Genomic DNA, 72089 nt, shown 5'->3' on the forward strand with positions numbered 1-72089 from the left:
AGCTCTCTCAATTTCCTATTTTCATCAAGGGAATATGAGAGTCTCCTTCTCTCTTTCTGTCTATCCTCAACCCCCACCCCTCTCTCTTTCTCCAATCCCATCTTTCTCTCCGTTGTTTCAAACCAAATCGCTCTCCAAACCATCCTTCTATTTTCTCCAATCTCTCTCCCTTCCAACCCCTCCCTTTCTCCATCTCCACTTCTCTCTTACTCCCCCCCATCTCTCTAACCCAATCTCTCTCCCTTCCAACCCCTCCCTCTCTCCTTCGCTCCAGCCTCTCTAGGTAGTGACAGGTAGTTTATTCCCTCCTGTTCTGACAGATGTCAGCTTTGACAACCCTGCCTCATCCTCCACAAGGATTACTCTCCTTCCAAGAGATATGGCTCTGTGTATCGCATCCTCTAACTCATTACAACACACACACACACACACACACACACACACACGTACACACTAGTGCTGTCAAATTCAAATCTCGACCTGGAAGCCAGTTCTACTGCTTTTTCATTCTTCCTAATCAGGGACTGATTTCAACCTGCGACACCAGGTGGCTACAATAATTATCAGGTAGAGCAGAAATCCAGTAGGGTCCGGACCTCGTAGGGTCAGAGTTCAATACCCCTGCTCTAGAGGTTGATGCCTTATTTGAGGAATATGTAACATTCTGTCTCTCATGTCCCAGAGGAGAGTAGGCATATACACTGACTGGACAAAACATTATGAACACCTGCTGAAAGCTAGAGGAGAGTAGGCATATACACTGACTGGACAAAACATTATGAACACCTGCTGAAAGATAGAGGAGAGTAGGCATATACACTGACTGGACAAAACATTATGAACACCTGCTGAAAGATAGAGGAGAGTAGGCATATACACTAATGATAAATCATCCAACTGTACCCTGTTGCTCCCTTAATGATAAATCATCCAACTGTACCCTGTTGCTCCCTTAATGATAAATCATCCAACTGTACCCTGTTGCTCCCTTAATGATAAGTCATCCAACTGTACCCTGTTGCTCCCTTAATGATAAATCATCCAAATGTACCCTGTTGCTCCCTTAATGATAAATCATCCAACTGTACCATGTTTCTCCCTTAATGATAAATCATCCAACTGTACCCTGTTGCTCCCTTAATGATAAATCATCCAAATGTACCATTTTGCTCCCTTAATGATAAATCATCCAAATGTACCATGTTTCTCCCTTAATGATAAATCATCCAACTGTACCCGGTTGCTCCCTTAATGATAAATAATCCAAATGTACACTGTTGCTCCCTTAATGATAAATCATCCAAATGTACCCTGTTGCTCCCTTAATGATAAATCATCCAAATGTACCCTGTTGCCAAATACAATCCCCCCCATGGTTTCAGACCTAACCCCCACTCTCCCTTACACTTCTATTACTAATCACCAGTCCAACCCTGACACACACACACACACACACACACAAAGTCCTCCTATGTGAGGATAATAAGGCTAACCTGTCCAAACACATCTCTTGGCAAATTAGCAGTCAGGCTTGCATTTACAGCCAGATGTCCCAACTTGTGTGTGAGTGTGAGTGTGAGTGTGAGTGTGAGTGTGAGTGTGAGTGTGAGGATAAGCCGTAATGAACATGAGGTCAGTGGTATAATGTTAAGACAGTATGGAGAGTGGGCCGTCTGCATCTTGTCTGACAGAACCATGTCAGGTCAAATGGCTGCTGAGGAACACCCTGATTAGACATGAACATTCTTGGCCTATCGTGTCAAGCCTCTAAGGGCTTGTATTAATTAGGATACCAAAACACACACACACACAGCAAATTTAAAAAACACACACACAACAACAAATACCAGATAAAAAGGATCCATATGGTTCCTGTCCAACTGGAGCCTTAAATAGCTTGGCTTGCATTTTGGGTAACAGGAAATGAATGCCGCTCGCAGTCTAAGGCGGAATGTTTTTCTATTAAAACTGAATTCTAAATGTTTTATCCATGTGAGGATTTCATATGGACACATAATCATTCATACATGTTTATGCAAACTAGTCTTATTAAATAATGTATGAGTCTACTACTCTACTATTGCAGTTCCAATTGGATATTTCTGTTTGGACAGTGGAACCACTTTCAGACTACAGTACAAAGTAGCTATACAGTCCTGTGTCAAACAATGTGCAAAAACCTCATTTGTGATGTGTATGCCACAGGTGGCTGGTGGCACCTTAATTGGGGAGGATGGGCTCATTGGGGAGGAATGGAATCTATGGAATGATATCAAACGCATGAATTCCATATGTTTGAAAGCACTCCATTCCAGCCATTATTATAAGCCATCCTCCCCTCACCAGCCTCCTGTGTGCTTTACTTAGATGTGTGCATAACTTACTATAAGCATTAGTGGAGGCTGATGAGGGCAGGATGGCTCATAGTAATGGCTGGAATGTAGTGTAATGGAATGGTAGCATGTGTTTGGTACCATTCCATAGATTCCGTTCCAGACATTACTATGAGCCCGTCCTCCAATTTAAAGTGCCACCAGCCACCACTGGTATGCATTGATGTCAATAGATTTGTATGGAAACCTTGAGTTACGTGCAAGAACCTAAAGTTAGGATTTTGGCCCAAGTGTCTACAAAGTGTCCTTGTAAGGGTCTTTCTGAGCGTACTGCTAAATCAATGTGACAGATTATGACAACTAAGAAAGGACAGAGTGAAAGACAGAGAGAGAAAGAAAAAGACAAACAGAGAGAAAGAAAGAAAGAAAGAAAAAAGGCAGACACAGAGACATACAGACAGAGAGACATACAGACACAGAGACATACAGACAGAGAGACATACAGACAGAGAGACAGAGAGACACAGAGACATACAGACAGAGAGACATACAGACACAGAGACATACAGACAGAGAGACATACAGACAGAGACATACAGACAGAGACATACAGACACAGAGACATACAGACAGAGAGACATACAGACAGAGAGACATATAGACAGAGAGACATATAGACAGAGAGACATACAGAGACATACAGACAGAAAGACATACAGACAGAAAGACATACAGACAGAGAGACATACAGACATAGAGACATATAGACAGAATGACATAGACACAGAGACATACAGACAGAGAGACATATAGACAGAGAGACATATAGACAGAGAGACATATAGACAGAGAGACATATAGACAGAGAGACATACAGACAGAGAGACATACAGACAGAGAGACATACAGACAGAGGGACATATAGACAGAGAGACATACAGACAGAGGGACATATAGACAGAGAGAGAGAAAGAAAGAAAAAAGTCAGACACAGAGACATACAGACAGAGAGTCAAAGTAGGAATAGACACAGAGACATATAGACAGAGAGACATACAGACAGAAAGACATACAGACAGAGAGACACGAACAGACAGAGAGACATACAGACAGAGAGACATACAGACAGAGAGACATACAGACAGAGGGACATACAGACAGAGAGACATACAGACAGAGAGACATACAGACAGAGGGACATATAGACAGAGAGACATACAGACAGAGAGAGACATACAGACAGAGAGACATACAGACAGAGAGAGACATACAGACAGAGAGACACATACAGACAGAGAGACACGAACAGACAGAGAGACATACAGACAGAGAGACACGAACAGACAGAGAGACATACAGACAGAGAGACACGAACAGACAGAGAGACATACAGACAGAGAGACACGAACAGACAGAGAGACATACAGACAGAGAGAGAGAGAGAGAGAGAGAGAGAAAGAAAAAAGGCAGACAGAGACATACAGACAGAGAGAGACATACAGACAGAGAGAGACATACAGACAGAGAGAGAGACATACAGACAGAGAGACATACAGACAGAGAGACACGAACAGACAGAGAGACACGAACAGACAGAGAGACATACAGACAGAGAGACACGAACAGACAGAGAGACATACAGACAGAGAGAGAGAGAGAGAGAGAGAGAGAGAGAGAAAGAAAAAAGGCAGACAGAGACATACAGACAGAGAGAGACATACAGACAGAGAGAGACAGACAGACAGACAGACAGACAGACAGACAGACAGACAGACAGACAGACAGACAGACAGAGAGACAGACAGACAGACAGACAGACAGACAGACAGACAGACAGACAGACAGACAGACAGACAGACAGAGAGAGAGAGAGAGAAAAAAGGCAGACACGGAGACATACAGACAGAGAGACAAAGTAGGAATAGACACAGAGACATACAGACAGAAAGACATACAGACAGAGAGACATACAGACAGAGAGACATACAGACAGAGAGAGAGAAAGAAAAAAGGCAGACACAGAGACATACAGACAGAGAGATATACAGACAGAGAGACAAAGTAGGAATAGACAGAGACATACAGACAGACATACAGACAGAGAGAGAGACAAACAGACAGAGAGAGACATACAGACAGAGAGAGACATACAGACAGACAGAGACATACAGACAAAGACAGAGAGACACAGAGAGATCTGTCAGTGTCCACCTGTCTGCCGGGTCAGATTAGGGCTAGCCAAGTCAGCCCATAGGCCTCAAACACACCACCCAAAATAACACACATGTACACACACACACACAAACCAAAATAACCCCCAGCGGAGGAGGAGAAAGCAAGATGCTAAGCCAAGCCATGGAAACGCCTGGTATCAATTTACACCATGTTATCCACTTCTTGGACCGATCACTGTTTTATTTCATTAATTAACTCCTTAGCCTCAGTCTCCGTCCCAAATGACACCCTAGTCCCTACATAGTGCACTCCATTAGACTAGCACTCATAGGGCTCTGGTCAAAAGTAGTGCACAAAGTAGGAATAGGGTACCATTTGGGATGAATCCTAAGATACATGCCAGGGGGAACTAGCTGCAAGGCTGGCAGGGTGAGACGGGACAACAACCACTCAGAACAACTTCACACCCCATTAAGGGCTTGATGGATAGGCCAAAACTACTAGAAGATACATCCTAAATGGCACCCTATTCCCTATTGGGCCCTGTTCAAAAGTAGTGCACTATGTAGGAAATAGGGTGGCATTTGGTTTCTGCTTGGCACCTTGTACAATATAATATGAAGAGCTGGTATTTTCCTAAGGAGGAGGCAGAGAGCAACTGGCCAAACCAGAAGGCTTGTACAATATAATATGAAGAGCTGGTATTTTCCTAAGGAGGAGGCAGAGAGCAACTGGCCAAGCCAGAAGGCTTGTACAGACACATGAGCGAGGGAAGGTGTGTGTGTTTGTGTTACTTTCCCCTCTGAAACTATGCTGGAGCCCTGATGCTTTCCTGGAGTAAATGGTGGCCTCTGGCAGCTCGCTCCCTCTTCCACGATGGCAGTGTGTATGTGTGTGTGTGTGCTCCCCAGTGTTAAACAACATATGCGTGCCAAGAACTCCTGAATCTCTGTCTCAGAGAGTGACTCACCCACACAGTAGAAATAGACCTAGCAGAATGTATGTAGAAATAGACCTAGCAGAATGTACATATAAAAACAAAACCAGCAGAATTGACATAGAAATAAGATCTAGCAGAATGTATGTAGACATAGACCTAGCAGAATGTATGTAGACATAGACCTAGCAGAATGTATGTAGACATAGACCTAGCAGAATGTATGTAGACATAGACCTAGCAGAATGTATGTAGACATAGACCTAGCAGAATGTATGTAGACATAGACCTAGCAGCATGTATGTAGACATAGACCTAGCAGAATGTATGTAGACATAGACCTAGTAGAATGTATGTAGACATAGACCTAGCAGAATGTATGTAGACATAGACCTAGCAGAATGTATGTAGACATAGACCTAGCAGAATGTATGTAGACATAGACCTAGCAGAATGTATGTAGACATAGACCTAGCAGAATGTATGTAGACATAGACCTAGCAGAATGTATGTAGACATAGACCTAGCAGAATGTATGTAGACATAGACCTAGCAGAATAACAATAGAAATATGTATACCAAAATGGACATAGAAAGAGACCTAGCAGAATGTACATATAAAAACAAAACCAGCAGAATAGACATAGAAAGAGACCTAGCAGAAGGGACATAGAAAGAGACCTAGCAGAAGGGACATAGAAAGAGACCTAGCAGAAGGGACACAGAAAGAGACCTAGCAGAAGGGACACAGAAAGAGACCTAGCAGAAGGGACACAGAAAGAGACCTAGCAGAAGGGACACAGAAAGAGACCTAGCAGAAGGGGCATAGAAAGAGACCTAGCGAAGGGACATAGAAAGAGACCTAGGAGAAGGGACACAGAAAGAGACCTAGCAGAAAGGACATAGAAAGAGACCTAGCAGAAGGGACATAGAAAGAGACCTAGCAGAAGGGACACAGAAAGAGACCTAGCAGAAGGGACACAGAAAGAGACCTAGCAGAAGGGGCATAGAAAGAGACCTAGCAGAAGGGACATAGAAAGAGACCTAGCAGAAGGGACACAGAAAGAGACCTAGCAGAAAGGACATAGAAAGAGACCTAGCAGAAAGGACATAGAAAGAGACCTAGCAGAAGGGACATAGAAAGAGACCTAGTAGAAGGGGCATAGAAAGAGACCTAGCAGAAGGGACATAGAAAGAGACCTAGCAGAAGGGACATAGAAAGAGAACTAGTAGAAGGGACATAGAAAGAGACCTAGCAGAAGGGACATAGAAATAGACCTAGCAGAAGGGACATAGAAATAGACCTAGCAGAAGGGACATAGAAAGAGACCTAGTAGAAGGGGCATAGAAAGAGACCTAGTAAAAGGGGCATAGAAAGAGACCTAGCAGATAGGGACATAGAAAGAGACCTAGCAGAAGGGACATAGAAAGAGACCTAGCAGAAGGGACATAGAAAGAGACCTAGCAGAAGGGACATAGAAAGAGACCTAGTAGAAGGGGCATAGAAAGAGACCTAGTAGAAGGGGCATAGAAAGAGACCTAGCAGAAGGGACATAGAAAGAGACCTAGCAGAAGGGACATAGAAATACAACTAGCGGAATTAACATAGAAATGGACTTGACAGATGGTACATATAAAAAAACGTGCAGACCTAGCAGAATGAACATTGAAATATACGCAGCATAGAAACAGAAATAGACCTAGCAGATTGAACACAGCTCAGAAAAAAAACACAGACGAGCTGCTAATAAGTTGGAAGGGATGTAACAAAACGGAATAGCATGCAAGTTGAAATGCACCAGCCTGAAATTCACTGGCTTTGTCATGGTCCACTTCATATCATTGCAAGCACATGCACGCACACACATTGCTGCATGCAAACAGCATTTAGAAAGGCAATGAGAGTCTGAGGGATGAGGAGATGATATGAGTCAATGCACTGAGCATTCTGATTGCTGTAGCCAATATGAACCACAACAACATGAATGGAATGTCCTTTCTAGTCATTCTATATCTATACTAAGAAAACCACAGAACAAGCTCAAATAGATGGAGTGATACTAGTAGCTGTTAGAGTAATAATTAGACTGTAGGCCCCTCTCTCTAAATCTCTCTGTATAGCTCTCCTCAATCTCTTTCTAGATCCCTCTCCACCTCTCTTCCCCTCTACTTTCTCTCTCTCTATACTTCCCTCTCCAAACATCTCGTCCACTCTTCCTCTGTATCCTTCTCTCTCCCTCCTCCCCTCATCGTAATATATAGTCTATGTGTGTATCCACCACCACACCTACAGTATGTGTACATCCACCACCATACAGACATATGATAAACTGTAGTGCCAAATTTTATACACTTCATGAGAAATGGGGTTGTCTGTGTTATTCTGGTCATTCTACAGATACCTTTGAGAGTGACCTTGGTAAGAGGGTATCACACACACACCTGCCCCTTGGGCGATGTATGCACAGTAATATTTGCAAGTCAAAAGAAGGCAAGGAAAGGTTACACTCACCTGCTGTATTCCTGACTTCTTCTCATGACTCTCTTCTCCTCACCTATCTTCTCTTCATCTGTCCTTTCTCCTCCTCTCCTCTCATCGTCTGTCCTCTCATCATCTGTCCTTTCTCCTCCTCTCCTCTCATCATCTGTCCTTTCTCCTCCTCATCTGTCCTTTCTTCTCCTTTCATCCCATCTCTTCTCTTGTCCTCCTTTTCTCTTCTCCATTCTTCTTTCTCTCTCCACTCCTCCCCTATTCTCTTTCCTTTCTCTCCTCCCCTCCCCTCTTCTCTCACTCTCCTTGCCTTTTTCTCTCCTCTCCTTGGTTATGGGTTATGTGTGGAAACCTAGAGTACATTCTGAATATACCAATTCGTTTGTCAACCTCTGGCTTTCAGTCAAACCCAGGTATCTGTTTCTCTGAGATGCTTTGACATTCCCAGGACTGATTACATGGTTCCAATGGGTGTTCCTTCAATCCCTGTTCTGTGGCTCTAATGTGGACCTCTGTTGCTTCCAAACATCCCTCCCTCCCTCTCTGTCTCTCTCTCGTTCTCTCATGCAGGGATCTTGTCAATTATGGCCTTGAAATCCGGTCATGGTCATTCCTTTCCTGAGATTTGATATCATCATCATTGTCATCTCTGCTAGCTATGCATCTTTTACAAGAACGACTGAAAGAAGGAGGGGGAAGTACAGGGTTAACTTTTCCCCTTTCTTAAATCTGACACACACACACACACACACACAGAAACATGCACACTGCTTATTCCCTGACCACTAAGCCCTCTAAAGACTTCAATTACAGCAGGAAATCCATTCACTTATTGAACAGCTCTGTCATATTCTAAGCAAGTCTTATATTCACCATCAATATGCCCTTACAGCCTCAGTCAAACCTCAACTGTCACGTTGAACATGTTGGGTACATAGGCTAGTATAAACTAAACTAACGCTGCTCTTACCTCACCAATACTGACTGAGTTCGATATAATCACCGATTAGCTATGGGTTCGTATATGGGCGCATCAATCTGAAAAACACCGAACTATTATCAGCAATACAACTTGAAAATATGGACATGTTGAAAATGACGGAATGTTGTTGGAAGAATATAAAAAACACATACCTGATGACTGTGTACTTGATGCCCCCCAGGGCAGCGAAACCGGGAGCGCACGTTACGAGAAGCGAGCGCAAGATACAGTGGCACATGCGAACGGAGCGCTTGAAAATACACAGCATAGGCTACCCTTGCTGCACGGTATCATATTATACAACATCATACATAAACCAGCCCTATAAATAGAATTTGTGGTTTTAACAATTCTACCACTTGCGCGAGTTGTGCTTGCTTGCCGGGTGAAACGTGTTGGTACATGATACGGTTGTTAACGCACAGATACCGTACCATTGTTACTGTCATGCACGGTCAAAGTCTATAAGGATGGCATTGTGTAAATTGCATTAATTACATATAGGGATACATGTATATTTTGTAGCCCGATTTATTTTGACACTGATCAATGGCACTGGGAGGAGATGAGCTGGAACGAACCGCAAAAAGGCGCACCTTGAAAACAAACACCTCTGGCTGGTCCTTACAGCTGGCACTGGCCGCTCCTTTCTGCAGCATGTACAGTCCACAGCGACCCAAAGCAGTCTGTTGTATTCCTATTAGCAGGCTAGACTACCGATACACCGGTGGCTTTGGCTTTGACACTAGAGTAAGAGCAGAGCGAAGAGAAAAAGAGAGGCGCGCAGCGAGCTGGAGTTGTTTTTAAATCCCCAAAAGGTTTAGTAGTTAGCTAACTCCACCGAGATCGAGAGACGCACCAACCTGTAGAATAAACCAACCGTTTTCTAGTCGACTCCTTCGGGAAGTGCGATCTTGGTGAGGACACACAGGAGATGTGACAGGGACAATTAGGCCATGTGTCAGGTCTGCTATAGCGGAGAGAAGAGGCACTCTGATATTTATACACGCATCTCCTCTCCGCTCCGCGCGAGCCTGGCGCTTCTGAACACGCTGTTTACACCAGCAGAGGCAGGAGGACACGCCCACCGCACACTCATTGGTCCGGTCCATTTCTAAGCCATTTCTATCATTCCATTGTCGGAGGCCTATTGTAGATATAATCTATAAAGACTACTTTAGCGCTATTCTAGGAGGACTGAAAAATGTATAAAATCATTTGAGAATTGGAGGCAAATGTGTAGGCCTACGTTGTAAGTGCATTTTGATGCAGGGCCAGTAACCTGAAATCTATTTAAAATATGCATTAATTAGACTATGGAAACTGAAAGTGGAAAATAAAAGTGGGATTTCCGCAGATAAGTATATTGTAGCCTACACTACTGGTGATGTGACTTGGTGCTCGGGAACATGAGCTGCCAGTAGAAATACTGTGTGAGTGTTTGGTGCACTGGAATTTCTTCTGTCTACCTTGCCACCTATATCCTTGCCACCTATATCCGCATGACCTACACTTTTATCCCTTCTCTTCTTTCCTCTACTCCCCTCCCAATCCCCTCTGCACACACTCACCCCTCTTTCTCACTACCCACTCACCCCTCTTTCTCACTACCCACTCACCCCTCTTTCCCACTACCCACTCACCCCTCTTTCCCACTACCCACCCACCCCTCTTTCTCACTACCCACCCACCCCTCTTTCTCACTTCCCACTCACCCCTCTTTCTCACTACCCGCCCACCCATCTCTCTCTCTCTGGTCTTTATCCTATCGCTGTCCCTCACCATCGCTTTCTCTATGCGTTCCTCTCCATTCTTATTTCTCTACGCGTTCCTCTCCATTCTTATTTCTCTACGGGTCCCTCCATTCTTATTTCTCTACGAGTCCCTCTCCATTCTTATTTCTCTATGCGTTCCTCTCCATTCTTATTTCTCTACGCCTCCCTCTCCATTCTTATTTCTCTACGCCTCCCTCTCCATTCTTATTTCTCTATGCGTTCCTCTCCATTCTTATTTCTCTACGCGTTCCTCTCCATTCTTATTTCTCTATGCGTTCCTCTCCATTCTTATTTCTCTACGCGTTCCTCTCCATTCTTATTTCTCTACGAGTCCCTCTCCATTCTTATTTCTCTACGCATTCCTCTCCATTCTTATTTCTCTACGCGTTCCTCTCCATTCTTATTTCTCTATGCGTTCCTCTCCATTCTTATTCCTCTAAGCGTTTCTCTCCATTCTTATTTCTCTATGCGTTCCTCTCCATTCTTATTTCTCTATGCGTTCCTCTCCATTCTTATTTCTCTATGTGTTCCTCTCCATTCTTATTTCTCTATGCGTTCCTCTCCATTCTTATTTCTCTCCATACCGACTGTCTTGTTCCTGTCTGTACATTAGCTTACAGGTCAAACATGGGAGTTTCGTAACTGTCCTGCTATGGTTGAGGAGGTTGATACCATGAAATGGAGCTTTGAAACTCAAAAGTCTCTTGTCGAATAGGCTAGATTGTTACACTCTTAGAAAAAAGGTTCTGTATAGAACCAACAAGGGTTCTGCTTGCTTCATATATGGCACCTTTTGCAACCAGCTCTCAGAGCATTTCGTATTATTCTGCATGTAAATCCGAGATGCTCCATTTAGTAAAATATGTAAGATTTCGTATGGTATGTACTAATTTGTAGTTGTCCATCTCCCATTTTGTATGATATGTTGCAAAATACAATTCGTATGATATGTTATGATTTTCAAAAAACATACAATATGTTACGAATTTGCAAAATATAAAATTTCTTACAAATGTGCGAAACTTAGATATGTTACGAATTCCCATTTGTTGTGGCTAACATTTTATAGGTGGCAAATGCTAACATCAGCTAGGCTAAGGGTTAGGGTTAAGGTTAGGGTTAAGATTAGGAGTTAGGTTAAGGTAAGGTTAGGTGAAGGGTTAGCTAAAAGGGTGAAGGTTAGGGGAAGGGTTAGCTAAAAGGGTGAAGGTTAGGGGAAGGGTTAGCTAAAGGGTTAATGTTAGGGGAAGGGTTAGCTAAAAGGGTTAAGGTTAGGGGAAGGGATAGCTAAAAGGGTTAAGGTTAGGAGAAGGGTTAGCTAAAGGGTTAAGGTTAGGGGAAGGGTTAGCTAAAGGGTTAAGGTTAGGGGAAGGGTTAGCTAAAAGGGTTAAGGTTAGGGGAAGGGTTAGCTAAAAGGGTTAAGGTTAGGGGAAGGGTTAGCTAAAAGGGTTAAGGTTAGGGGAAGAGTTAGCTAAAAGGGTTAAGGTTAGAGGAAGGGTTAGCTAAAGGGTTAATGTTAGGGGAAGGGTTAGCTAAAAGGGTTAAGGTTAGAGGAAGGGTTAGCTAAAAGGGTTAAGGTTAGGGGAAGGGTTAGCTAAAGGGTTAAGGTTAGGGGAAGGGTTAGCTAACATGCTAAGTAGTCAAGACAGAGAGTGGATTCTCTGCCCTCACTAGCCTGAAAACGAAATAGAGACACAGACTGTGGTGAAAATGATTTAAGTCTGAAACTCTCCAATACAACCCAACATTGCAGAGTTATGTGCATCCTTTCAAGCACATCCTTCTCATTAACCTGTGGTGAGTTATTCACAATTTTCAATGAACAAATAAGGTTTTATATGTAAGATGGTTAAATAAAGAGCAGCGGGTTTGTGACAAAAAGTCACTCATTCTGATGTTTAACAAATGTATGGTATAGTGTGTGTGTGGCAGGCTTACAATGATGGCAAAAAAAAAAAACATTTGAGAGTGCGCTGACCCTGCTGCTAGAGGGGGTACGCAGCTGGAGGTTGGACGTTTGAAGGGGTACGCAGCTGGAGGTTGGACGTTTGAAGGGGTACGGGACTATAAAACGTTTGGGAACCACTGCTACAGACAATACCAACGTTAACATACTTCTTTCTGGTTAGACACGGTTTAAGTCAAACCCACCTGTCAACCAAAAGCTTAGTGTGGATCAGGTCTGCATAGCCGACCAGTCCGCCTTCAGGAATCCCCGCTGAGTACTGCCATAGCCTTAGGCAACATAAAGACCAACTCATTGGAACAGTCCCATCCCTGTAGGCAGCTGCTATCAGGATGAATCGGGCTACTGGGAAATACTGTCAAATATGTCCCAGTATTCATCCGTAGGGGCCGCTGTTAAATGGGATGTGAGCAACGAAACTGAATACAGGCTGTGTATATTTCGAGACAGGACGGCTGAGGTGAAGTCTCCGTAGATGAGTCGGCTAAACACGGTTCAATGATTAGCCTGTTTCCCGTTTAAATGATCAAGGCTATAAACAGAGTTATGAATAGACTATGAACTATATAATTACTTTTAATCAGTTGATTATGAAACGTTGCCTGATCAATACCGATTGATAACTGAATAAAGTGAGACCCGCCAGAGCTAAAGAGCGCTGCGTCTGTCAGACGTTAACACTCTAACTTCAGAGCAGGAACAAGGGACAGTGCTGGGGGAATTATCACCGGCGTTTGGCAGCCGGGCCCGTCATGTTTACCTAATACCGAGACACTGCGGCACCGAGGCATGCTCCAAGTTAATTAAGTGTAAAATGCCAAAAAGTCGCGTTTGCATAAAATCTAGCTCCTCATTGCTATACAGCTCCCATCTCCGCTTGAATATACTGTATCACAGTATAGACAACAATGCGTGTTCAAAAATGCGTGACAGGCCTACTATCGCAATCAAAAAGTATACTATAGTAATGTAATTTCCACACAGTCAGAGGTCCTCATTAAATACGGCGCACATATTTGGCCTAGCCTCCTTGTTGTTGCTGGAGACGGATTATCCTCACTGAAATGTTGGCTTTCAGTCGCACCGGCTAATAGGAGAACGTTACAGATCTCCCTCTCCTCCTCGTTCTCTCCCTGTGTCGTTGTGAGAGGACATTTAAATTCACATGGCCGGGCTGAGCACCCGGCATTTACGGTGTTAGAACGTTATCTATACAGGTGTTCAAACAGACCAGCGTTTCTAGTTACTAGACTATGCCGCTCTCCCGCTGTTACTTGCATAACGTACAGCATGGGTGGCTTAAATGTTAAAAGAGCCAGAAATAAACAAATTGCCTAAAAAATAAAGCTGCAAACAAAATAATTTTAAACCACCTGGCAATTTATGTCCAATTATAACTCTTCATGCAAGATTGTGTCGAAAATGGCCAATCCAAAGGAAAGATACATAACAGAAAAAACACAATGTGTCATCTCTCAATTTACACAACTCTGACCACCTCCTGTCCATATGTGTTTGTGTGTGTGTGAGAGAGAGAGCGTTACTTTAGACTACTGATAGAGAGAAACTAGAAGGGAACACTGGTCCCTGTGTCCCCTCACCCTTCATTCCCTCCTTCTACCCCCCTCTTTCCCTCCTTCCTCTCCTTCCATCCCCTCCTCCCTCTCCTTCCATCCATCCATCCATTCCTCCCTCGCTTTCCCCCCTTCTACCCCCCTCTTTCCCTCCTCTCTCTCTCTCTCTCTCTCCTTCCATCCCTTCCTCCCTCGCCTTCCCTCCTCCCTCTCCTTCATCCCCTCCTCCCTCACCTTCCATCCTTCTACCCCCCTCTTTCCCTCCTCCCATCCCATCCCCTCCCCCCCACCTTCCCTCCTCCCTCGCCTTCCCTCATTCCAATCCCCTCCTTCCACCTGAAGTCTCGATAGATGAGCACGATAAACACTGCTGAATAATTAAGCTGTTTCCCGTTTAAATGATCAAGGCTATAAACAGAGTTATGAATAGACTATGAACTATATAATTACTTTTAATCAGTTGATTATGAAACGTTGCCTGAAACCCCTCCTTCCATCCACCTCCTCCCTATCCTTCCCCCCTACCAACCCTTCTCTGGCAGTGTGTTGTGTTGCTACAGAGAACAACTGAGTCAGTAATGCATTCCCCATGTTTGGAAAACATGTCAGACTCCCTTCTGTGAGGCCTGATCAACAGTTGTCAGGAACTCCCTCAGCGTGAGGCCTGATCAACAGTTGTTAGGAATTCCCTCAGTGTGAGTCCAGTTCCACAGTTGTCAGGAACTCCCTCAGTGTGAGGCCAGTTCCACAGTTGTCAGGAACTCCCTCAGTGTGAGGCCTGTTCCACAGTTGTCAGGAACTCCCTCAGTGTGAGGCCTGTTCCACAGTTGTCAGGAACTCCCTCAGTGTGAGGCCAGTTCCACAGTTTTCAGGAACTCCCTCAGTGTGAGGCCAGTTCCACAGTTGTCAGGAACTCCCTCAGTGTGAGGCCAGTCCCACAGTTGTCAGAAACTCCCTCAGTGTCAGGCCTGATCAACAGTTGTCAGGAACTCCTTCAGTGTGAGGCCTGATCAACTGTTGTCAGGAACTCCCTCAGTGTGAGGCCAGTTCCACAGTTGTCAGGAACTCCCTCAGTGTGAGGCCAGCTTGTCACGAGTCCGACCGAGGGTGGCTTTCCTTCCCGGTCGGGTGGCACTCGGCGGTCGTTGTCACCGGCCTATTAGCTGCCACTGATTGTCTTTCCTCCCCCTCCTTGTATGTTTATTGTTAGCACCTGTTTGTGATGATTAGTTGGGCTTTATTAGACAGCCGGCCCGTCTGTTTGTTGTGCGGGATTAATTATTGTGACCTTCGCTTCTGTAGTAGAGGAACGTGTTTGTTTCCTGGTCGTGTATTTCAGTTGTACATTTTTCGTCCCCCGTGTTTGGTGCCGTTATTGTTGTGAGCACCCTGTGGTGCGTTTGTGCATTAAAGAGCACAGCATTGTACTCTCTGTCTCCTGCGTCTGACTCCACACCCATGACACCCAGAGCGTTACACAGTTCCACAGTTGTCAGGAACTCCCTCAGTGTGAGGCCAGTTCCACAGTTGTCAGGAACTCCCTCAGTGTGAGGCCAGTTCCACAGTTGTCAGGAACTCCCTCAGTGTGAGGCCAATTCCACAGTTGTTAGGAACTCCCTCAGTGTGAGGCCAGTTCCACAGTTGTCAGGAACTCCCTCAGTGTGAGGCCAGTTCCACAGTTGTCAGGAACTCCCTCAGTGTGAGGCCAGTTCCACAGTTGTCAGGAACTCCCTCAGTGTCAGGCCTGATCAACAGTTGTCAGGAACTCCCTCAGTGTGAGGCCAGTTCCACGGTTGTCAGGAACTCCCTCAGTGTGAGGCCAGTTCCACAGTTGTCAGGAACTCCCTCAGTGTGAGGCCAATTCCACAGTTGTTAGGAACTCCCTCAGTGTGAGGCCAGTTCCACAGTTGTCAGGAACTCCCTCAGTGTGAAGCCAGTTCCACAGTTGTCAGGAACTCCCTCAGTGTGAGGCCAGTTCCACAGTTGTCAGGAACTCCCTCAGTGTCAGGCCTGATCAACAGTTGTCAGGAACTCCCTCAGTGTGAGGCCAGTTCCACAGTTGTCAGGAACTCCCTCAGTGTGAGGCCAGTTCCAGGAGAGGGCTTCCATATCTTCTAAAATGACCTCCATCTGCTGAGACACGGGGTGAGTGTGTGCCAGTAGCTGTCCATCTTCAGAATTGTAAGGAATTGGGATAATGAAGGCTGAGAACGTTATTAATGCTGCAACAAAGAGGAGGGGTGAGACAGGGAGGGGTGAGATAGAGAGAGAGAGGGAGGGGTGAGTCAGGGAGAGAGAGGGAGGGGTGAGACAGAGAGAGAGAGAGAGGGAGGGGTGAGACAGGGAGAGAGAGGGAGGGGTGAGACAGGGAGAGAGAGGGAGGGGTGAGATAGGGAGAGAGGGAGGGGTGAGACTGGGAGAGGGAGGGGTGAGACAAGGAGAGAGAGGGAGGGGTGAGACAGGGAGAGAGAGGGAGGGGTGAGACTGGGAGAGAGGAGAGAGAGCGGGTGAGATAGAGAGAAAGGCAAGATGGAGTGAAAGAGAGCAGAGAATGGGCTTAGCAGTGAGACATGAATGCTTTGAATATACCTTAAGTGTCATTGACACCAATGGAACAACTACTTCAAGGTGGAAGAACCACTCACTGAGTTTTCCAACTTGTTTCTCTGTAGGTACGCTAGAGCACATGCTCGTGTGTAGAGTAATACCTAAATACATTAGGAAAGACTGTCCACATCAACAATATGTTATTGGATTTCTATCCACAAGCTAAAGGAAGTTTATTGGGAAAAATCTGCTGACTACACATACAACAAAGTGGAAGAACATTGAAATGGCTTTACAGGCTCATCACTCCTGCAGGGAGCATAGGTCATCGATGACTCCTCTCCATCCCATGTAGGGTTGCATAATGTCTGCAATTTTCACAAATTCCTAGGTTTTCCAGAAATCCTGGTTGGAGGATTCTGGATTTCCTGCTGATCTTCCAACTGGTATTTCTGGAGCATCTGGCAATTTTGGGAAAGGTGCTGATTTGTCAAATTTGGCAACCCTAATCCCACTCTGGGGTGGCAGCGTAGCCTAGTGGTTAGCGCGTTGGACTAGTAACCGAAAGGTTGCAAGTTCAAATCCCCGAGCTGACAAGGTACAAATCTGTCGTTCTGTCCCTGAACAAGGCAGTTAACCCACTGTTCTTAGGTTGTCATTAAAAATAAGAATTTGTTCTTAACTGACTTGCCTAGTTAAATAAAGGTAATAAAGGTAATAAAACTCTTCTTCAGGTACTTTTCTCCAGACTAAAAGAAAACCTGGAGAATAACAGTGGAAAATGAGATGAAGCGCTGTGGTCTGTGATGGAACACCATCTCCAAAAAGGCTGAAGATCGTCCGCAGTAGTTCTGTCTTGTGGAAGTTCCACATTGTACCTAATCCTGTTAGTTCCTAAGTAAGTACCTCTTCAGGATTCTCTCTCGCCTCAAGCTCCCACCTACAGTGTTGCGTGGCCATGCTCTAATCGGTTTCCCTTGTGGGCTCCAGGATAGAGCATGCCTATGCCCAGTGGGGATGGAGGGGCCTTGTGGGCTCCAGGCTAGAGCATGCCTATGCCCGGTGGGGATGGAGGGGCCTTGTGGGCTCCAGGCTAGAGCATGCCTATGCCCGGTGGGGATGGAGGGGCCTTGTGGGCTCCAGGCTAGAGCATGCCTATGCCCGGTGGGGATGGAGGGGCCTTGTGGGCTCCAGGATAGAGCATGCCTATGCCCGGTGGGGATGGAGGGGCCTTGTGGGCTCCAGGCTAGAGCATGCCTATGCCCGGTGGGGATGGAGGGGCCTTGTGGGCTCCAGGATAGAGCATGCCTATGCCCGGTGGGGATGGAGGGGCCTTGTGGGCTCCAGGCTAGAGCATGCCTATGCCCGGTGGGGATGGAGAGGCCTTGTGGGCTCCAGGATAGAGCATGCCTATGCCCGGTGGGGATGGAGGGGCCTTGTGGGCTCCAGGATAGAGCATGCCTATGCCCGGTGGGGATGGAGGGGCCTTGTGGGCTCCAGGATAGAGCATGCCTATGCCCGGTGGGGATGGAGGGGCCTTGTGGACTCCAGGATAGAGCATGCCTATGCCCGGTGGGGATGGAGGGGCCTTGTGGGCTCCAGGATAGAGCATCCCTATGCCCGGTGGGGATGGAGGGGCCTTGTGGACTCCAGGATGCCTATGCCCGGTGGGGATGGAGGGGCCTTGTGGACTCCAGGATGCCTATGCCCGGTGGGGATGGAGGGTGTAGACGATCCATCCCCATCTTCTCCTCAAGATCTCATCAGGAACCTGGCTGGTGAACTCCCTTAGGTCCATGTTGCTTCAGAAGTTTCAGGGTAAATTGCCAGAAACTCAAAGAAAACATAAATCAATAGGATGTCTAAAAATATGTTACTAGAACAAAAGGAAAGCCAAGCATTACAGTTTAATCATTAGACTCACTCTTCTATGAAGGTTAGTAACCTGCTCAGGCTGAAAGCCTATTACATTTCCCCTGAAGATAGAACTTGACTTGAGGGTAGTGGACAACTCACTGCTCAGGCTTGACGTTACATTATTAGTTGAGGATGCCCATGGGATTTGGTGGGCTGTCTGTTTCAAGACGTGTGTGGGTATCTGGGAGGGTGTGTGAGTGCGTATGTGGAAAGTGTGTGTCTGTAAATCTTTCAGGAGGTGAGTGTGTATGTCTTTGTGTCTATGGGGAAGTGTGTGTAATCTGTGTTCATGCCAGCTGAGTGTGGGAATTACAGAATTCCCCATGAGGAAGATGGTCTGAGGAAACAGCCAGCCAGGGTCATTGTCTTGCGCCAGGGAAAAAGGTTCACAGTAACCTTAATCACCCTACCACACATCCAGACCTTTTCCACGTCCCACAAGTCATGTACAATACGGATGTGACCAGCCCCATGACCTCTAAGAGAAATTAACTTAAAGTTCAAATGTGGGGATGATCAACTGATCCTAAACCTGTGGTTAAAGGATCACTTAAATCTATCAAGAGCCAGAAATGGATTAGCTGGTTAATCAGTCATTTCCTACTAAATAATCCTTGTAGATTTCTGGCGTTATCTGAGGAATGCTGGAATTAGACAAAATATTTAATTAGCCTACATGTTGATTACTGAAGGACTTGCACAGTAAAATCTGCATGGGATGATTCCATTTAACTTGATGTTTGTGCTGCTACATTAGTTTGGGGTGGTATAGCGAGCGAGGGAGGGAGTGAGGGAGGGAGTGAGGGAGGGAGTGAGGGAGAGGAGGAGAGAGTAGTAAGGACATCTCAATAGATTACTGCAGCTACAGAGCTTGTTTTTAGATATGGGTCATTCCACAAAAACAGAGTGACATTGAGACTCAGATTTTTCACTTTAAAATGTATGCCAAACAAAACCCAATGATTGCAAACTTAGACATTCAACTTTTGACAAAAACACATTTAACAGTGTAGATGCAAAGTTTGGAAACAGAATGACAGTTTGTGCTGTTGGTGCAGTCATTCTGTTACCAACTAAATCATTGTTTTTTGTTTGTTATACATTTGTTTGTTATACAGTCTCAACATCCCTGTGTAACCGTGGAATTACCCATATGTGTATTAACATAAATACACTAAACTACAGATGCCCTTGTTCAAATGTAGTTGTTGCAGTGCTTGGGTCCACTAGATGGCTAGTGTTTTCTCAGTGTCAACGTGCTTGATCATGATCCCAATGGAAATGGAAAACATTCCTGAAGTTCTGCAGTTAATTCTCACATCATGGAACTTTGATATGAAAACTCACTTGTCCTTTTTTCAATTGTGCTTGTTGCCACCACATCACACAAATGAGACAGTTTTGAACAAGCTGCTCTGTACAGTATGTAGCCGCAACATAGTCAGACCAATCCAGCTCCCTCTTCAATTAGAGGAAAACACTGCTATTCGGCTCCAAGGACCAATCCTTCGTATGCACTTTATAGTAGCTACTATGTAAGGCTTCAGACCCCAGATGGCAACAGTCATATCAGGTAAATAACACATATCTTTGTTTGTACACGGGCCCAGAGCCCAGCTCCCGGGCCTCCAGGCAGGCACCCAGACATGTAAAACAGGTTGCTGGCTCACCTCCCCTTCCTCGCTTGGAGCCCCTAAGCCTGGCAGCTGGCCAGTGTACACTCTCGCACGACTCACGCTGCTACTATACTCTCACACAATTCACGCTGCTACTATACTCTCACACAACTCACGCTGCTACTATACTCTCACACAACTCACGCTGCTACTATACTCTCGCACAACTCACGCTGCTACTATACTCTCGCACAACTCACGCCGCTACTATACTCTCACACGACTCACACTGCTACTATACTCACAACTCACGCTGCTACTATACTCACAACTCACGCTGCTACTATACTCTCACACGACTCACGCTGCTACTATACTCTCACACAACTCACACTGCTACTACTCTCACACGACTCACGCTGCTACTATACTCTCACACAACTCACGCTGCTACTATACTCTCACACGACTCACGCTGCCACTATACTCTCGCTGCTACTATACTCTCACACGACTCACGCTGCTACTATACTCGCGCTGCTACTATACTCTCACACGACTCACGCTGCTACTATACTCTCACACAACTCACGCTGCTACTACTCTCACACGACTCACGCTGCTACTATACTCTCAGACGACTCACGCTGCTACTATACTCTCAGACGACTCACGCTGCTACTATACTCTCACACGACTCACGCTGCTACTATACTCTCACACGACTCACGCTGCTACTATACTCACACACGACTCACGCTGCTACTATACTCTCACACGACTCACGCTGCTACTATACTCTGACGACTCACGCTGCTACTATACTCACGCTGCTACTATACTCTCACACGACTCAAGCTGCTATTATACTCTCGCTGCTACTATACTCTCACAAGAGGCTTCAAGTTTCCCCTCGCCGTCCCTGGACTACAGAGATTTCTGAACACTGAAAGAGTATTGCCTAGAACCTACAGTACCCTGTATTTTATGTCATCTTAACCAGTTGACTTACAGGAGCAATTAGAGTTAAGTGCCTTGCTCATGGACACAGACCGATTTTACACCTAGTCAACTCTGGGATTCGAACCAGCGACCTTTCAGTTACTGGCCCAACACTTAACCGCTAGGCTACCTGCCACCTGATATACTGGAACTATAATAAAGCTAGTGACTAGCTATAAAGATTACTATCCCAGGCTACTATGGAGGCGATTATTCAACAAGAGTTTAGTAAACTGAGCTAGTCGCCTCTAAAAACACCTTCCTAATATAGAGTTGCGCCCATAAGTGTCTAATTGAGTTGAGATCTGGTGACAGACACACACAGCCTTCAATGCCCCTCTGCTCCTTTAAGACCCCTCTTTCAAAGGTACAGATCTCTTCTAGCCATGGTAGACAAAATAATAATCAACTGGGCATTATTATACATGACCCTAAGCATGATGGGATGTTAACTGCTTAATTAACTCAGGAACCACACCTGTGTAGAAGCAACTTCTTTCAAAATATCCCTCATTTACTCAAGTGTAAAATAAATGCTCCTTCATGGATGCTAGAACATTGACAGGAACATCAGCACAGTAGAAGACAGAGATAATGTTTAAAAACAATCGAACAGACAAGTATATGTAATTCCATGCATTCTTTATTCCATTAAGCATTAAAACATCCACTGTGTTGCCTGAAAGCAACACAGCCAACATGAATGACAATCTGTAGCACGGCACATTTAAGGCTTTTTCTTTGTCAGTTTAACACTAAGAAACCTCTGTACCCACTAGTTGTTTTAATGCATTAGATTTGCATACTGTGACTCCAGTGTTAAACTCAAGTAGGCTGGAATAGCCCTTAAATCAATGGTTTATATCATGTATAGAGGAGATATAGATACATTACATATGGTTCTGACAAACCAGCATTAGAGTGTAAATCTATCAACATTTACTGGAAAAGAACATTGTAAAAATGTCAGTATCAAAACAATAAATGGGACTAAAGCAGTTTTTCGTTCTTTAAAAAGACAAGCAGAAAAAACTAGATGTTAAGTTAAAGGGCTCGTTGTGTCAAAACATAGGCCCCTTAGTAAGTTATGACGAGAAAACACTAGAATCTTTTATTCGTCACACGAAAACCCAACCACGACCGCAAAATACAGCCATCACCTCACAGCAATACACTGTCAGTCAAAACATTAATCACAAGTTGCTACGCACATATCCTTCACTTATACCTCCTCCTTCCAAGAGGACACTCCTTGAGCAGTGTAGTGTTTCTGTGTTGATTATTATTATTATACAGCTGAGAATATAAGCAGAAGACTTCCAACCCAGTCATTCCTCTGGCTTCTTCGCTCTGCACTCAAATGTCCTTTATGAAAAGTTGTTTGCATGCAGTGTTTCTTCCAAAACGTCGTCTTGGTGACACTTGCTGAGTTCTTTGGAGTGAAACGAGATGGGGAGCAGGGAAGGGGTCTGTTGGGGGGAATCCCCCCTTTACCCCCAGACAAATGGGATACAGCCAGAATCTGCAAATGGTGGTGAGATGGCTCAAATCTCTCATCTACATGTGAAGACTCATTGAGATTGCATTAGGTGAAGTACCTTTTTGACCAGTATGACCCCAAAACATCTTTTCACAGTGATTGAGAAGATTCCTCCAACCGAACCCATAGCAGCAGTCAGTCCCCCTGCAGACCATGAGACTCCCCAACTCAAGTCGACAGGAATGTTAGGGTGAAATGTCCACAGACTTAAGGCTTTATTTGAAGTGTTGAAATGAAAGGAACAGGTACATACTGCCAAACAGCAACCCAAAGCATTTACATTAAACACAATCTTAATTCTGAACAGAAACAAAATGGCTTCACGGAAAACTTCTGAACAAAAACATCTACACTGGTGCTGAATCCCAAATCAACTCCTACGCCCAAGACATACCTCCAGATCTGAAATGAACGGATAGGTCTTAGCAATATGGTAAAAAAAAAATCTGAACAGCAAGGCAGAAAAACATGAACTGTTTAAATCGTCTCCTTTCAGATCTACACGGGTGTCTAGAGACAGTACTGGCTAGGGGTTGATCAGGTGTGTGTAGAGACAGTACTGGCTAGGGGTTGATCAGGTGTGACTAGAGACAGTACTGGCTAGGGGTTGATCAGGCGTGACTAGAGACAGTACTGGCTAGGGGTTGATCAGGTGTGTGTAGAGACAGTACTGGCTAGGGGCTAATCAGGTGTGTGTAGAGACAGTACTGGCTAGGGGCTGATCAGGTGTGTGTAGAGACAGTACTGGCTAGGGGCTGATCAGGCGTGACTAGAGACAGTACTGGCTAGGGGTTGATCAGGTGTGACTAGAGACAGTACTGGCTAGGGGTTGATCAGGTGTGACTAGAGACAGTACTGGCTAGGGGCTGATCAGGTGTGACTAGAGACAGTACTGGCTAGGGGCTGATCAGGTGTGTGTAGAGACAGTACTGGCTAGGGGCTGATCAGGTGTGTGTAGAGACAGTACTGGCTAGGGGCTGATCAGGTGTGTGTAGAGACAGTACTGGCTAGGGGCTGATCAGGTGTGTGTAGAGACAGTACTGGCTAGGGGCTGATCAGGTGTGTGTAGAGACAGTACTGGCTAGGGGCTGATCAGGTGTGTGTAGAGACAGTACTGGCTAGGGGCTGATCAGGTGTGTGTAGAGACAGTACTGGCTAGGGGCTGATCAGGTGTGTGTAGAGACAGTACTGGCTAGGGGCTGATCAGGTGTGTGTAGAGACAGTACTGGCTAGGGACTGATCAGGTGTGTGTAGAGACAGTACTGGCTAGGGGTTGATCAGGTGTGTGTAGAGACAGTACTGGCTAGGGGCTGATCAGGTGTGTGTAGAGACAGTACTGGCTAGGGGCTGATCAGGTGTGTGTAGAGACAGTACTGGCTAGGGGCTGATCAGGTGTGTGTAGAGACAGTACTGGCTAGGGACTGATCAGGTGTGTGTAGAGACAGTACTGGCTAGGGGTTGATCAGGTGTGTGTAGAGACAGTACTGGCTAGGGGCTGATTTGGTTCCATTACAGTACATTGTAGGTATGTTTTTATTTGATACATGGTCAGGTGTCATCATTAGGGTCAGGTGTCATCATTAGGGTCAGGTGGTGTCCCTCACTGGAAAACCCCAGTTGAGGAAAAACACCTGGCCCTACTTACCACATGACCTCCAGTTAACAAGAGCATTGTTACAGGAGGTGAGACACCCAGGGGTGAGCTGGGTAATGATGTTTTTCAACCACACGCATCTCTCACACGGTCACACACTGGCCTTGAAAACAAGATGGGAATGAGTTTCTGTGAAACATGGAATGTCAATAAGATAACAAAGAACATACATCAGAACATACAGTATGATTACCTGAACATATCTGCACAATAAAAGTGCATTCGTTTCAATTCACCCTGAATGGGAAAAATACAAAACAATATTTAACAAACACAAACAAGCAAGAACATCAATCATGTATCTGAGGTGCAAAACAGATTGTTCTTCATCAGGTAGAAAAGAATACAAAGTCAATCAATCATGAGCATAAAAGAGAGCGAAACAGATGAAATAGGGAGAACAAGATCGCAGAGGGAATTGATCACATCCCCACCAGCGAGGGAGAGCAAGAAGGAGAATCAAATCGAGATCCAGATAGAAGAGCAAGTGCAAATACTGAGCGGGCCCTAGCTCCTTGGCAAAGAGACCTGGGACCTGTCCACATATGAGCGCCGGGGATGCCTTGGCCTGGCTCAGCTCAGCCTGACCTGGTTAAGCATCTCAACACTTCCTCCCCTCCTTTCCAACATCTGCACCAATAAACAATACAAACCAACATGGTGGATTTCAGGTATCAAATTTCCACCAATCCACTTCTCTCTGCACAGATTAAGGAACGAAAAAAGGAAGCCATTTTAGACCTGATACGCAGCCCCCCTCTAGGTTTAGTGGAGGAGGCCAAGGGAGATCAGGATGTGGGCAGCTCGATGGAGATGAACTGCTTGAGTCGCTCCAAGTACTGGGCGTAGAGCTCGATGTCGTTGTGCCCGGCGCCCTCCACCCACAGGGGCTCCACGGCACGCGGGCAGCGCTCGTACATTGCCAGGCCGTGCGAGAAGTCGATCACCTCATCCTCCGTGCCGTGGATCACCAGCACCGGCGACGCCACCTTGGACACCTTGTCGATGCTGGGGAGAGAGAAGGGGTTACAGTTTATCAATGCTTAAACAAAGCCAGAGAGAGAAAGAGAGAGAGAAAGAGAGAAGAGAGAGAGAAAGAGAGAAGAGAGAGAGAAAGAGAGAAGAGAGAGAGAAGAGAAAGAGAGAGAGAAAGAGAGAAGAGAGAGAGAAGAGAAAGAGAGAGAGAAGAGAAAAGAGAGAGAAGAGAAAGAGAGAGAGAAGAGAAGAGAGAGAGAGAAGAGAAAGAGAGAGAAGAGAAAGAGAGAGAGAAGAGAAAGAGAGAGAGAAGAGAAAGAGAGAGAGAAGAGAGAGAGAAGAGAAAGAGAGAGAGAAGAGAAGAGAGAGAGAAGAGAAAGAGAGAGAGAAGAGAAAGAGAGAGAAGAGAAAGAGAGAGAGAAGAGAAAGAGAGAGAGAGAGAAAGAGAGAGAAGAGAAGAGAGAGAGAAGAGAAGAGAGAGAGAAGAGAAAGAGAGAGAGAAGAGAAAGAGAAAGAGAAGAGAAAGAGAAAGAGAGAGAGAAGAGAAAGAGAGAGAGAAGAGAAAGAGAGAGAGAAGAGAAAAGAGAAGAGAAAGAGAGAGAGAAGAGAAAGAGAAAGAGAGAGAGAAAGAGAAGAGAAAGAGAGAGAGAAAAGAGGAGAAGAGAGAGAGAAGAGAAAGAGAGAAAAGAGGAGAGAAAGAGAGAGAGAAGAGAAAGAGAGAGAAAGAGAAAGAGAAGAGAGAGAGAAGAGAAGAGAGAGAGAAGAGAGAGAGAGAGAAGAGAAAGAGAGAGAAGAGAAAGAGAGAGAGAAGGGAGAGAAAGAGAGAGAGAAAAGGGAGAGAAAGAGAGAGAAAGAGGAGAGAAAGAGAGAGAAAGAGGAGAGAAAGAGAGAGAAAGAGAGAGAGAAAGAGAGAGAAAGAGAGAGAAAAAGAGAGAAAAAAGAGAGAAAGGGAGAAAAAAAGAGAAAAGGAGAGAAAAGGGAGAAAAGGGAGAGAAAAGGGAGAAAAGAGAGAGAGGAGAGAGAAAGAGAGAGAGAAGAGAGAGAAAGAGAGAGAGAAAGAGAGAGAAAGGGAGAGAAAGAGAGAGAAAAGGGAGAGAAAAAGAGAGAAAAAGGAGAGAAAAGGGAGAGAAAGAGGAGAGAAGAGAGAGAGAAGAGAAAGAGAGAGAGAAGAGAAAGAGAGAGAGAAGAGAGAGAGAGAGAAGAGAGAGAGAGAAAGAGAGAGAGAGAGAAGAGAAAGAGAGAGAGAAGAGAAAGAGAGAGAGAAAGAGAGAGAGAGAAAGAGAGAGAGAAAGAGGAGAGAAAGAGAGAGAAAGAGGAGAGAAAGAGAGAGAGAAAAGGGAGAGAAAGAGAGAGAGAAGAGAAAGAGAGAGAGAAGAGAAAAGAGAGAGAGAAGAGAAAGAGAGAGAGAAAAGGGAGAGAAAGAGAGAGAGAAAAGGGAGAGAAAGAGAGAGAAAGGAGAGAGAAGAGAAAGAGAGAGAGAAGAGAAAGAGAGAGAAGAGAAAGAGAGAGAGAAGAGAAAGAGAGAGAGAAGAGAAAGAGAGAGAGAAGAGAAAGAGAGAGAGAAGAGAAAGAGAGAGAGAAGAGAAGAGAGAGAGAAAGAGAGAGAGAAGAGAAAGAGAAAGAGAAAGAGAGAGAGAAGAGAAAGAGAGAGAGAAGAGAGAGAGAAGAAAGAGAGAGAGAAGAAGAGAAAGAGAAGAGAAGAGAGAGAGAGAAAGAGAGAGAAAGAGAGAGAGAAAAGAGAGAAGAGAAAGAGAGAAAGAAGAGAGAAAGAGAGGAGAGAAAGAGAGAGAGAAGAAAAGAGAGAGAGAAGAGAAAGAGAGAGAGAAGAGAAAGAGAGAGAGAAGAGAAAGAGAGAGAAGAGAAAGAGAGAGAGAAGAGAAAAGAGAGAGAGAAGAGAAAAGAGAGAGAGAAGGGAGAGAAAGAGAGAGAGAAAAGGGAGAGAAAGAGAGAGAGAAAGAGGAGAGAAAGAGAGAGAAAGAGGAGAGAAAGAGAGAGAAAGAGAGAGAGAAAGAGAGAGAAAAGGGAGAGAAAAGAGAGAAAAGGGAGAGAAAAAGAGAAAAGGGAGAGAAAAGGGGAGAAAAGGGAGAAGAAAAGGGAGAAAAGAGAGAGAGAAGAGAAAGAGAGAGAGAGAGAAGAAGAGAGAGGCGAAGAGAAGAGAGAGAGAAGAGAAAGAGAGAGAGAAAGGGAGAGAGAAAGAGAGAAAGAGGAGAGAAAGAAGAGAAAGAGGAGAGAAAGAAAGGAGAGAGAGAAGAGAGAGAAGAGAGAGAAAGAGAGAGAGAAGAGAGAGAGAAAGAGAGAGAGAAGAGAGAGAAAGAGAGAGAGAAGAGAGAGAAAGAGAGAGAGAAGAGAGAGAAAAGGGAGAGAAAGAGAGAGAAAAGGGAGAGAAAAAGAGAGAAAAGGGAGAGAAAAGGGAGAGAAAGAGAGAGAGAAGAGAAAGAGAAAGAGAAGAGAGAGAGAAGAGAAAGAGAGAGAGAAGAGAAAGAGAGAGAGAAAGGGAGAGAAAGAGAGAGAGAAGAGAAAGAGAGAGAGAAGAGAAAGAGAGAGAGAAGAGAAAGAGAGAGAGAAGAGAAAGAGAGAGAGAAGAGAAAGAGAGAGAGAAAAGGGAGAGAAAGAGAGAGAGAAAAGGGAGAGAAAGAGAGAGAAAGAGGAGAGAAAGAGAGAGAGAAAAGGGAGAGAAAGAGAGAGAAGAGAAAGAGAGAGAGAAGAGAAAGAGAGAGAGAAGAGAAAGAGAGAGAGAAGAGAAAGAGAGAGAGAAGAGAGAAGAAGAGAGAGAGAAAAGGGAGAGAAAGAGAGAGAGAAGAGAAAGAGAGAGAGAAGAGAAAGAGAGAGAGAAGAGAAAGAGAGAGAGAGAGAAGAGAAGAGAGAGAGAAAGAGAGAGAGAAGAGAAAGAGAGAAGAGAAAAGGGAGAGAAAGAGAGAGAGAAAAGGGAGAGAAAGAGAGAGAAAGGAGAGAAAGAGAGAGAAAGAGGAGAGAAAGAGAGAGAGAAAAGGGAGAGAAAGAGAGAGAGAAAGAGAGAGAGAAAAGGGAGAGAAAGAGAGAGAGAAAGAGAGAGAGAAAGAGAGAGAAAGAGAGAGAGAAAAGGGAGAGAAAGAGAGAGAGAAAAGGGAGAGAAAGAGAGAGAGAAAAGGGAGAGAAAGAGAGAGAAAAGGGAGAGAAAGGGAGAGAAAGAGAGAGAAAAGGGAGAGAACGAGAGAAAAAGGGGAGAGAGTGGGGAAGACAAACACATTAAGACAAATGGACCTCCTTGGGGGCATTAGTAGTGTATCCATCTGTCTTGTAGCGGTGCTGTAACAGCAGGGGTGGAGAGACCGACTCCACACAGCACACTGCCAAACCATTAACTACACATCATACAGAGGGGGTGTGCGCACCTTATGTGCACTACATATGATATATATAGAGATATACAATGTCAAATTGATCAGAAATACAGTGTAGACAAAGCACTTTCTTCTGAAACTCGTCAGTCTATTCGTGTTCTGAGAAATGAAGGCTATTCCATGCAAGAAATTTCCAAGAAACTGAACATCTCGTACAGCGCTGTGTACTACCCCCTTCACAAAACAGTTCAAACTGGCCCTAGCCAGAATAGAAAGAGGAGTAGGAGGCACAACTGAGCAGGAGGACAAGTCCATTAGTGTCTAGTTTGAGAAACAGACGCCTCAAGTCCTCAACTGGCAGCTTCATTAAATAGTACCTGCAAAACAAAGAAAAAGCCAAAAGTCTGTCCAGTGTTTGTTTGACCATCTTAATCTTTTCTTTTTATTGGCCAGTCTGAGATATGGCTTTTTCTTTGCAACTCTGACTAGAAGGCCAGCATCCCGGAGTTGCTTCTTCAACGTTGACGTTGAGACTGGTGTTTGCGGGTACTATTTATTGAAGCTGCCAGTGAATCACACTTCACCATCTGGCAGTCTGATGGACAAATCCGGGTTTGGTGGATGCCAGGAGAATGTCACAAGCCCGAATACATAGTGCAAACTGTAATGTTTGGTGGAGGATAAATATTGGTCTGGGGATGTTTTTCATGGTTCGGGCTAGGCCCCTTAGTTCCAGTGACGGGAAATCTTAACACTACAGCATACAATGACATTCTAGAAGATTCTGTGCTTCCAGCTTTGTGGCAAAAGTTTGGGAAGGCCCTTTCCTGTTTCAGCATGACTGCGAGCCAGGCCTAATCGCCCAACATCAGCGCCTGACCTCACTAATGCTCGAGTCTGAATGGAAGCATGTCCCTGCAGCAATGTTCCAATATCTAGTGAACAGCTTTCCTAGAAGAGTGGTATTAGAGCAGAAAAGGGGAGAACAACTCCATATTAATGCCCATGATTTTAGAATGAGATGTTTGCCGAGCAGCTGTCCACATACTTTTTGGTATTAATGTATGCATGTACACGTACACGTACACACACACACACAAAATGAGGTTGGAATGATAGCAACATTGCGGACAATGCCCTTTTAGTGTAAGAGCTGGAGTTCTGACCTGACTGGTGACATCACCAGGCGGTAAATTTGTTTAAATACCAATGGGAAAGAGGTTTGGAACTCTCCTCAATTACAGGTACTTTTCCCCTCCTTTAAAACACACTGACTGTGCTAGCAGAATTCTTCCTTCAGAAATTGTAGCTTTAAAGCAGGATCCTCACATTCCAGGTGGAATAAGACTATAATCTCAAAGGGTTCAGAGACTAACAACAAAAGCACAGTCATGCATATATTGGCATTTACCTGTCCCTTTAAGGGGGTAGAGGACCTAAACCATGCCAGGATATTGCAGCCCACACCATATAGTGGCTTGTGAACGTTTTCACCCCCCTTTGGCATTTTTCCTATTTTGTTGCTTTACAACCTGGAATTAAAATAGATTTTCAGGAGTTTGTATCATTTAATTTACACAACATGCCTACCATTTTGAAGAAGCTAAATATTTTATATTGTGAAACAAGAAATAAGACACACAAAAAAATGAAAACTTGAGCGTGCATAACTATTCACCACTCCAAAGTCAATACTTTATAGAGCCACCTTTTGCAGTAATTACAGCTGCAAGTCTTTTGGGCTATGTCTCTATAAGCTTGGCACATCTAGCTTGGCACATCTTCGCCCATTCTTCAAGGAAAAACTGCTCCAGCTCCTTCAAGTTGGATGGGTTCCGCAATCTTTAAGTCATATCACAGATTCTCAATTGGATTGAGGTCTGGGCTTTGACTAGGCCTTTCCAAAACATTTAAATGCTTCCATTTAAACCACTTGAGTGTTGCTTTAGTAGTATGCTTAGGGTAATTGTCCTGCTGGAAGGTGAACCTCTGTCCCAGTCTCAAATCTCTGGAAGACTGAAATGGGTTTCCTTCAAGGATTTCCCTGTATTTAGCGCCATCCATCATTCCTTCAATTCTGACCAATTTCCCAGCCCCTCATCCCCACAGCATGATGCTGCCACCACCATGCTTCACTGTGGGGACTACATTTTAGTCTCATCTGACCAGAGTGCCGCCTTCCATATGTTTGGGGAGTCTCCCACACGCCTTTTGGCGAACACCAAAAGTGATTGCTTATTTTCTTCTGGCCTCGCTTCCGTAAAGTCCAGCTCTGTGGAGTGTACGGCTTAAAGTGGTCCTATGGACAGATACTCCAGTCTCTGCTGTGGAGCTTTGCAGCTCCTTCAGGGTTATCTTTGGTCTCTTTGTTGCCTCTCTGATTAATGCCCTCTTTGCCTGGTCTGTGAGTTTGTTGTGGCAGGTTTGTTGTGGGGCCATATTATTTAAAAAAATTTATAATGGATTTAATGGTGCTTCGTGGGATGTTCAAAGTTTCTGATATTTTTTTATAACCTAACCCTGAACTTTGTCCCTGACCTGTTTGGAGAGCTCCTTGGTCTTCATGGTGCCACTTGCTTGGTGCCACTTGCTTGGTGGTGCCCATTGCTTAGTGGTGTTGCAGACTCAGGGGCCTTTCAGAACAGGTATATATATATATATATATACACAGATCATGTGACACTTAAAGTCCACCTGTGTGCAACTATTTAATTAATTATGCCACTTATGAAGGTAATTGGTTGCACCAGGGGGCTTCAGAGAAAAGTAGGTGAATACATATGCACGCACCACTTTTCTAGTTATCATCTTTTTTGAAACATCTTATTTTTTCATTTCACTACACCAATTTGGACGATTTTGTGTATGTCCATTACGTGAAATCCAAATAGAAATCAATTTCAATTAGTGTAGAAAAGGCCCATAGAGTTGGAAGAATCTTTTAATTCAAGGCCACTTGCTCAGCTGGGCCAGGAGTGCTTTAATTAGGTCAGGTGGAAATATCTCACAGATCTCAACTCCATAAAAGGAGGAAATCGCCATCGCCCATCTTGCTGCTCTCTCTTCCTTAACTCCGTCTAATCCGACTCTGAACTATCCGTTGCGATCAGGAGAGTGGGCCTGATCCCTAATTATGTTAATAAATGAATGATTGTTACGACTTGATCTTTGTGATTATGAGTTTGATTGGATACATGTTATTCTGTTTCCTTTGTGATGCAGCATAGACTACTCAGTAAATATACCACTTTATGGTTAAAGGAATTCCTGCCTCAGTCTCATCCATTCCTCTGTCACCTGACACGTGATCACCTGTTCACCTTCACTGTCAGTCATCCTACTTGTCCAGCTACCCACACAGATTCCATACAGGTTGTAATGCAACAAAATAGGAAAAATGCCAAGGGGGATGAATACTTTTGCAAGGCACTCTAACAGAGACCCTCTAAGGGGATGAGAGGTCCTAAACCATGCCAGGATAATGCACTGCACATCATAACAGAGACCCTATAAGGGGATGAGAGGTCCTAAACCATGCCAGGATAATGCACTGCACATCATAACAGAGACCCTATAAGGGGATGAGAGGTCCTAAACCATGCCAGGATAATGCACTCCACACCATAACAGAGACCCTGTAAGGGGATGATGAGAGGTCCTAAACCATGCCAGGATAATGCACTCCACACCATAACAGAGACCCTGTAAGGGGATGATGAGGTCCTAAACCATGCCAGGATAATGCACTCCACACCATAACAGAGACCCTGTAAGGGGATGATGAGAGGTCCTAAACCATGCCAGGATAATGCACTCCACACCATAACAGAGAACCCTCATTTACTCAAGTATTTCCATTATTTTGGCAGTTACCTGTAGGCCTCTATAGCAGTCCTCTACAGCAGTACCAGCTTAGGAGAGCCACTTGCAGATTCAACTTCTGCTCGCTCTCCACCCCCCCCTCCTCCTCCTCCTCCTCCTCTTCTGCCCGCTGTCCCACAGATCTCATGTCCCACAGATCTCAGTTTGATGGCATTGTTCCACAGGTGTCAGGGCTGAGGGTTGATAACAGTTTGATGCTATCTGTTCCTCCCACCTGCACCAAATGTACAGTATTTCTCATCCTAATAGCTTGTTCTCCCTCTGATAACCAAGACTTATTTTCTAGTTTTCCTTTACAATAAAGCAGCACAGGAAGTAGCTGCTTATGGAATATGACTAGGGGACACAATACAAACCCTATGGATAATACAGGCATCTGATAGAGGCCGGCCAGAGACCGAGACCTGGGAGTCCTATTTTTCACTAGGTCTGTGAGCCCAGCCGCCAACCTTTCATAGCTAGCTAGCATGGCGAGTTACTACCTACCTACCGCTGCACCTTAACATTCCCTCAGCACCCTGCAGGAGAGCGATAACACTACCTACCCAAAATCCAAATCAGTGCTTTGGCACATGGCTGTATATCAACTGTCATTCAGTCAAAGACAACAGGCCAGGAAAGCTAACGCATCCAACATCCCATCCCTCTGTCCCTAGACTCCATCTACTTCCGCCGACCCACTATCTCACAATCTCACCCCATAATAACCCACCTGGGGAAGGCGTCGAAGCAGTAGGTCTTGCGCGTGTCAGGGAAGGCCACTCGCAGGCCGGACATAAGAGGTGAGTGCAGGATGACGGCGGCACACTCGTAGCGCGCCGCCAGATCCACCGTGGGTACCGTGCCGATGCTCTGACCGTACAGGATGATGTTCTCTGGGGTCACTCCATACCTGGATAGGAAGGAGGTTAGGACACAGAGAGAGTGAGAGAGCGAGAGAGAGAAGATGGGGGGGATAGACAGACCGATAGTTGTGGACAAGGAGATGAAGGAAAGTGGGCGAAAAAAAAGGAAAGAAACAAAATAAGGTTAATAGATCAGACCCAGATGACCACCGTCGTCATCCTCCTAGGAGATATCTGACCCAGATGACCACCGTCGTCATCCTCCTAGGAGATATCTGACCCAGATGACCACCGTCGTCATCCTCCTAGGAGATATCTGACCCAGATGACCACCGTCGTCATCCTCCTAGGAGATATCTGACCCAGATGACCACCGTCGTCATCCTCCTAGGAGATATCTGACCCAGATGACCACCGTCGTCATCCTCCTAGGAGATATCTGACCCAGATGACCACCGTCGTCATCCTCCTAGGAGATATCTGACCCAGATGACCACCGTCGTCATCCTCCTAGGAGATATCTGACCCAGATGACCACCGTCGTCATCCTCCTAGGAGATATCTGACCCAGATGACCACCGTCGTCATCCTCCTAGGAGATATCTGACCCAGATGACCACCGTCGTCATCCTCCTAGGAGATATCTGACCCAGATGACCACCGTCGTCATCCTCCTAGGAGATATCTGACCCAGATGACCACCGTCGTCATCCTCCTAGGAGATATCTGACCCAGATGACCACCGTCGTCATCCTCCTAGGAGATATCTGACCCAGATGACCACCGTCGTCATCCTCCTAGGAGATATCTGACCCAGATGACCACCGTCGTCATCCTCCTAGGAGATATCTGACCCAGATGACCACCGTCGTCATCCTCCTAGGAGATATCTGACCCAGATGACCACCGTCGTCATCCTCCTAGGAGATATCTGACCCAGATGACCACCGTCGTCATCCTCCTAGGAGATATCTGACCCAGATTACCACCGTCGTCATCCTCCTAGGAGATATCTGACCCAGATTACCACCGTCGTCATCCTCCTAGGAGATATCTGACCCAGATTACCACCGTCGTCATCCTCCTAGGAGATATCTGACCCAGACTACCACCGTCGTCATCCTCCTAGGAGATATCTGACCCAGACTACCACCGTCGTCATCCTCCTAGGAGATATCAGACCCAGATTACCACCGTCGTCATCCTCCTAGGAGATATCTGACCCAGACTACATCACTGTACAACAAGGAGACGATACCTCCTCCTATCTAACATCACTGTACAACAAGGAGACGATACCTCCTCCTATCTAACATCACTGTACAACAAGGAGACGATACCTCCTCCTATCAACATCACTGTACAACAAGGAGACGATACCTCCTCCTAACTAACATCACTGTACAACAAGGAGACGATACCTCCTCCTAACTAACATCACTGTACAACAAGGAGACGATACCTCCTCCTATCTAACATCACTGTGCAACAAGGAGGCGATACCTCCTATCTAACATCACTGTACAACAAGGAGGCGATACCTCCTCCTATCTAACATCACTGTACAACAAGGAGACGATACCTCCTCCTATCTAACATCACTGTACAACAAGGAGACGATACCTCCTAACTAACATCACTGTACAACAAGGAGACGATACCTCCTCCTATCTAACATCACTGTACAACAAGGAGACGATACCTCCTCCTAACTAACATCACTGTACAACAAGGAGACGATACCTCCTCCTAACTAACATCACTGTACAACAAGGAGACGATACCTCCTCCTAACTAACATCACTGTACAACAAGGAGACGATACCTCCTAACTAACATCACTGTACAACAAGGAGACGATACCTCCTCCTAACATCACTGTACAAGAAGGAGACAATATCTCCTATCTAACCCAACATGACATCACTGTACAACAAGGAGACGATACCTCCTATCTAACATCACTGTACAACAAGGAGACGATACCTCCTCCTAACATCACTGTACAACAAGGAGACAATATCTCCTATCTAACCCAACATGACATCACTGTACAACAAGGAGACAATATCTCCTATCTAACCCTACATGACATCACTGTACAACAAGGAGACAATATCTCCTATCTAACCCAACATGACATCACAGTACAACAAGGAGACAATATCTCCCATCTAACCCAACATGACATCACTGTACAACAACACGCCATAACAGAACGTTTACAATGTAATATAATAATACATGCCATTTAGCCCGACGCGACTTAGTCATGCTGGCATACATTTTATGTATGGATGGTCCCAGGAATTGAACCCACTATCTTGTAGTAGCAAGCACCAGGCTCTGCCAATTGAGCAACAGAGGATGTCATGAAATAAGCTTCTAGAGACTGTAATTCTTATTTACCAAACACTGATATACTTAACCCTTATCAAATCCGACTGACATTAAAACATCTACTCTTATCAGCACATCAGTTAGAGTTGAGTTTACACAGTGAAAGGAGAGCTGTGTAGTTAAATCCAGACTTGTGTACAGAGCTATACTTATATATACACTGTATGTAGCTAAGCTACATTGCTATATAGCTTAGTCTCTAGGCTCGTAGTGGGAGGCAGCAGGCCGAATAGGGGAGGATCATGTCACTTTAAAGCCTGGCTGCCAGTGCTGTGGCCCGGGGCAGCTGTCTGCCTGGCACACTGACACACACACACACACACACTTCAGGCATCAGTTCTGCCCTATAAAAACTCAAGCTAGAGCATTGAGATAAAAATAAGGGATGGATGGGTGGAGGACAGAGGTAGCGAGAGGACAGCCCTACATTTCATTCTCCCACTCCTCCTCCTCCACTCTTGGCAGGCTTTCCCATGGCGAGAGCAAACCTCAGGGAACCCGATCTTCGGGGCGCTGTGTGTCAGGTATGCGGTGAAGTCTGCGGACAAAATGGAAACACATTTGATACGTGACCTAAAGGCTGGGCCTCAAAGGTTTCGAAAGGCTAGTCCCCTTTGATGGCGAAAGTTGCAGAGGAGACAAAACAGCTGCGAACCCCGTGCGCGTGTGTGTGTGTGTGTGCGTACAAAGGCAGGCAAGGCAGAGAGGAAGGGAGTGCTGTACATCGTGTTCCCTGAGACTGCCTTCAACGTCACGTTCTGCTTTGTTGGGCCTTTTAAAATGAACTCTGAGAACTCCAAGAAAGTGTGGAATGCATGAGGGTGAATCAAAGGCTTACACAACTCACCACAAGCTAAGATGTAACACGCAACACGCCGTACAGTTAGGCATGGCTAAATATGTGGAAGGTGAGCAGGTGCATGTACATTTACCCATGAAATTACGCTGTAGACTTCGGCCCAGTTAAGGAGGCGGAGGGTTGAAGGAGGTGTGTGATTGGGTGTGTGTGTTTGAGGGTGTTCGCCAGGGTTTCCGTTAGCCAGTAAATGCTGGCTTTTGGACCCAAAAAATAAATGAAAAGCCCATAAAAGGTCAGCCAAAATGTTGCCGGCCCAATGCCTAATGCTTTTTATTTATTGATAGAAATGCCAGTCGACGTGCTCTAACTTCAAAGGCAAATAAACTGTATGGGTTAATGAATCCTCAGGCTGCTGGGAAATTCATGTGTGTTTCTATTTTCACTCACGCAAAAGATGTGAGGTTCCCATAAGGGACCAGCTAAGTACACCCAGACTGGGCAACATTTGCCCAGATTAGAGGTCGACAGATTAATCGGAATGGACGATTATTTAGGGCCGATTTCGAGTTTTCATAACAATCGGAAATCTGTATTTTTGGACACTTTTTTTTTTTACACCTTTATTTAACCTTTATTTAACTAGGCAAGTCAATTAAGAACACATTCTTATTTTCAATGACGGCCTTGGAACCGTGGGTTATTTGCCTCGTTCAGGGGCAGAACAGATTTTCACCTTGTCAGCCCGGGGGATCCAATCTTGCAACCTTACAGTTAACTAGTCCAACGCTATAACCACCTGCCTCTCGTTGCACTCCACGAGGAGACTGCCTATTACGCGAACGCAGTAAGCCAAGGTAAGTTGCTAGCTAGCATTAAACTTATCTTATAAAAAACTATCAATCATAATCACTAGTTAACTACACATGGTTGATGATATTACTAGTTTATCTAGCGTGTCCTGCGTTGCATATAATCTGACTGGGCATACAAGTATCTGACTGAGCGGTGGTAGGTAGCAGCAGGCTCGTAAGCATTCATTCAAACAGCACTTTTGTGCGTTTTGCCAGCAGCTTTTCGTTGTGCGCCAAGCATTGCGTTGTTTATGACTTCAAGCCTATCAACTCCCGAGATGAGGCTGGTGTAACCGAAGTGAAATGGCTAGCTAGTTAGCGGGGTGCACAATAATAGCTTTTAAAATGTCACTTGCTCTGACACTTGGAGTGGTTGTTCCCCTTGCTCTGCATGGGTAACGCTGCTTCGAGGGTGGGTGTTGTCGTTGTGTTCCTGGTTCGAAGCCCAGGGAGGAGCGAGGAGAGGGACAGAAGCTATACTGTTACACTGGCAATACTAAAGTGCCTATAAGAACATCCAATAGTCAAAGGTATATGAAATACAAATGGTATAGAGGGAAATAGTCCTATAACTACAACCTAAAACTTCTTACCTGGGAATATTGAAGACTCATGTTAAAAGGAACCACCAGCTTTCATGTTCTCATGTTCTGAGCAAGGAACTAAAACGTTAGCTTTATTACATGGCACATATTGCACTTTTACTTTCTTCTCCAACACTTTGTTTTTGCATTATTTAAACCAAATTGAACATGTATCATTTATTTGAGGCTAAATTGATTTTATTGATGTATTATATGAAGTTAAAATAAATATTAATTCAGTATTGTTGTAATTGTCATTATAACAAACAAAAAATTAATTACATTTTAAATAAAATAAAAAATGGCAGATTAATCGGTATCAGCTTTTTTTGGTCCTCCAATAATCGGTATCAGCTTTTTTGGTCCTCCAATAATCGGTATCAGCTTTTTTGGTCCTCCAATAATCGGTATCAGCTTTTTTGGTCCTCCAATAATCGGTATCAGCTTTTTTTGGTCCTCCAATAATCGGTATCAGCTTTTTTGGTCCTCCAATAATCGGTATCGGCGTTGAAAAATCATAATCGGTCAACCTCTAGCCCAGATTCTGTTGATTATGCCCGTTTCACTGAGCCCGAGAGGGGATTCTTTCTCCAAAACAGAGTAAAGATGGCTTCCAGAGCGCGCTCTCTCAAAGACACAGTAACGAGGCCGATGGCTTCCAGATCGCTCCTTCTCGAAGACACAGTAACGAGGCCGATGGCTTCCAGATCGCTCCTTCTCGAAGACACAGTAACGACGCCGATGGCTTCCAGATCGCTCCTTCTCGAAGACACAGTAACGAGGCCGATGGCTTCCAGATCGCTCCTTCTCGAAGACACAGTAACGACGCCGATGGCTTCCAGATCGCTCCTTCTCGAAGACACAGTAACGAGGCTGATGCACATTAAGCTGCTCCAAGGAGTTGGACAGTTTGGACTTCCAACAGCAGCGGCTCACTTTGAGCAGGAAAAGGTCCGCTGCAGACAAAGTAAATTAGAGGCAAATTGTGTTATTCAGGCCTGGTCCCAGCAGTTCTGATGCTGCCCTAGACCAGACCAACATATGCCGGCCGTGTCATGTATAGTATAAAGATTTGGAATGGATTGATATAGTAGAGTCATGTGGATCATGTGTAATTGGTGCATTTCAGATGAGCTTATTCAGTAGCACTTGGAAACTAAACATCGTTGCCATCTATTCACATCGGATAATTCCAATGTTGCAATCACTAGGCAGCCAACTGCCTACAGTAGGAAACTGAGCCGGTATCAATAAGATACCTATATTACAGGACACGAGTCACAGCCCCACGATAGTTCAAATTACCATGTGTGTGTGTTTGAGAGAGGCAGCTAGAGAGAGCAAGAAGGTGAGTGAGGAAAATGGTATAACCAATAAATAAACACAGAAACAGAGGAGTGAGTGAACAACATGCTCCTCGCTTTTCAGCCGGTCAGGCAAGAGAGCTTTAATAACAAGTTCCCGAGCCAAATCTAACTGTTCCATCCAGGAGGAAAAGCTGATGCTTTTGGCCTTAGAGGCAAGCTGCAGTAGCTACAAAAAATGTGACTTATAAATTAATAATATGGACCCACTGATTCTTAAAGAATATAAATGTAGAAATGCCTCAGGAGCTTAGTTCAACTGTCCTACCCCATCAGAACCCGAAATAAGCTTTACTCCAATGTTTGTAAACAAAGTCAATGTAAAAACAAACAGTATAATCTTAAAACATGGTTAAAACTATTATTTTAATATCATGGATGGTCAGTCCTTGCATCCATAGTGCCGTCTATGAATTTGAGAGTGGTTCCATTTCCCTATCCATCAGCTTTTTAGCAAACGCTTTGTCATTTCAACTGCTGATTGACGCTTTAAGTTTGATGCAGGCATTTATTAACCAGGGATGTTAAAAGGATGAGACATGTTCACTTCCCTTTTCATTTCCCCTGCTAAGGCATCACAGGCTGGACATCTTTGTTTGCAGACACAGCTGTTATTGTAGTCCCAGTAGTAGTAAAGGTCAGGCATTGAGATAAACAGGTCAAACAGGTCAAAAAGTCACAGAGACACCAAGTTGTGATTTCAGATGTGGAATTTAAAAAGACATCCACTGCCAAAGTATCACTGGAAAAAGGGCTGTTCGCTCGAGAGAGAAAAATGGACAGGAAATGGAATTGTGTTTAAACTGGACAAAAACAAGAACATTCTCTTATTCCAAGCTAATCAGGGAATTGATCATAACCCACCGCTTGGAGAAGCAGTGACATGTGGAGTGAGGGAAAATAAAGTGTTCAGTGAAAACACTTGTCCAAACACCAGAGGCACTGAATGGAAGGAAAACTACAGAGAGAGAACTACTAGAGAGGAAGAGAGATATTCAAAAGAGGAGTCAAGCCCAGTGCAGATGCCATGTTTCCATAAACAAATATCCATTGGTGAGATTCAATGGATAAATGGGGCTAGAACAACAGGGCAACCTTGAGGTCCAGGCCAGCACTGTATCGACCTCAAGAAAGTCCACTACATAACAAACCAACAAACTGTAGCCCAAACTGTAGCCCAGTTTGTTGGGTTAGAGAAAGAGTTAGGCTGAGAGAGAGCAGAGCAAGAATGAAAGCAGTTGTCCTGGGAAAACTTGTCAAGTCAATAAATTGCAAAGTGCTCGCTCAAAAGGTCCTTACACTTGTGGGCTGCTGAATCCTTATAACAGTAGACTAATCATCATAGCATGCCAAATATAGACTTCAAATCAACCTTCTTAACCTTGAAGTCAAAAAGCCAGCACCGAGTTGAGCTCGAGCATTCACTAGAACCAGATGAAGAGTGAGTTAACAGGTAGCAGAAATAATGAAAGCAAGCCCTAAGTGCCTTGGACATGAACTAAAAGAGTGTTTTGTGTCGCGAGAGAAGGGTGTTAGCGAGATAAGGCGCCTAATATACAGTAGTCTTCATTTTGCGAAACGGCTCATGGGAGCCAAAACAAACATTTCCAGATGTTCAGGCAGAAACTTCCCTCCGGTTGCCAGTCTTTACAGTTTACCCTGAAAACACCCCAGCTCTGAGGTGAATTAAATCCTCAGACTGGACTTGAAACATCACAAAACCAAACTTGTTGTGGAAATACAACTGCAAATACCAGCTCACCCATACTAGTGAATTTCTTTGGTGTTTTCTATCACAATACATCATATGTTTAATTGGAAGAATCGTTTGTTAGAAGAAGTTGGAGTTGAGCACTTTTGTTTGAAGAGAGGATCTTATTGGTTGTTATTCAGAGCATCCAGCCTAAGAATTTAGCAAATTCCAGGCGTGCATCTCAAGTAGTTTACTCTCGTTTTCTCGTCTCCTTGCCTTCATTTGTACTCATGCGAATTCCAAGTAGACATTACCAACAATACTTTCAACCTTCAAATTGTCAGATGAAGGAGAAGATGAGGAGAGGAAGCCACTTTAAACCATGATGCAGCCTACAGTGTGTGCAGATGTGTTCAGAGAACATTTCCAAGGATGTAAGCTCTGTGGAGAGGACAAAGGGGCAAGGGCCTCGGGTATTCTTCAGTACAGACAATTTAATTTGAACTTCTGATGACATTTAGCGAGACCTAGCCTTGGCATTCTACAAGCCCATTCGCCGCTCTCAATGCATTAATAATGAATGTGAGAATTTACTTTTTTAATTTCCTACCATTTTGTCCTTTCCTGTATATTGGCTGTTTTTGTTTTCTTTGTGTTGTCGTAATTGAGTTATTTGATTCTTTACAATAGTTATTCCCTGTATCTGGGTTTTAGCCACGTTTCAGCCTATTGCCCTGTGTTTCCATCTAGCTACTCATCTTATGCGCCAATTGTCATTCATTGTCCCCATGTCTTATTTAAGACTAATAAATATATTACCAGGTTATCACATGCCGGGTTAAAGATACTCATTAACAACTTGTTAAACAGCATGAGTAGTATTCTCTTAGGAAGACAGAGGAGGTTCACAACTGGTCAGGTCATATGTCCATGGATGCCTGAGGCACTGGGATGGACAGCCTGAGGAGAGGTGAGAGAAGAGGAGAGATGTCCATGGATGCCTGAGGCACTGAGGTGGACAGCCTGAGGAGAGGTGAGAGAAGAGGAGAGATGTCCATCAGTGGGAGGCACAGGAGTGTGAGGTCTTTACTCATGTCATGATTCAAACGATTCACTGGAAAACAGCCTGGCAGAGACCACCTAGACAGATCTGACAACTGGTCACAGGCTGTGGAGAATGCACAGAAATGAGGCACAAAGGCCCATCAACATCTAGGCTCAAACCATACGCAACTGGTCAACTCCACCCCGTGGGGCGGAAGGGTGCTGCATTGAAACTGATACTCACCCCCCGTGGGGCAGAAGGGTACTGCATTGAAACTGATATTCCACCCCCGTGGGGCAGAAGGGTGCTGCATTGAAACTGATACTCACCCCCCGTGGGGCAGAAGGGTGCTGTGTTGAAACTGATACTCCACCCCCGTGGGGCAGAGGGTACTGCGTTGAAACTGATACTCCACCCCCGTGGGGCAGAAGGGTGCTGTGTTGAAACTGATACTCCACCCCCGTGGGGCAGAGGGTACTGCGTTGAAACTGATACTCCACCCCCGTGGGGCGGAAGGGTGCTGCGTTGAAACTGATACTCCACCCCCGTGGGGCGGAAGGGTGCTGCGTTGAAACTGATACTCCACCCCCGTGGGGCAGACGGGTGCTGTGTTGAAACTGATACTCCACCCCCGTGGGGCGGAAGGGTGCTGTGTTGAAACTGATTCTCCACCCCCGTGGGGCGGAAGGGTGCTGCGTTGAAACTGATACTCCACCGCCATGGGACGGAAGGGTGCTGCATGGTATAGAGGATTTCAGAGTTTCATCTTTTCAAAGGATATCTTTAAGCTAGGCCCTAGAGTTTTCCCATGTCAAGTCACATGGTCTAATAGCCTACAACCTACTAATACTAATAGCCTACAGCATTACCATCAACTGTAACCCAGCCTCTCTTTAGCTTGGCCTGTACTCTACTGTCCAGACTAGAATCTGCTTCTCCCACAGAGCACCAGCCATAGCTATGAGGCTAGCCAGACCACGCCACAGTAAGAAGGGAACAGGGAAGAGACAGGATGAGCATCCTGAGGGAGCATCCTGGTGCTTCACCCACATTGTAACCATTTGGCCTGTTGACCCTATTTGCCTGAAAACAAAAAGGGGCATGGTGTTAAGCCTTAACGCTTGTAGAAAAGGAGCATTAAAAAGCACATCCCCTCTGGAGGATGGAACAACTGGTGTAGGGCTATGCTCTGTCTAGTCCTTAGTATCTGGAGCACTAAGAGACCATGATGCACCACTGAGGGCTTCTGAGAAGACACTGCCAACATGACAGTGAGTGTTTGATTTTGTCCCAAATCCCCATAACATGTCGACAGCTGTGGAGGATTAGAAACTTATATTCCAGACCCCTTTTCTAAATAGTTTTCAATTATTTAGCCGTAATGACTTAATCCCATCGTGGATATGGTTCAATGTTCACATGCTTTATGGGTGAGGAAAAGGGTCAAATTAATTCAGCGGGATTGATAAAGCTAAGCCTCCCACCAATGAATAATTTAGTGCAATGTTATTAGCTGCACGTAAACAGACGTGCAGCATGGGGCTAAGCCTAAATGATGGGGCTGTGTGAGAACTAATGAGCGAGATTAGCATACACTAGCTTGTTTATTGATGTGCATGTTAAGAAAGAAGGAGGGTTCCTCCACAAAACCAGTTGTGACTCTAGAGCTGGTGTAGAGAAGATGTGCATGGCCAGGTGAAGTTTTGACTAGAGCTGGTGTAGAGAAGATGTGCATGGCCAGGTGAAGTTGTGACTAGAGCTGGTGTAGAGAAGATGTGCATGGCCAGGTGAAGTTGTGACTAGAGCTGGTGTAGAGAAGATGTGCATGGCCAGGTGAGGTTGTGACTAAAGCTGGTGTAGAGAAGATGTGCATGGCCAGGTGAAGTTGTGACTAGAGCTGGTGTAGAGAAGATGTGCATGGCCAGGTGAGGTTGTGACTAAAGCTGGTGTAGAGAAGATGTGCATGGCCAGGTGAGGTTGTGACTAGAGCTGGTGTAGAGTAGATGTGCATGGCCAGGTGAAGTTGTCTCTAGAGCTGGTGTAGAGAAGATGTGACTCTAGAGCTGGTGTAGAGAAGATGTGCATGGCAACAATAACATGGCACGACGTCTTGGAAACGTTGAGCAGGCCAAGGGGACAAACCTATCTGGAATGAAATGCGGTGTGTTACTAGGCAGGGTATGGCATCCACAGGACTTTATATTACTGTACCCGAGGACAGATTAATGGGGTGGGTGACCTCATTTATAAAGCAGCTCCTCTGGTAATCCGGACAAACATATCACACCTGCCTGCAGAGCATTACCAAGGCCAGGGAGGTTGAGGTAGCCCATCGTGTGCTAGCTAGGTAGACCAGTCTAAATCAGAAGGCGTATATTAGTTTACAAGTCTGAAATGGCACCTCATTTCCTATAGTGCACTCCTTTTGGCAGAGCGCCAAGTGACCCAGGCCAACACAAAACTAGTGTACTTGCTCAGGGTTTCCCAAACTCTGTCCTGCCCCCCCCCCCCCCCCCCCGGGGGCACATTTTGGGTTTTGCCCTTCCACTATACAGCTGAATCAAATAATCAAAGCTTGATGAGTTGGTACTTTCTTATCAGTACTTTTAATGCACTGAGTAACCTGCATGTTCAGCTGGCAAAACCCTATGCATTCATGTTCAGAAGGCCTACATAAATTTGGATTCGAATTGATTATAACAGACCAACTCATTTCTGGAAGCTTGGGGATATTGTGCCTGGCCCTTCCCTAGCATTCAACCATCTCCTCTAAATGGGGCAGTAATCTTGTCTCAGGGCATGGGGGAAACCACACTTCATCTATGCCGGGGCACGCCTCTACTCCCGCCAGCGTTACCCCGGCAACAGTGAGGGATGGCAGAGAAAGACAAGTAGTAATAAAAGAATGAAACCAATAAAGGAGGGTTTTTCTGCTTTCTTTTCATTGTCCTCTGATAGCAATGACATTCGAGGAATCTGACATTAATATGAATGTAGCTTGGAGAGAATATTCCGGTGAGCGATGCAAGGTGAGCAGCATCAGGCTCGTCTCACAACACAATGGCGACCTGTCATTCAGGGCAGGTTGTGCAGAAAATACATTTGGGGGGGGGGGTCCTTGCCGGTTATTTTGGCAATACGAGTCACATACAGTGGGGCAAAAACGTATTTAAGTTAGCCACAAATTGTGCATGTTCTCCCACTTAAAAAGATGAGGCCTGTAATGTTCATCATAGGTACACTTCAACTATGACAGACAAAATTAGAAGAAAAAAAAATCCATAAAATCACATTGTAGGATTTTTAATGAATTTATTTGCAAATTATGGTGGAAATAAGTATTTGGTCACCTACAAACAAGCAAGATTTCTGGCTCTCACAGACCTGTAACTTCTTCTTTAAACCTCTTACAGCCACTGAGACGCCAGCGTCTCACCTAGCCAACAGGAAATGGAAATGCATAGTGCCAAATGCTAATAGTACTCAATAAAACTCAAACTTTCATTAAATCACACATGCAGGGTACTCAATTAAAGCTACACTCGTTGTGAATCTAGCCAACATGTCAGATTTTAAAAATGCTTTTCGGTGAAAGCATGAGAAGCTATTATCTGATAGCATGCACCCCCCGAAATACCAGAAGGAGGTGTAAACAAAAGAATTAGCATAGCCGGCGCTACACAAAACGCAGAAATAAAATATAAAACATGCATTACCTTTGACGAGCTTCTTTGTTGGCACTCCAATATGTCCCATAAACATCACAATTGGTTCTTTTTTTCGATTAATTCCGTCCATGTATACCCAAAATGTCCATTTATGAAGCCCTCATGATCCAGAAAAAAACTGCTTTCCAAAACGCAACGTCTTTTTTTAAATTAAAAAAGTTGCCTATAAACTTTGCCAAAAAACTTCAAACTACTTTTGTAAACCAACTTTAGGTATTTGTAAACGTTAATAATCGATCAAATTGATGACGGGGCGATCTGTATTCAATAGCAGCAAGTCAACATATCATGGACGATTTTCTCTCTTTCATAACTATCCACAGTGTACCCCCTGACAGGAAGTGCCTATTCTTCATTTCACCAAGGATTAACTTCAACCCTATTCCCAAGACTGGCGACATCGTGTGGAAGCTGTAGGAACTGTAAACTGGGCACTATCTATTTTCCCTTGACATAGACAATACAGAGACTGGCAGAGGGATATTTTTTTTTTTGGTGAACAGTTTTTCCTTGGGGTTTTGCCTGCTACACACGTTCTGTTATAGTCACAGACATGATTTAACCAGTTTTAGAAACTTCAGTGTTTTCTATCCACACATACTAATCATATGCATATACTATATTCCTGGCATGAGTAGCAGGACGTTGAAATTTTGCACGCTTTTTATCAAAAAGTTGAAAAAAATGCTACTAAGAGGTTTAAGAGGCTCCTCTGTCCTCCACTCATTACCTGTATTAATGGCACCTGTTTGAACTTATCAGTATAAAAGACACCTGTTCACAACCTCAAACAGTCACACTCCAAACTCCACTATGAATGAATAATAGTGTTGTTTGATGTGACAAGGAATGAAAAAGCCATGGAGGCGTTCATAGAATTAGGAATTACAATACTAATAGATTCTCAATGGAGACGTTATTGTGACAAGGTAGGAACCAAATTGTTGGTCAGTGTTTCCCAGGAGAGTGGGACCCTATAATCTTTGGTTACATTAAAATGTTATCTTACTTCATGTAGTTAACATATTCATGCTTTGCCTATTCCCCTCTGATTTATGCCTACACCAGTACAGGTATCAGGCTGTATTAGCTAGCTGCGTTTTCGCTGACTCCGTACATTTAATCTAACTAGAAATTAGCGGCTAACGATTTATTGTAGCCACAACTTGCTAAGCAAAGACAAACTGTTTTCAGACAGTAAGATATACAAACTAGGTGTCATTATAAAGTGCATTTGTGGATTTATATTAAGAAGCGTAGTGGAAAGCAGCATCAGTCATCAACATATTGTTGCATCTGTGCATTGATCATGCAGACTGAAGAGTGAACAGTCAGCAAATGATCTCATGGACGATCAACAACTGCACTCCTTGAGTGACAGGGGGCGGGGTTGGTGAGAGGGAGCGAGACGACTCAAGTAGTGGAGTAAACTATAAAAACTAAGTGGCGTATCACATTTAACAAACACTGAAATATCGTTATAGAAAGTAAAGTAAATACCCAAACCGGTCCGTGCATCAATAGCGGTATACCGTCCAGCCCTAGTATATTGGTCTCATTATGTAGGCTAACCTAGGCCTAGCCTATATAATAGTGCCAACTAACTGCATGGCATACTTCAAGGCAGGGATTCCGAACTACATCTTTTGGTTTTCCCCCCTAACACGACACAGCTGATTCAAATAGTCAAAGCTTGATGAGTTGGTTATTTGAATCAGCTGTGTAGTGCAGGGGCAAAAACCAAAACGTGCACCCTGCTTCAAGGGATAGGCCTACTTCACCACCCACCCCTGTATTAAAGAATGAGATACCTTCACGTATACCTAAAAAACTGTCTCAAGTCAAACAGTGGAAAAGATGGGCACCATTTAATGAAATAATATGGTGCCACTGACAATCTTTCCAATTCAAATGGGACTGAGGCAGCCCCCTTTAAGTCTAAAACCTGCAGACAGACTGATATTTTGGGTTAACAATCCCTTTAAATCAACGGCATCCGAGGGATGTGAAGTCAGTGAGTTACAGGCAGGGTGGTTGGGAGATATGGGCTCTCCTCAGCGGAGGCTTTACAACCACTCAACAGGAATGAGACACCACATCAAGTGAGCCGTTAATGAGCAGTATTGATGAAACCATCTCAATAACTGAACACTAGTCAACTTTGTCCAATTCAAGAGAGTAGCCCGAGGTAGGCCTATTTCATTTCTAAGAAATCAAATTGGTTGTGTGCGTGCGCACGTGTTTGTTTCCAGGCACAATTTTAATGGTTTCCCACCAAATGTGATTAAAAAGATATTGAATAAACATACATCTTTTCCGCAGGTACGCCGGCCACCCCAAAGAGAGGAATGATTAACAGTGTTTTCATGCATGGGCAGGCAGCTCAGGAGGGTCAGGGCATAATGAAATGTTTTCATGTTTAATGCACAAAAGGAGGACTTGTTAAAGGCTCTCCCTTCAATGGCATTCAGACAATCTGTCAAATCCAGTTTTAATTAGAGACATGTTTGGAATGGGAGATGAGATGGCCTGGCTGGAGTACGTGTTATTCTTCTGTGAGCCTATTTTTAATTCATGTTCATTTGAAGGAAGAGGTTCAGCGTGAGGATTATTGATCAGTGTGTGACAGCGACCAAACAAAATGAATTACAGTGTGGAAGTCATTTGTTCTTCTGTAATCATAGCTGTATTACAAAATAAGGCCAAAGAAAGCTCACACAGAGCATTGAATGACGTGAAGTTGGCTGCAACACTGGTAAAGATGCCACACGGTTGGTTGCACTGAACTGATAAGTACAATAAACACAATATAACAAATATGGTGGCAGACCCCCAAGACAGGACGGCAGTGAGGTTTATGATGGAGAAGCTCCTTCCATTACCCATCAGAAGGCAGCGGAATAGAATGCAAATTAAACTAGTTGAAATAGTGGTGGGAAGTAGATAATGACACAGTCCTGCCTACAGGCAGGCAAACATGTATCACTCAAACTGCTGTTTAAGAGAGGAATGATGAAAGGCTTACACAATTGCAAACACACGTGCATTCCTACACTAGGGGACATTATCACCAGGCCGTTGTGACTGAAGGAGGCTTTATCACCAGGCACTGAAGGCAGGCTCTCAATGTGTCACACTGGCTTCTCCTGAAGCACGTCAGGGCAGCAACAGCCCACTTTATAGAGCCATTCATTTGCTCACTCAATTACAGCTGAAATTCTCCTGAAAAGGCTGATTGTGTCAAACAAGTCCAGGGAAACTGGTTTGACACCACTTTGCTTGACAACTGCTGCCAAGCGACAATAGCCCAATAAGAAAAGGTAGCTTGAAAACGGTTGGAAATAACAAAAGGAGCTTGTCCAAGGCCCCTATTCCTTTGTTGAACACTGGTGGTGTGCAGGACTGTGCACAGACCTTTCAGGGGACAGGTGATCAAAATAAAAAGCACCATATAAAAAACATGTTCTTTCAGAATTCATATGTAGAAATGTATAACATACTGTATAAACTGCTTCTGTAGCTAGTTATATTTTAACATTTACAGCCTATTTACATCACACTCACTCATCACAAATTGCAAGCTAGTTCGTTACATTTGAGTCATTTAGCAGACTTACAGGAGCAATTGGAGTTAGGGGGGTTGATCAAGGGCACAGACTGATTTTTCACCAAGTCTGCTCAGTGATTAGAACCAATGACCTCTCTGTTACTGTTACTGACCCAATATTCTTAACCACTACCTGCCACCCAGTGTGGCCCAAAGACATGATTGACATGGGGAAAAGAGGGTAGGCTATCAGCTGAACATTGATGTTGATGACGATGAATGTAAATCTGCTAGTTAGCTAGACCTATAATATTTTTACTGGTTATAATTTATCTTCAATGCTGTTAAATAATATCTTCATAATATAGCCATGATATTTGGTTGGCTGGCTAGTGGCTGGTGTGGATATTTTAGTATATGGTGGATAGCTAGAGTCTAGACCTGTGGTTGGCAAAATGTCTGTGTGTCTGGGGGAGGGGGGGTTCAACTTAATCTTGAAAGTTGTAATAGTAGAATGCAAAATGTTTATTCCTCGACCTAATAAGGATCACAGTTTGAATTGAAAGGCTTTTCTACTTGGCTTTGAACTGGTAAAGACTCACACTTGAGTGATCAAGCCTGGAGTCACTTAAATGTAGCCTATAGAATGAACCGATTTCATTAACACAGCTTATATTTCACAATTTTTAGGGACACTAATGGTTCCAAGAAAATGCAGAGTAATATATTAAAATATTCCTAAGAGCTTAATAAGGCTGCAGGGGCAGTATTGAGTAGCTTGGGTGAAAGGTGCCCAGAGTGAAAGGCCTGCTCCTCAGTCACTAATATATGCATATTATTATTAGTATTGATAGAAAACACTCTGAAGTTTCTAAAACTGTTTGAATGATGCCTGTGAGTATAACAGAACTCATATGGCAGGCAAAAACCTGAGAAGAAATCCAAACAGGAAGTGAGAAATTGGTTGATTCCTCTAGACAAAAAGGAATTCTCCGGTTGGAACTTCATTGAAGATTTATGATATAAAAAAACATCGTAATGATTGATTCTATACTTAGTTTGAAATGTTTCTTCGACCTGTAATATAACTTTTTGAAGTTTTTGTCCGAAGTAATGCGCGACCTGCATGAGCGTTTGGATTTGTATACCTAACGAGCTAACAAAAGTAGCTACGTGGACATAAATAACGGACATTATCGAACAAATCAAGCATTTATTGTGGAACTAGGATTCCTGGGAGTGCATTCTGATGAAGATCATCGAAGGGAATATTTATCATGTAATTTCTGGTTTCTGTTGACTACAACATGGCGGCTAATTTGATTATTTTTCTGAGCGCCGTCTCAGAGCATTGCATGGTTAGTTTTTTTTATTTATTGATTTGTTTAAAAAAAAAAATATCTGACACAGCGGTTGCATTAAGGAGAGGTATGTCTATAATTCCATGTGTATAACTTGTATTATCATCTACATTTATGATGAGTATTTCTGTTGAATCGATGTGGTTATACAAAAATCACTGGATGTTTTTGGAACTAGTCAACGTAACGCACCAATGTAAACTCAGATTTTTTTTATATAAATATGAACTTTATCAAACAAAACATACATGTATTGTGTAACATGAAGTCCTATGAGTGTCATCTGATGAAGATCAAAGGTTAGTGATTAATTTTCTCTATTTGTGCTTTTTGTGACTCCTATCTTTGACTGGAAAAATGGCTGTGTTTATTCTGTGGCTTGGTGGTGACCTAACAATCGTTTGTGGTGCTTTCGCTGTAAAGCATATTTCAAATCGGACACTGTGGTGGGATTAACAACAAGAGTACCTTTAAAACGGTAAAATGTATGTTTGAGGAATTTTTATGAGATGTGTTTGTTTTTTTATTTGACGCCCTGCACTTTCACTGGCTGTTGTCATATCAATCCCGTTAAAGTTCTTAACACACATTGTGAGATTGGTCAGCTAGTGAAATGAGGGATGCACGATATATCGTGAACATATCGGAATCGGACGATATTAGCTAAAAATGCCACAATCAGCATCGGCCCGATGTCTAGTTTAACGGAGATATGCAAAACCGATGTCAAAGCTGACGTGCATACCTAGATAACGTAATGACGCCACGAAAAACACAGTCCTACACATAACAAAATCAGAAAAATACTAAGCACAGACTTCCAACAACTAAACAAGTTCAAGTCGAGCAGTCATTTGAAAGAGTAAGGAAATTTCAGCGAGACAAGTCAAAGGCAAAATCCATTAACGCCAAGATAACGGAATTAATTTCCCTTGACAATCAACCGTTCTGTCGTGGATGATGAAGGCTTTCGCCTACTGGTCGAGCCCCGGTACACACTACCAAGTAGGCGCTATTTTTCCAGATGTTGCCCTACCAGAGTTACACAGTATTGTTGAAACTCACATCTATGAGTTACTTGCCATGTTACTGCCATTAGCTTCACGGCTGACATTTGGACCAGCGATGTCAGCCCCATGAGCATGCCGAGTCTGACAGCAACAGTGGGACGACAAGGATTTCGTACTGAGGAAAGTCGTATTGCATGCTCAAGAATGTGCTGGTTCTCATACCACTGCTGCCATTTCAATGGCTTTTGGGAACATGTTTGAAACATGAACACACTCCTAGTGCCATTCGAACGGACTCAAGAAATAAGCTAATCAACTGCGTATGTAGCAGACGGGATACCCTCTGTCATGGCATTGAAAGGCCTGCTCAACAAAACCCCACAGTCTGTATCGGCAGTTAAAACTTGCAAAAGTACTCGAGGCTGTGAACAAGCGATTCGGTGGCATTCTCTATGAGCCTCTTTACTGTGTCGTCACCCTGCTTGATGCTAGGTACAAGGACCTCTACTTCGACGCACACAAGAAACAGGGTTTACGTGGAATGTTAGACACAGCTGCACAAGATGGAAACGGACACTGAAAGTGGGCACCGAGGAAGAGAGGCCACAGACAGACAGAGCTGAAACTTCACTGCTTGACAGGTATGATGAAATCCTGGTTGTGACCGAACAAATGAACAATGAAACAGCACAGCAAGTAAGTAAAAGGAGGTTTTGATTATGTTTTACTGGTAAAGGGGACATATGTAAATGCCAACAAAATAACTTTTTGGTCAGTGTGTGTGTGTGTTTCAACTATTTAAACTGCACTAGAATGCTTAAAGGCAGCTACAATTGTAAATTTAGGTATAGTTTTTTTGGAAAGGAAAATATTGGATATCGGTATGTCATATCGGTGCATCACTAAGTGAACCACTATGCATTCAAAGTGTATCTAACCTCATCTCACTACACAGTTTGACGAACATATGTCAGCAGTTCCAAAGTAACCTATAGGCAGTATTCATTTCAAACTCACTGCCCAGCGCAGGTGGGAAGCTGGTGCCTGCGATGAGGACAAGCGAGTGGTGACAGAAGGGAGGGGACTTTTATCAAGATTAATGAGTTCATGAGAAAGTATCTAGTTTGACAGGCAATGTGTTGCATTTCAAATTGAGAAAAGAGACTAAAAATAAAATGTTAAAAGTAATTACAACAATTAAAAAGGGCACTTCTTGCATAGGAGGGCAGATGCTCCGGCACCCCTTGTATTTGGATTGTTTTCATTTCACCTTTATTTAACCAGGTAGGCTAGTTGAGAACACCTTTATTTAACCAGGTAGGCTAGTTGAGAACACCTTTATTTAACCAGGTAGGCTAGTTGAGAACACCTTTATTTAACCAGGTAGGCTAGTTGAGAACAAGTTCTCATTTACAACTGTGACCTGGCCAAGATAAAGCAAAGCAGTTCAACACATACAACACAGAGATGCACGTGGAATAAACAAACATACAGTCAATAATACAGTAGAAAAAGTCTATATACAGTGAGTGCAAATGAGGTAAGATAAGGGAGTTAAGGCAATAAATAGGCCATAGTGGCGAAGTAATTACAATATATCAATTAAACACTGGAGTGATAGATGTGCAAGTATAGATACTGGGGTGAAAAGGAGCTAAAAATATATATAAATACAGTATGGGGGCGAGGTAGTCGGATGGGCTATGTACAGGTGCATTGATCTGTGAGCTGCTCTGACAGCTGGTGCTGAAAGTTAGTGAGGGAGATATGAGTCTCCAGCTTTAGTGATTTTTGCAGTTCGTTCCAGTCATTGGCAGCAGAGAACTGGAAGTGAAGGTGGCCAAAGGAGGAATTGGCTTTGGGGGTGAACAGTGAAATATACCTGCTGGATCACGTGCTACGGGTGGGTGCTGCTATCGTGAAAAGTGAGCAGAGATAAGGCGGGGCTTTACCTAGCAAAGACTTGTAGATGACCTGGAGCCAGTGGGTTTGGCGACGAGTATGAAGCGAGGGCCAGCCAACAAGAGCGTACAGGTCGCAGTGGTGGGTAGTATATGGGGCTTTGGTGACAAAACGGATGGCACTGTGATAGACTGCATCCAGATTGTTGAGTAGAGTGTTGGAGGCTATTTTGTAAATGATATCGCCAAAGTCGAGGATCGGTAGGATGGTCAGTTTTACGAGGGTATGTTTGGCAGCATGAGTGAAGGATGCTTTGTTGCGAAATAGGAAGCCGATTCTAGATTTAATTTTGGATTGGAGATGCTTAATGTGAGTCTGGAAGGAGTTTACAGTCTAGTCAGACACCTAGGTATTTGTAGTTGTCCACATATTCTAAGTCAGAACCGTCCAGAGTAGTGATGCTGGACGGGTGGTTAGGTGCGAAGCTTGTCTGGAGGCTTGTTAACACAGTGTCCAAAGAAAGGCCAGAGGTATACAGAATGGTGTTGTCTGCGTAGAGTTGGATCAGAGAATCACCAACAGCAAGAGCGACATCATTGATGTATACAGAGTCTGCCTGAGGATTGAACCCTGTGGCACCCCATAGAGACTGCAAGAGGTCCGGACAACTGGCCCTCCGATTTGACACACTGAACTCTATCAGAGAAGTCGTTGGTGAACCAGACGAGGCAGTCATTTGAGAAACCAAGGCTGTTGAGTCTGTTGATAAGAATGTGGTGATTGACAGAGTCGAAAGCCTTGGCCAGGTCGATGAATACGGCTGCAAAGTATTGTCTCTTATCGATGGTGGTTATGATATCGTTTAGGACCTTGAGCATGGCTGAGGTGCATCCATGACCAGCTCTGAAACCAGATTGCATAGCAGAGAAGGTACGGTGGGATTCGAAATGGTCGGTATTCTGTTAACTTGGCTTTCGAAGACCTTAGAAAGGCAGGGTAGGATGGATATAGGTCTGTAGCAATGTGGGTCTAGAGTGTCTCCCTCTTTGAATATGACCGGCAGCTTTCCAATCTTTGGGAATCTCAGACGATACGAACAAGAGGTTGAACAAGCTAGTAATAGAGGTTGCAACAATTTCAGCAGATCATTTTAGAAAGAGAGGGTCCAGATTGTCTTGCCCAGCTGATTTGTAGGGGTCCAGATTTTGCAGCTCTTTCAGAACATCAGCTATCTGGATTTGGGTGAAGGAGAAATGGGGGAGGTTTGGGCGAGTTGCAGTGGGGGGGTGCAGGGCTGTTGACTGGGGTAGGGGTAGCCAGGTGGAACGCATGGCCTTAGCTTTCCTAACTGCCTGTGTATATTGGTTCCTAACTTCCCTGAAAAGTTGCATATCAAGGGGGTTTTCTTCGACACAAAAGCCTAATATAAAAGGAGCCAGCCAAACTGATCCCTGGCCTTGACCCTATCCCAATGTGAAAGGAGCCAGCCAAACTGATCCCAGGCCTTGACCCTACCCCAATGTGAAAGGAGCCAGCCAAACTGATCCCATCCCAATGTGAAAGGAGCCAGCCAAACTGATCCCTGGCCTTGACCCTATCCCAATGTGAAAGGAGCCAGCCAAACTGATCCCTGGCCTTGACCCTATCCCAATGTGAAAGGAGCCAGCCAAACTGATCCCTGGCCTTGACCCTATCCCAATGTGAAAGGAGCCAGCCAAACTGATCCCTGGCCTTGACCCTATCCCAATGTGAAAGGAGCCAGTAGTGAAACCTTAAGAGCTGAGAAAAGTTTAAGACACTGCTTCACTGCTCAACCTTTCACACCGTCTCCTGGTGTTGTTGTTTCCTTCATAAACAACCCTGGTGTGAGTGGTCCAGTTATGGTGGGAGAGGTTCCCAGTTTCCAACATACTATTCATTAGACAATTTATTTTCTCACTTGCTCCTTCTACCTGAAGTGTGGACTCGTTCTATCCCCCTCTCTAGCTAGGTTTCCATGCGAATATTCAAAACTCCAAATGAAAAAAAGATGCACATCTTCCCCACCAGTGGTGAGCCACCAAACTGACTTTTTGCTGATGACAGTGCACACAAAATTTACTTTTTTTTGCTTTACTTTTCATGTACCAAATAATAGCTGTCAGGAAAACTGTTGAGTTAAATAGTAAATGTGTCTACTCTGGTCTTGGCACATGTGCTCTAGCCAACCACTCTCTAGCCAACCACTCACAGTGCAGGTAGGCCGTGCGGGTGGGCCGTGCGGGTAGGCTAACCTACTGAGATTATGGACAAGACTAAGACTAAGAGCGAGAATATTTTTTGTCAACGGCAGTTAAGCGTCGACCATGTTCCTAGAAGACTCTTGATATTTATTGGAAAACAGCATCAACCTGATCACTGGCACTTTCACCAGCCTGTGAAGTTCATCTGCAGCCTAATACACTGCATGGTTTCCCCGAGTTGTAGCGGGAGGACCACACACACCATATAATCGCGTCACTTCGATATGGTTATTATAACAATATATCAGCACTTCTACTGCCATTTCTCGCATAACTAATTTTACGGACAAAAAGATCAAACCATGTCGAGCGAACAAATTTGGCATTTATCAAAATTGTACCAAAACTTCCTGTGTCCATAACAGCTGTCCTGATTTTGTTTTATACGGTAGGACTTTACTTGCAGAAAAACTGTCTATAAACGTGGTAAATGACAAAGCATTTGGCTGGAGGGAGTTTCCATCATAGCCCTTACACCAGTACATTACTTCCATTACTTTTCATCCATGCACACTTTTGGGGAATAGGCAGAGGAACAAAATAACGGTTTTGTCTGTTTTCTGGTGGATATTCATTAAGACTAGCGACATGGCTGCCTATAAGTTTCTGCTTTATCCAACCACTGTCGTTGTCTTGAATATTGAATGTGGAACTGAAAAGGAGCCGGCATCAGAGTTGCACCAGGCCTCCTTTACTTCCTACTTAATTTGGGAGTTAAGTCCCATGGGCAGCACCTAGACATCAGTGGAGGCTGCTGAGGGGAGGGTGGCTTATAATATTGGAAACCATGTGTTTGATACCATTCCACTGCTTCCACTCCAGCCTTTACCACAAGCCTGTCCTCCCCAATTAAGATGCCACCAGCCTCCTGTGCTGGGCATAGGCCTGCATTGAAGTGTTATGTGACAGACAGTCACACTATCTGAAACTGAAGGAACCAACAGCCTGTCAGAATAAAGAGCAAGTAAACAAGGAAAGGAAGCTGGGAGTTGGCGGTTGTCTCTCTGTAATCTAGCTACTAAAATGACACAGCTCGCCAGGCAGTCCGTCCTGCCCCTGCCATAAGCATCTCATAGCTGGGCTAGTAAGCTAGTGTCATCTGCTATGGCTAGTTTATAACTAAAGCTCTCCATCCTCAGCATAAAGAGGAGACAAGTCAAAACTGTTTTTATGATTTCTGGAAGATCAATGTTTTTGGACTCATTCAGAAGGTTTTACCTGATTAAGTATAAGATGCAAACTATTGTAAATTAATGTTTAAAGTTCCAGTGTGGACTTTTTTCTATTTCACCTTTATTTAACCAGGTAGGCAAGTTGAGAACAAGTTCTCATTTACAATTGCGACCTGGCCAAGATAAAGCAAAGCAGTTCGACACATACAACGACAGAGTTATACATGGAGTAAAACAAACATACAGTCAATAATACCGTATAAACAAGTATATATACGATGTGAGCAAATGAAGTGAGATAAGGGAGGTAAAGGCAAATAAAAGGCCACGGTGGCAAAGTAAATACAATATAGCAAGTAAAACACTGGAATGGTAGATTTGCAGTGGAAGAATGTGCAAAGTAGAAATAAAAATAATGGGGTGCAAAGGAGCAAAATAAATAAATAAAATAAATACAGTAGGGAAAGAGGTAGTTGTTTGGGCTAAATTATAGGTGGGCTATGTACAGGTGCAGTAATCTGTGAGCTGCTCTGACAGTTGGTGCTTCAAGAGAAGTTGTCTGGCCTGCACAGATCATCAAAGTTTAAACATGGAAGCTTCTGGACATGTTTAGAGTAGCATGCCACAAAATCAATTGAATATGTGCGAAGTATCAAATCACTATGCAACTAACTACCACCTAAACGTGTGCACAGAAACTAATGTTAACAGTCCTCTCAGCCATATAAATGAATAGCTAATGCTCTGCTCTCAGCTGTGTAGGCAAATAAAAATAAAAAGCTGTGTAGGCATTTTATAGTGGTTGTCATAGCAACCAAATATGGAGGGCGGGGGGGGGCGGCCATAGAAATGGAGTACAGTTGCTAGCAAACGTTAGCTAACTAACAAAGCCCAATACAATAAACCCAACTAGCTATGTAGCTTGCATGTTAGCTTGTTGATACTGGCTGTATAGGCTAGTGCTATACTCACTTGTTCCTTAGCACCTGCCAGGCAGCCTCGATGTCCGCATACAGGTTCTTTTCTGACGGTTTCCCGCTGCTGACACCGTAGCCCGAATAATCATACGAGAAGACGTTGCAGTTTATCCTCGAACCGAGGCCGATGTAGAAACTGCACATTTGGCCTAAGTCCACTGCGTTACCGTGGGAAAAGAGCAACGTGTACCGGCTGTTGGGTGCGCATCGTACAAACATGCAACCCAGTCGGTTTCCCCGACTGGTTCTGGTGTTGAACACCTCGACAGCGTCCAGTTCGCGTTGGGAGTACTGCCAGTCTGCTCGCTCGGTTAGATGCAGGCTACTCGTCCCGTTAGCATCGGTGTGTACGGAGTACGTGGGTTCGGGAGGGAGAAAGGCTAGTTTGGATGCGATGCGACTGGGACAGGGCGGGCAACAGAATAGCCAGCATAGTTCGCCGAGGGAAAAACCATTCATCCTTGGGCCTTGTTCGGGCATTGAGGCTCGATAGACGCTTTTTCTTTGTAACACCAGCAAATGTATCCAGCTATGTTTTTTTTTTATCTATCTGGTAACAAAATAACATTAAAACAATTCGTAAGGAGCTAAACTAGCTAGCCACCTAGTACTAGCTAGGCTAGTAGCTGGCTAACTGGTTTCTCCTTTGTATAGCTTGGTAGCTAACGTGATTTACAAAACTCAGAAAGACGTTAACATGGTTAACGATTTTTTTTGTGTCTACAGAAGCGATATAACTTGCTTGTTATCATACCATTTCAAAAGGTTGGTCGAAGAATTAAGCTTATGTCAAACGTAAACGTCGAGTTAGCAGGCTAATACAATGTATGCAGCCATATCTTTCAGCAGTAACGCCAAATATAAGATTTCCGGTCAAACCGGATATCCTTTCGCACTTTTTCGTCAAAATCATGTTGATGACAGAACCGTAGTAGCAATAATATGCATATTATATAGTCACTTACTTGAGAGTAGGCTATTATTGAAATATGAGTGTTTTCTCTAATGGATATGCAATCATGCAACAGCTTCGTTCATGCTAGCTACATCAATAGTTTGCCTGAAACCACAGTTTGAATGGAAAGAGTGTTGCTTTTCCTGTAATTGCATCTGAATAAATGCACATTAGTTGTCGATCCATTGGGTTGGAAACAAACATGCAAATTGCTGTGAAAAGAAAACGGACAGTTTAAGGACCAGAAATTTAAATAAGTTTAGAATATTCATTGAGAAAATGGAATGCATGTGAGAATGATAGGTGGCGGTATATGCATCCTGTCAGTTTGGTTGTGATCACCCACCCCCAAATGTTGCTTAATGCTCAGCACTAAAGGATAGTAAATGTCTGACATACAGATTCGAGGTCGGAAAGGGCAGTGAGTAGTGTGGACGAAATGGAGAAAAAGTTGGTGAAGCAACAATATGGGTGTCAGTTCTGATGTTATGGAGCAGGAGGATAATGGTCAATGACCAGAATGGTCAGTAGTGGAAAGACATATGTTACCTTCCCCAGTTTCTGTGTTTTGGATGTTTTGTTTTGTATGTGTTTGTGTGTGTGTATTTCAGGAAGGCTTCCTGGATTTTAAGCAGCTGATTGGTTGGCCCAATCGGTGATTGGAGCTCTGAACACTCCCTCTCTCGTCAGGGGAAACAGCTGTTTTCAATTACCAACTCCTTCTCCAGCTGGATAAAAGCCAGTGTTCCTTTATCAAAAGAAGGGAGCTTCTTTGATGTTCTGTGTTGGTTGTTTCCACAGTGACAGTTATGTTGAAGGTATTTTGTAGCTGCTACTTCTGAGGTAGAGCTTAGTGTTTAAAAAAAAATCCCTATAGGACTCAGTGTTTTTGGTTATTGAAATGTTTCACTTTATGTTAGTAATTATTCTGTGTTTGTTCCCAGGGGGGGAAGAAGGGACCTTGGGAGTGTTTAGGCAAGAGGCCTGCAGGCATACATAACCTGTAGTATTTACTGTCTATGCACACCAGGTAAGACCTGGGCAGACCACCCTCTGTATTTTGGTTAGCGTGCCAGGAGGTGCTAAAAGGTTAGGTAGGAGAGGGGACTGTAACTTTTACTTTCTTTGCTTTGGTTCTGTCGAGCCCCTTTTCCCCCACATGACTGTTTTAAGGAAATAAATTCCCTGTAAACAGTTATATTCTCTGCCTCTCATCCTTACCTGCACCTACAATCACTCCCATGGGGAGTTGAGTTGTAGCAGGGTGTTGTGTGTCCCCCCCCCACCCCCCTCCAAGAGGTGTACATAACAACATGGGAAGAGCGATCATGATACAGAAAGCATTGGAGCATCTAGTAAAGAAAGCATAAAGAGGACCAAAGTAGAAAGCAAGAGTGGTGATGGTGTTAAGACTGCAGGGCCTTACACCCTATCCAACTAACGCCATAGAGAAAGAGGGTAGTCAAGTTAAATTAGCTGGGTTCATTGGAAATGGTAGATTGTTTGCATTGTGTGATAGCCAGGCTCAGCAAGAGAAGATTCAGAAAATGGGAAGAAGATTAAAAGACCTGTCCCTGGCGCTTATGCTAGGTTGAGGGGAGTCATCACCGGGGTCTCTATCTTACCAATTGGCCTGGACCCCTTATTGTCAACACGGCGCCTCGCCGATCCATCACAACTGGTCTGCCGACGTAAACGTCCAATTGGGGTGGCAGGGTAGCCTAGTGGTTAGAGCGTTGGACTAGTAACCGGAAGGTTGCAAATTCAAATCCGAGCTGACAAGGTACAAATCTGTCGTTCTGCCCCTGAACAGGCAGTTAACCCACTAGGCCGTTATTGAAAATAAGAATTTGTTCTTAACTGACTTGCCTAGTTAAATAAAAAAAATGGTGGTTTCAACAGGCCTTTCCGTTGCGATGTAGCCGAAGACCCATCTCCTGGCCCGCTAGCTTTCTGAACGCCATGTCTCTGGCTTGCCTAGCGTAGTAGTGACTACAGAACGGCTCCCTGACTCTCCTATTGCTGCTTGTTAGACCTTATGATCACTCGGCTACACAGCTGATACCTGCTCATTAACACTATCGTCTGAGATCCCTAAAGATTGGAAAGCTGCCGCGGTCATCCCCTCTTCAACGGGGGAGGGGATGAGACACTCTAGACCCAAACTGTTACAGACCTATATCCACCCTGCCCTGTCTTTCTTTCTTTGAAAGCCAAGTAAAAAAACAGATAACCAACCGTTTTGAATCCTACCGTACCTTCTCTGCTATGCAGTCTGGTTTCAGAGCTGGTCATGGGTGCACCTCAGCCACGCTCAAGGACCTAAACGATATCATAACATCGATAAAAGACAGTACTGTGCAGCCGTCTTCATTGACCTGACCAAGGCTTTCGACTCTGTCAATCACCACATTCTTATCGGCAGACTCAACAGCCTTGGTTTCTCAAATGACTGCCTTGCCTGGTTCACAAACGACTTCTCTGATAGAGTTCATTGTGTCAAATCGGAGGGCCTGTTGTCCGGACCTCTGCCAGTCTCTATGGGGTGCCACAGGGTTCAGTTCTTGGGCCGACTATTTTCTCTGTATAGATCAATGATGTCTCTCTTGCGGCTGGTGATTCTCTGATCCACCTCTACGCAGACAACACCATTCTGTATATATCTGGCCCTTCTTTGGACACTGTGTTAAAAAACCTCCAAACGAGCTTCAATGCCATACAACACTCCTTCCGTGGCCTCCAGCTGCTCTTAAATGCAAGTAAAATTAAATGCATGCTCTTCAACCAATCGCTGCCCGGACCTGTCCGCCAGACTAGCTTCACTACTCTGGACGGTTCTGACTTAGAATATGTGGACAACTACAAATACCTAGGTGTCTGGTTAAACTGTAAACTCTCCTTCCAGACTCACGTTAAGCATCTCCAATACAAAATTAAATCCAGAATCGGTTTCCTATTTCGCAACAAAGCCTCCTTCACTCATGCTGTATACAGACTTATACATACCCTCGTAAAACTGACTATTCTACCAATCCTCGACTTCGGCGATGTCATTTACAAAATAGCCTCCAACACTCTACTCAGCAAACTGGATTTAGTCACAGTGCCATCTGTTTTGTCACCAAAGCCCCATATACTACCCACCACTGCGACCTGTATGCTCTCGTTGGCTGGCCCTCGCTACATATCCGTCGTCAAACCCACTGGCTCCAGATCATCTATAAGTCTTTGCTAGGTAAAACCCCGCCTTATCTCAGCTCACTGGTCACCATAGCAAAACCCACCCATAGCATACGCTCCAGCAGGTATATTTCTCTGGTCATCCCCAAAGCCAACACTTCATTTGGCTGCCTTTCCTTCCAGTTCTCTGCTGCCAATGACTGGAATAAATTGCAAAAGTCATTGAAGCTGGAGACTTACATTTCCCTCACTAACTATAGGCATCAGCTGTCAGAGCAGCTTATCGATCACTGTACCTGTACACAGCCCATCTGTAAATAGCCCACCCAACTACCTCATCCCCACATTGTTATATATTTTTTAAATCTTTTGCACCTCAGCATCTCTACTTGCACATAACCTGCACATCTTTCACTCCAGTGTTAATGCTAAATTGTAATTATTTATTGCCTTTCTACATTTGCACATGCTGTATATAGATTATTCTATTGTGTTATTGACTGTATGTTTGTCTATCCCATGTCTAAATCTGTTGTTTTTGTCACACTGCTTTGCTTTATCTTGGCCAGATCGCAGTTGTATATGAGAACTTGATCTCAACTGGTTTACCTAGTTAAATAAAATAAATCTGGCTACAGATATTGAAGAAAATGTGAAGAGGGACAGAGTGATTGAGGCCAAAAAGTTGATCAGTAGGAAAGAGGATCAAATAAGTGAAGCTTATTAGTGATGCTGAGGTTTGAGAAAGTCTTGCCAGGAAAAGTACAGATAGGATTCCTTAGTTTCAATGTTAGAGAATTTGTCACATGTGCACTGCAGTGTTTTAAATGCCAAATAATAGGACATATAGCTGCTCAGTGTAAAGGAAAGAAAAGATGTGCCAAGTGTGGAGGGGCACGTGATTACGGTGAATGTGGAAGCAATGTGAAGGTTAAGTGCTGTAATTGTGGGGGAGAATACAGTGCAGCATTTGGTGGATGCCAGGTGTAGAAAGAGGGTCAGAGAGATAGGATCATTCATGATGTATCGTATGCAGAGGCCGTAAAACAGATTGGTAGAACTACAGTGCGGACTGATTGAGTTTACATGGATGTACCTGTAGTAAGTGGACCTACTGTCAGGCTGATGGAGTTTACATGGATGTATCTGTAGTAAGTGGACCTACTGTCAGACTGATGGAGTTTACATGGATGTATCTGTAGTAGGTGGACCTACTGTCAGACTGATGGAGTTTACATGGATGTATCTGTAGTAAGTGGACCTACTGTCAGACTGATTGAGTTTACATGGATGTACCTGCAGTAAGTAGACCGACTGTCAGACTGATGGAGTTTACATGGATGTACCTGTAGTAGGTGGACCTACTGTCAGACTGATGGAGTTTACATGGATGTATCTGTAGTAAGTGGACCTACTGTCAGACTGATTGAGTTTACATGGATGTATCTGTAGTAAGTGGACCTACTGTCAGACTGATTGAGTTTACATGGATGTACCTGCAGTAAGTGGATCGACTGTCAGACTGATGGAGTTTACATGGCTGTATCTGTAGTAAGTGGACCTACTGTCAGGCTGATAGAGTTTACATGGATGTATCTGTAATAAGTGGACCCATGAATGTGCGGTGTCAAAGGATGCTTTTATTGGTAAGGTTATCAATACGACTTGGGTTGTGGAAACAAAAATGCCAGGTTGAATGCTATTGTGGAGACGAGAAAATAGATATTGGGGGTAACATGTTACTGTTCAAATGGTTGTTGATATGCTGAACAAGGGTAGAGTGTTTCAGCATGACATAGATAAAGTTTAATGAGGTTGGGGAGGTTGTGGGAGAAGTTAAGGATTTATTTGGTTTTGAATTTTATGTTCATGGTGGTACAGAATTGGGCAGCTCATGATTGATCGGTGGACTCTGTAGAGTGTGGCTTGGAGTTTAAGGTAGAAATGGTCGTTAGGTTGCTGTGGTGATGGCAATCCGGAGATCTGTGGAAGAACCTAAGAGATACCAGCTAGAAGGTGGAGATGGGATGCACAACTTGATAAGGCTAGTAACTTGACATGCACTACAGTGCAAAGAGGAGGAATGTTAGTTTGGTCAGGTTTAGGTAGGGAGGCAGTGGTGATTAAGGTGAGTGCAGACAGGTGTGGAGGCTGATTAGCAATTATCTGCAGCTGATCCTTGTTGAGGAGCTGCGGTCAAGACAACTACTTAAAATGTTGCAAACAGGCGAGGCTGATTGGCAATTAGTAGCAGCTGCTGCTTGTTGAGTTGCTTGGAATTTGTGTATAAGGCAACTAGTTAAAGTGTTGCATTCAAGTCTTGTCCTCTCACCTGAATTGTAGTTCATTCTTAACACAAGTATTCCTAGTAAGTGGAAATGTGAATTAGCGTGAAAGCATATTTGAATACCATAGAGCACAGGTGTCAAACTCATTCCACGGAGGGCCGAGTGGTTGCGGGTTTTCGCTCCTCCCTTGTACTTGATTGATGAATTAAGCTCATTAATTAGTAAGGAACTCCCCACACCTGGTTTTCTAAGGCTTCATTGAAAGGGAAAAACCTAAATCCTGCAGACACCAGGCCCTGCATGGAAAGAGTTTGACATCCCTGCCATAGAGGTTGCAACTTGCATCCTTTTCGTGTGTGTGTGTGTGTGTGTGTGTGTGTGTGTGTGTGTGTGTGTGTGTGTGTGTGTGTGTGTGTGTGTGTGTGTGTGTGTGTGTAAGACGTAATGAACATGAGGTCAGTGGTATAATGTTAAGACAGTATGGAGAGTGGGCCATCTGCATCTTGTCTGACAGAACCATGTCAGGTCAAATGGCTGCTGAGGAACACCCTGATTAGACATGAACATTCTTGGCCTATCGTGTCAAGCCTCTAAGGGCTTGTATTAATTAGGATACCAAAACACACACACACACAGCAAATTTAAAAAACACACACACACACAGACATGCACCGAAACAAATTAAAAAAACACACACACACAACAAATACCAGATAAAAAGGATCCATATGGTTCCTGTCCAACTGGAGCCTTAAATAGCTTGGCTTGCATTTTGGGTAACAGGAAATGAATGCCGCTCGCAGTCTAAGGAGGATTGTTTTTCTATTAAAACTGAATTCTAAATGTTTTATCCATGTGAGGATTTCATATGGACACATAATCATTCATACATGTTTATGCAAACTAGTCTTATTAAATAATGTATGAGTCTACTACTCTACTATTGCAGTTCCAATTGGATATTTCTGTTTGGACAGTGGAACCACTTTCAGACTACAGTACAAAGTAGCTATACAGTCCTGTGTCAAACAATGTGCAAAAACCTCATTTGTGATGTGTATGCCACAGGTGGCTGGTGGCACCTTAATTGGGGAGGATGGGCTCATTGGGGAGGAATGGAATCTATGGAATGATATCAAACGCATGGATTCCATATGTTTGAAAGCACTCCATTCCAGAAATTATTATAAGCCGAACCTCCCCTCACCAGCCTCCTGTGTGCTTTACTTAGATGTGTGCATAACTTACTATAAGCATTAGTGGAGGCTGATGAGGGCAGGATGGCTCATAGTAATGGCTGGAATGTAGTGTAATGGAATGATAACATGTGTTTGGTACCATTCCATAGATTCCGTTCCAGACATTACTATGAGCCTGTCCTCCAATTTAAAGTGCCACCAGCCACCACTGGTATGCATTGATGTCAATAGATTTGTATGGAAACCTTGAGTTACGTGCAAGAACCTAAAGTTAGGATTTTGGCCCAAGTGTCTACAAAGTGTCCTTGTAAGGGTCTTTCTGAGCGTACTGCTAAATCAATGTGACAGATTATGACAACTAAGAAAGGGCAGAGTGAAAGACAGAGAGAGAAAAAAGGCAGACACAGAGACCAATAGACACAGAGACCAATAGACAGAGAGACATACAGACAGAGAGACATACAGACAGAGAGACATACAGACAGAGAGACATACAGACAGAGAGAGACATACAGACAGAGAGAGACATACAGACAGAGAGAGACATACAGACAGAGAGAGACATACAGACAGAGAGAGACATACAGACAGAGAGAGACATACAGACAGAGAGAGACATACAGACAGAGAGAGACATACAGACAGAGAGACATACAGACAGAGAGACATATAGACAGAGAGACATATAGACAGAGACATACAGACGTGTGTGTGTGTGCGTGCGTGTTGTAGTAGGGAGTGGTGTTTCTGCAGTATCATAGAAACCCTCCACCAACGTTACACAAACACACAGTTGTACTCTCTCTAACACGCACCCGGACACACTGCCACAATCAGTAATAACCATATGGAGTCGAGACTGGGCTGGATTTATCATAGCTAGAAGGATGAAGCACATGGCCAGATAGACTAATGTGCTTAAAGCTAACAGGGTGCAGAGAGACGTGGCCTGGGACTTGTCAGAAAACCACTCGGCTGCCTGGGAAATTAAGTGGGGTATAAAGTGTCGATTGCTCCAACCCATCTGTTTAATATTCGGACGAGATAAGCATAATTTTTCTTTGCATAACTTCAATTCCCATGTAGAGCCCCATGCAGCTGTAAAGTGGAGGCATGTGCCCATCAGAGGTTGATGGCACCTTAATTGGTTTCCATGTGTTTGATGCCATTATGAGCCGTCCTCCCCTCAGCAGCCTCCACTGATGCCTATTTGCACCATACAAATAACATGTTAGTGTGTTCTGTAGTCTAGGCATTCACTCACAGTCACGCACATGTTAAAAGAGAAGCATCCAAGAATGTCATGTACCTACCTGCCTCGTCATCATCTGCCCTTCATCATCCCTAGGTAGGTGTGCACAACCCACACATCTCTCTTTCATCCTCTGCCCTTCATCATCCCTAGGTAGGTATGCACAACCCACACATCTCTCTTTCATCCTCTGCCCTTCATCATCCCTAGGTAGGTATGCACAACCCACACATCTCTCTTTCATCCTCTGCCCTTCATCATCCCTAGGTAGGTATGCACAACCCACACATCTCTCTTTCATCCTCTGCCCTATGTTCCTCTTGTTTGTATACGTTGACGCTCATTCTCAAATGAATGAAAGGAGACCGACAGGGATCATTAAAATGCAAATCAATGTATAACATTTTTGACATGCGTTTTTCTGGATTTTATTGTTGTTATTCTGTCTCTCACTGTTCAAATAAACCTACCATTAATATTATAGACTGATGATTTCTTTGTCAGTGGGCAAACGTACAAAATCAGCAAGGGATCAAATACTTTTTTCCATCACTGTAAGTTATATTCTTCAAGAATCAATGGGTACATTGCATCGCTTCAGAAGTCCAAAAATGGATGAAGCAACTGTAGATTTCACACTTGATTCAACCTGTTAACTAATCATTAAGCCGTCAGTGAGTTGAATGAGGAGTGTTTGTCCAGGGCTGCAATGAAAATGTGTACTGGTGGGCAGCAAGTTGGTTCAGTTGCACAAGCTGCCCTCTAGTTATGAAATTCTGCCCTTAGGACAGAACAAGGGTCTGTCTATCCCAAGACTAATAAGATACAAAGACAGACTGCTGATCATTGCCTCTACCCAACGAGGAAGGTCATGGCATGGCTTCCCCTCCATATGATTTATTTACGGAGTAGTATGAGACTGATCTTAGGCCAATTTTGAGTGTCCCCTTAGTGGTTAAGGGTTGGATGTCGAGAGGGGTAAGCTGATCCTAGATCAATGCCAAAGGGCAACATTTTAACCTGGAGTGAATGTTTGTTTAAATAGATCTGATTCCAGCTATGAGAGAGAGAGGTTTAGATCTGTCTCTCTGAGGCCGATGAGTATGGAGGGTTGGGTTAAAGTCCGGTCACAAGCAGGGACAACAATCACCGTCTTGAATTTCTGCTATAACAGACCTCTTGCTGTCAAGCTGTCTGCACAATAATCCATCCCACGTTTTGACACACTGCAGTATTTGTATTCTGATGCTATCTCATGTCCATATACTCAGCTGTGCCTGTGGTAGACATGAAGAAGAGAACTCTACATTTGAAACAGTAAGTGTAAACAAACGAAGCAGACTATATTTTTAAAGGAACACATTCTTTCATAAGACCCTTTATTTTGGAAGTCTATAGGCTACTCTGGGTGGTGCTAAGGCCTGTACTTAGACCAAATCACCACTCACACCCCAGCCCAAAGGATTTGGTAACAATCACCCAGACACACAATCACTGCAAATGCACATCAACACGTGGTGCTAAAACGTCTGTCTGACTTTCAGTCTTAAACAAAGGACTTTTTAAGAGCGTCATCCTTACGACCGCAATATCTGGAAGAGTTCTCAACTTTAAACAAACATTGTCATGCTAGACCTACAATGGCTTCCACAAAAATATGCACAGTGCCATATCTATTAAATCGACTAGACAAATACTAGACTGCAACAACAAGACTTTGTTCTTACGTCAAACAACTTTAAAGTAGGTTTTTATGTGAGGTTGACTAGTTCATCATTTTGTACCGCCACCTCGTTAAATCCATTACAGGTTTAATGGAGGTGAGGGAGCAAGTGCCCAGAGAAAAAGAGATGGGTGGGGAGTGAGAGAACAGAGAGGCTAGAGACATGAGAAAGAATGAGAAAGATGACAAAATAGGGAGAGAGAGACAAAGGAAGAGACATAGTGTGAAGAGAGTGTGATAAGGAGACTATCATAACTAGTGATTTAGTGTAGACCAAAGGAAGAGACATAGTGTGATAAGGAGACTATCATAACTAGTGATGTAGTGTAGACCAAAGGAAGAGACATACTGTGAAGAGAGTGTGATAAGGAGACGATCATAACTAGTGATTTAGTGTAGACCAAAGGAAGAGACACACTGTGAAGAGAGTGTGATAAGGAGATGATCATAACTAGTGATGTAGTGTAGACCAAAGGAAGAGACATACTGTGAAGAGACTGGTCAGGGTGAGTAAAGTAAAGCTCCCTATACTTTCAATGCACTTTTCTGCTAAAGGTGGGTTAACCATATGCACAGAATAAAACGGTGGGATCGTTTAAGTGCGTTTACCTTCCACTGCACCACTGGTCATAACCAGCTGTGTGTCATAACATGTAATAGCCAGCTATGTCCTAACCAGCTGTGTCATAACCAGCTATATGTCATAACATGTCATAACCAGCTGTGTGTCATAACATGTAATAGCCAGCTATGTCCTAACCAGCTGTGTCATAACCAGCTATATGTCATAACATGTCATAACCAGCTGTGTGTCATAACATGTAATAGCCAGCTATGTCCTAACCAGCTGTGTCATAACCAGCTATATGTCATAACATGTCATAACCAGCTGTGTGTCATAACATGTAATAGCCAGCTATGTCCTAACCAGCTGTGTCATAACCAGCTATATGTCATAACATGTCATAACCAGCTGTGTGTCATAACATGTAATAGCCAGCTATGTCCTAACCAGCTGTGTCATAACCAGCTATATGTCATAACATGTCATAACCAGCAATATGTCAGAATGTGTCATAACCAGCTGTGTGTCATAACCAGCTATATGACATAACGTGTCATAACCAACTGTGTGTCATAACCAGCTGTGTGTCATAATCAGCTATAGGACATAACGTGTCATAACCAGCTGTGTTTCATAACATGTCATGTCCAGCTGTGTGTCATAACATGTCATAACCAGCTGTGTGTCATAACATGATAACCAGCTGTGTGCCATAATGTGATAACCAGCTGTGTTTCATAACATGTCATGTCCAGCTGTGTGTCATAACATGTCATAACCAGCTGTTTCATAACATGTCATAACCAGCTGGGTTTCATAACATGTCATGTCCAGCTGTGTGTCATAACATGATAACCAGCTGTTTCATAACATGTCATAAGCAGCTGTGTCAACCATAGCTTGTTCTTTCAGAGGGCACAATGAGGATATGACGCCTTTAGAGTCACACTCTAGCCAGCTTCCCGCTTTCTGCATCAGCACTCCCATCCCGTGCCTCTTCTCTCTGCCAACTCTATCAGCATCTACTTCCTGTATGTGTTTGATCCCCTCCCTCTCCCTGTCATGCCTATCGTCTGCCAGGGGGAAATCCCTGCCCAAAAACTCAACTCCAATTTCCGGTTCACTCAATGCTGGGCACCGTAAATCCTTTCATTGCCATATCCTAGATTGCATCCCAAATGGCACCCTATTCCCTACATAGTGCACTACTTTTGACAAGGGCTGGTCAGCTGTGTTTCATAACAGTGCACTATATAGGGAATAGGGTGCCATTTGGGACGTAACCCTCTTGTATTAGCATAACAAGACAGTAGCCGACGCGCCCAGATGGTGCAATAAAAAGGTCTTTGAGCAAACAGGGAGAAGTGACCGGGTAGCTTACGTTCGCAATTGACCAGGACTCTCCCAAGGCTTTTGTTCAGGCAACGTCAAAGACACTAATATAACCTGGTTCCTTCATCATAGCCACACAGTATTCACATCAACAATGGAGGGAGCCAATTCAGCTGATTACTCAACAGTACCTGACTCACTCCTTCTGGGAAGAGAAGCGTTCTCAGGCACACACACATACAGAGCATACAAACATTCAGACGCACACACACACGCTCCACAATCACATCACTACCAACCACTGAGGGACTTCATCTAAAATCCTCAGAGTTAAATAACTGTGTTGATTTCAGCTAGAGAGAGTAAACATCCATTCTGTGGCACTTAACGATCAAAGGGACCAAGACAAATGATACTTTACCCACTGGGGAGATGGAGAAGAGAGATGTTTTACGGCTATGATCTACCCCCCGGAACAACAACTATCTGAGGTCATCAGACTGCAGTCTACAGCTATGCTAGCGCAACAACAGTACTGAATGGGATGTTCTGAGCTTGTCCTGATAATACACTTCCATTATCAAAGCCATCATTCCCACAGAAAAGCAAAGACACTCAATGACACCTAGACAAGCAGCCAAAGTCCGTTGTTTTTTGATCTGAGATGTCTTGCAGGGGGGTGGATTTGGGCGCCGGCATCTGCACTTAGATTGAGAAGGATTCATTTTCTGTAGGAAAATGGGAGTCCATTGTCAGGCAAGCTGCATGCTTATCGTCTGAAGAGTCAACACATGCTCCATTAAGTAAACACACACACACACACACACACACACACACACACACACACACACACACACACACACACACACACACACACACACACACACACACACACACACACACACACACACACACACACACACACACACACACACACACACACACACACACACACACACCCGGTGGAGTGGTGCCAGGAAAATAACTTCTCCCTCAGCATCAACAAAACGAAGGTGCTGATTGTGGACTACAGGAGACAACAGAGAGAGCACGTCCTCATCCACATCGACAGGGTCGCAGTAGAGAGGGTCAAAAGCTTAAAGTTCCTCAGCGTGCACATCACTGAAGAGATTAACTATTCCCTTCACACACACAGTGTGGTGAAGAAGGTGCAACAGGAGGCTGAAGAAATTCATCTAGGCCCTTAAGACCGTCACAGACTTCTACAGATGCACCATTGAGAGCATCCTGTCGGGCTATATCACCGCCTGATATGGCAATTGCACCATCCGCAACCGCAGGGCTCTCTAGATGCTGGTGTAGTCAGCCCAACGCAACACCTGGGGCAC

The 72089-nt window shown here is 44.2% G+C and overlaps 1 protein-coding gene across 1 annotated transcript; it reads right to left on the minus strand.

Annotated features, from left to right (window-relative positions):
- Positions 1-21940: 21940 nt before the first annotated feature.
- On the minus strand, positions 21941-59155 carry abhd17c (abhydrolase domain containing 17C, depalmitoylase). The gene is made up of 3 exons (XM_031812523.1): positions 58242-59155; positions 33399-33578; positions 21941-25517 (listed from the first exon to the last, which is right to left on the minus strand). The coding sequence occupies exons 1-3, from the start codon at positions 58724-58726 to the stop codon at positions 25298-25300; spliced, it is 885 nt and encodes a 294-aa protein (XP_031668383.1). The 5' UTR covers positions 58727-59155; the 3' UTR covers positions 21941-25297.
- Between the last annotated feature and the right edge of the window lie 12934 nt (positions 59156-72089).

This window comes from Oncorhynchus kisutch, unplaced genomic scaffold, assembly GCF_002021735.2.
Source record: "Oncorhynchus kisutch isolate 150728-3 unplaced genomic scaffold, Okis_V2 Okis03b-Okis08b_hom, whole genome shotgun sequence".
Classification (NCBI taxonomy): domain Eukaryota; kingdom Metazoa; phylum Chordata; class Actinopteri; order Salmoniformes; family Salmonidae; genus Oncorhynchus; species Oncorhynchus kisutch.

Coding starts and splice junctions, on each gene's coding strand:
- abhd17c (XM_031812523.1), bottom strand. CDS start 58,726: ATGCCCGAACAAGGCCCAAGGATGAATGGTTTTTCCCTCGGCGAACTA. Junction 33,579..58,241: donor TGGCAGGTGCTAAGGAACAA/GTGAGTATAGCA, acceptor CTTCCTATCCAG/GTATGGAGTGACCCCAGAGA. Junction 25,518..33,398: donor TGCTTCGACGCCTTCCCCAG/GTGGGTTATTAT, acceptor CTCTCTCCCCAG/CATCGACAAGGTGTCCAAGG.